Source organism: Vigna unguiculata, chromosome 2 (genome assembly GCF_037176805.1).
Source record: "Vigna unguiculata cultivar grain cowpea cultivar isolate G323 ecotype 2 chromosome 2, ASM3717680v1, whole genome shotgun sequence".
Lineage (NCBI taxonomy): Eukaryota > Viridiplantae > Streptophyta > Magnoliopsida > Fabales > Fabaceae > Vigna > Vigna unguiculata.
This window is the reverse complement of record NC_140793.1, coordinates 23,317,956-23,390,044: the sequence shown is the minus strand read 5'-3', so window position 1 is coordinate 23,390,044 and position 72,089 is coordinate 23,317,956. Positions and strand designations below refer to the sequence as shown.

General features: G+C 29.9%; 3 protein-coding genes, 1 long non-coding RNA gene and 2 other non-coding genes across 7 annotated transcripts; 5 read left to right on the top strand and 1 right to left on the bottom strand.

The window, feature by feature from the left end:
- Positions 1-17,486: 17,486 nt before the first annotated feature.
- On the top strand, positions 17,487-21,666 carry LOC114173272 (beta-hexosaminidase (DUF1336)). 2 transcript variants are annotated; one of them, XM_028057550.2, is made up of 11 exons: positions 17,487-17,674; positions 18,033-18,110; positions 18,253-18,648; positions 18,754-18,837; positions 18,933-19,109; positions 19,414-19,549; positions 19,668-19,830; positions 19,920-20,048; positions 20,344-20,538; positions 20,759-20,881; positions 21,161-21,666. In XM_028057550.2, exons 3-11 carry the CDS (start codon positions 18,330-18,332, stop codon positions 21,278-21,280), a joined length of 1,446 nt encoding a protein of 481 aa, XP_027913351.2. In that variant the 5' UTR covers positions 17,487-17,674; positions 18,033-18,110; positions 18,253-18,329; the 3' UTR covers positions 21,281-21,666. The 2 variants fall into 2 exon arrangements, with proteins under 2 accessions (XP_027913351.2, XP_027913352.2); XM_028057551.2 differs by having other exon boundaries at positions 18,033-18,147.
- Positions 21,667-32,248: 10,582 nt separating this feature from the next.
- On the top strand, positions 32,249-38,158 carry LOC114173013 (uncharacterized). Its single transcript, XM_028057202.2, has 10 exons — positions 32,249-32,438; positions 32,694-32,801; positions 32,908-32,982; positions 33,503-33,589; positions 34,317-34,373; positions 35,075-35,167; positions 37,170-37,242; positions 37,383-37,458; positions 37,535-37,625; positions 37,776-38,158. The coding sequence occupies exons 2-10, from the start codon at positions 32,760-32,762 to the stop codon at positions 37,893-37,895; spliced, it is 714 nt and encodes a 237-aa protein (XP_027913003.2). The 5' UTR covers positions 32,249-32,438; positions 32,694-32,759; the 3' UTR covers positions 37,896-38,158.
- Positions 38,159-40,881: 2,723 nt separating this feature from the next.
- On the bottom strand, positions 40,882-44,701 carry LOC114167040 (putative WRKY transcription factor 3). Its single transcript, XM_028051953.2, has 4 exons — positions 44,359-44,701; positions 42,197-42,849; positions 41,689-41,847; positions 40,882-41,470 (listed from the first exon to the last, which is right to left on the bottom strand). The coding sequence occupies exons 1-4, from the start codon at positions 44,626-44,628 to the stop codon at positions 41,191-41,193; spliced, it is 1,362 nt and encodes a 453-aa protein (XP_027907754.1). The 5' UTR covers positions 44,629-44,701; the 3' UTR covers positions 40,882-41,190.
- Positions 44,702-49,941: 5,240 nt separating this feature from the next.
- On the top strand, positions 49,942-50,015 carry TRNAK-CUU (transfer RNA lysine (anticodon CUU)). Its single transcript has one exon. It is a non-coding gene; the product is annotated as a tRNA-Lys (tRNA).
- Positions 50,016-50,664: 649 nt separating this feature from the next.
- TRNAN-GUU (transfer RNA asparagine (anticodon GUU)) lies at positions 50,665-50,738 on the top strand. Its single transcript has one exon. It is a non-coding gene; the product is annotated as a tRNA-Asn (tRNA).
- Positions 50,739-51,659: 921 nt separating this feature from the next.
- LOC114173299 (uncharacterized) lies at positions 51,660-58,158 on the top strand. The gene is made up of 3 exons (XR_003602484.2): positions 51,660-51,866; positions 51,967-52,176; positions 57,862-58,158. It is a non-coding gene; the product is annotated as an uncharacterized LOC114173299 (long non-coding RNA).
- Positions 58,159-72,089: the final 13,931 nt, after the last annotated feature.

Genomic DNA, 72,089 nt, shown 5'->3' with positions numbered 1-72,089 from the left:
AAAAATTCAGGTTTTTCAAAATTGGGTTGAACTCAACCTGACTCAATTAACTCACCGACATTTTTTTTACAATTTTTTTAAATTTTTTTATAATTATTTACTACTCCTAATTATATAGGTTCATAAATTCATATTTTTAAATGCTAGAATGTTGCTTAATAACATTTGAATAGTTTGAATGTTTAATTAATTTGATTGTCAAGTTATATAGGTTAATACTTTAATCTTTAATTATAATCTTTATAGGAAATTACTCAAGCAACTGTCTTATAAACAAATTTTTCTAAATTAGCATGACAAAAATGTGTAATTTTTTCATTTATATTTTGTTGAATATTATGATAGAAAATGTGTAATATTAAACATGTTTTCTTGGACTACATGAACACTTTATTGGAAACAATTCATTATATATTGGTGGTAAGCATGATGAAAACATTAGTTCTTGATTTTACTATGATTGTCATCTCATATGTTGCTTAAAAAATTATTTAAATATTTGAATACTTAAAAATAAATAAACAAATAATTTTTTTGTGTGGCTTGGTGAGCCAACCCACTTAACCCATCAACTCCTGGTGGGTTGAGCCGGGTAGCAAAATCTCTAGCTGACCATAAAATGAGCTGGGTTGGGCTCACTCATTTTAACCCGGCTCATAGTGAGCCAAACCGTGTGAGCATGATTGACTCACTTTGACATGTCTAATTATTAAGAATGTAAAAAAAAATCATATTGGTGGATATTTGTTGGTGAAATGTATTATGAATAATAAATGGATATATTAAACAGTAAAAATTGTATTTTGATATAAAATTTTTGTTTGTTAGAAAGAAAGTTTTGGATTTTCAGATTCGGACAGAGCATACTGCTACAAAATATATGTTAGAAGATCCACTCACTAAAGGTTTATCTATTGGAGTTTTTCAAAATTATGAAACTCATAGGGATGTGGCTAAGTCTTTTGATGTACTGGGTTAGTGGAAGTATGAAGTTTATACTTTATATTATTATGGCTTTGTAAATTTATCATTTATCAATGACGTTAGTTTCATTACATCTCTTCTAATATATACAAATTATGAACCATTTTGGGATCACATATTTATTATATTTTGGTTTTATTTTATTTATTATCCAATATTTTTGAAATCTAAGTGTATGGTATGTATCCCTATCATATATTATCTTTGTGATTCATGCTTATATTTTTTTATTGGTATTTGTGCTTAAGTTGTAATTGATATAATTAATGTTATCCAAGTGGGAGATTGTTGTATTTTATATAATTTTACTATATAAAATTATTATTCTCCATTTTTTTATTATTGTGGATTAACATTAATCAATAAATAATATTATTTGTTAGTATCTATTATATAGTACATGGTTATTAATTTTATGGATAATACATATTGGGTTTCTGATGAACGGTCCATGATGGGGTGGATTGTTCAAATGAACGGTTTGTGATAGATTTAAATATTCAGTAACTTGTTAAGAGGTCCCTGGTATCTAATGATAAGGATATAAAACCAAACAAATATCAATTAATCAGTTTTTATATAACGTAAGTATAAATTATACTTAAATACACGTCGTTTCAGAATAACTTACCAAAAAGAGAGTAGTATCCCCTCATATAGTTCAAGAAGGAGAGATGATTTTCAAGTACCAATTTTTCACCTTTATTTCCAATGATCCAATAATAAGATACGCTTCCACATTCTGCTCTTGGAATATTGGGAACTGATCAATTAATTTAGGGTTTAATGCTCTTTATGATCGACCTTTCTTATACATGTTGCAATTGTTGTAGCACTAGGTTGGTGGAAAATTTAGGTCTCGAAATCAAACCCCATTCAAAACCTTACAAACTTTAATGGCTTAATGAAGGAGGGGATTTGAATGTGGACCAACAAGTGGAGGTCAAGCTCTCCATAGGGAACTATGAGGATAAAATGCTTTGGGACATGATTTCTATGGAAGCTTGTCACATTCTCTTAGGTATCCCTTGACAAATTGATAAGAAAATTATGCACAATAGTCTTACTAATGAGATTACTCTCCACAACAAGGAAAATAAGTTTGTTCTTCACATCTATCACCTTCCAAAGTGTTTGAGGATCAATTGCAAATGAGGAAACTAAGAGATGAAGAGAGAAATGAAGAGAGCATGAACAAAGAGTTAGGGGAGCAAGCTCCCAACACACACATTCACGAAGAGGGGGAAAGTAGGGCTCTTTCCAAGGTCACTTAAAAGGAGAAGAATTTATCTAAGAAAACTATCCTTTGTGAGCAACCTTTCTACCTCATCTTTTGTAAATGAGCACTTTCATGCATCACCCCCACCTTCATTACCTCCACCACCATTAAACCCACCAACAACAACACTCATGGTGATAGGAGTTTTAGTGCGATGGTGGTGAATGTGATTTTAGTGTGGTGGTGTGGTTGTGTTGGTGGTTGCAGGGCGGTGGTGGTGGTGATGGTTAGTTTGGTGGTGGCAATGGATTTAGTGTGGTGGTGGTGGTTGTCGAGTGGTAGTGGTGGTGGTGGTGGCAGCAACAATGATGGTGGTAATGGTGGTGGCAGCGACAATGATGGTGGTAGCGGTTACAGTATTGAAGGGTAATGAAGTGGAGGGTGGAACTAAACTGAATAAATTTAACTAAAATAGGGAGTTATTTGAACAAAACACAAACATTCATAATTAAAGCAGTCCATGTAAGCTGATTAATGTTAGCCAGTTCACTTTGTCATTATCAATTTAAATGGCATCAACGAAAAAGACGAAATTGAACATAATTTAACAAATTAGAGACCAAATTGAATGCACAAAAAAACGAGAAACTAAATTGAACAAACTGAATCAAAATAGGGAACAAAATAGTATTTAAACCATGATAAAAAAATCTTGTTTTGTGTAAATTGAGGTAGACAACTTACAAAGATAAGATTGACTTTAAAGTCTGGTATAAATGAGAAGGTTGAAAATCATCCAATTATTCCTAAAGACTCTTTATCATAGCAAAATACTGAGAAACAATAATCATTGTTCCTTGTTGCGAAGAAAAAATAGCTTTCTTTAACCGAAAGACTCGAGGACCATTGTTTTGCCGATATCTTGAATTTAAATCTTCCGATGGGAAACAATAGTGAAACAGTAGATGATACTCGTATCTTTGGTGACTAAATTGAGAAGCCAAGATTGCATGATGTTATCATTTCTTTTCCACAGGATGCAGAAGGTACTTTGAAAAACTTATACCATATTACAGATATCAAAAACATGAGAAAGAGAAAGAGATTTAAAAAGTGAAATTTATGATAATAGAATGTTTAAACATAACAAGCACAAACATAAAGGAAAATAGAAAGTAAATATTTTAGTTTTTTATATATTTAAATTTATTCCTTATAACATCTTAAATCTTACTCCAAAAGTTTTTAAATGTAACTAATTAGCAGTAATTTTTAACATTAATTTAAAATTATTGTCACTAAGTGTAAATATTAACACCATTAAATCAAATTAAGATGTAGAAACAATTGCATCAATTTAAAAAACTTAGAAAACAAATTGCATTAACTTTAAAATTAAGGAATCAAATGAGCCTTTGTTAATAGTGAAAACATTAAAAAAATAAAAAGTAAAAATAAAAATAAAAATATTAAGCCTTATATAATATAAATAATTAAGTTAGTCCAAGAGGTTGTTTGGTACACCGAAATTTTTTTATACGTGCAAATCATGATTCTTATAAATCACAAATCCTCGAGAATTATAATTCCTACAACTCTAAACTTTTCTGTTGTTGTTTTCTTTGGTTAGCAAATAATATGGTTTAAAATGTTTACATAATTTTTCTATAAATCAATTAGTATAATATGCTATTTTTACCAAAATATCAATTTGTTAATATGTTAACTCATTTAATAAGAGTAAAACAAAATTTTGAGATAAAATGTTTATATTAAATGTTAGTTTTTCAAATAAGGTAACATCTCACTACCTCTAAAATCTATCTATCATTTGTTATTATACAAAGAATAATATAAATGATTTAAAATATTACCACCTTGTATTTATTTAATTTTTATTTCATAATATAATTATGAAAAACCGTGATTCTTTTGATAATGTTATTTTATAAAAGGGAAATCTAATGCTAAACATACTTTTCAAATCTCATATTCTAGAAAACTAAAAATTCTCCTAAAATGAAAATTACCCTTTATTCCGAACCCTTAATTCGTTTTAATTTAATAACTTAAAACATGTCACTTTTAGATCTACTCAATTAAATCTTAATATAAAAAAAATAATTAAAGAGTTATTCTTGATATTTGTCCTTTCCTTTAGTCTATATACACACAAGTATAAAAGTTAGAAGAATGTAATCAATTGGCCTAAAGGATGCAATAATTTTTTTTATCTCTATGTCACTAATTACTACTTACCACAAAAGCAAAACTAGAACATGCAACTAATACAATTCATTGCATGAATGATCTATGCAATAACATAAATATACTAAAAAAATATTAAATAAAAACTAATTTAGAAATAAAAAATAATTAGTCATGATATTGACTAATTTAGACATTATTTTATAAATTAAAAATTATTTTTATTTAAAATAATTTTTTTTTTGTTAATAAAAATGTATAGTTAAAGACATAATAATTAATGTTAAAAAAATCTAATTCATAAATCAATTATAAATATTTATTAATAATAGAGATTATTCTAAATACTAATAATTTTTAGTCTGTAAGACAATACTTAATTTAATCAATATAATGACTAATTATTATTATTTTTAAAATTAGTTATTATTTAATGAGTTTTTTGGTAGGAATATTTATATAGTGTTATCACCACTCAATTTCATTACACACATAAGTATTATTCTTTTTAATATAATTAATTAAAAGATATATATATATATATATATATATATATATATATATATATATATATATATATATGTATATATATATGATATGTTAAAGAAACCTTATATCAATAATGAATCAAAAGAAACCCTAACCTCTCTAAAATAACCCTCATTATATTTCATCTATATATTGTTTAACAATTAAACTGATTTTGAAGTTTAGTAAGTACTTTTAAAAGTTCCTTTCTTTTTCTTCTTCTTGTTAATGGAGGTTTTTGAAGTGGAAGACAATGAAAGAGCTTCTTCCATGGAGAGACAAAGTCTTTTAGAGGAATCTTGTTGTTGCTGAGAGTGGCTGAGTGCCTAAATCAATGATTGGTTTGGTGAAGTGTGTTTTTATTGGAAACCCTAAATTGAATATTGTTGGGGTTTTCATTCTTAAACAGTAATAATTTATGTTGTTGTGTGTCACTTGAAAAAGGCTTTTGAATTGTTGGGCAAAATAGAGTTTTCTTTGATTTGGTCTAAAAAGAAAATATTTAAAATATTTCAAGAAAGATTATTAGAATTTTCATGGTTAATATTTAATTAATTAAAGTACGTAGTTGTTAGCCACTGTGTGCCTTGGCTGTTTTCACTTGTCGCAACAATACATTTGTTGCTGGTTCAACATATTTCCATTCAATATTGTAACATAATCATAATAATGTATTCTTTGATTCATGTTCTTTTATCATACTTTTATTATAAATTAAAATTTATTAAAAATTGTAATGATTATTATTTAATAAATCATTCTTATGGTTTTATAAACTTCAACGAAGTTCAACTAAAAGAATGAGTTACTAAAACTGCTCTGTAAATTATTAAAAAAATACATATAGATAGAATCACTAACTCTTGTAGTTTGATCGACATATATAACTGAATTATTTGAGTGTATATTAAATTTTCAATCTTTAAAGAGATAATCATTTAAACAAAATTTTGTAGTTTGAGTGATTAGTCTCCAATTTTTACAATATGGATACATATATCTTCAATAGAATAAATAAATCATGTAGTTGTTTTAAAGGGATGTTTGAGATATAAAATGTTTTATAATCATGTTTTGAGGGAATTATTTTTATATATTTGTTCAAGATTTTAAAAAATAAGAGACATGATTAAGGAAAAAAAAACTTTATTCAGAAACTCAGATTTTGACCAGTTTTTTGTTAAAACATTTTAGTGAGGAAATTAAAATCAATTAATGTTTCCTGAACGATTTTTAAAACATTCCTACCAAACTAGGAATTTAACCTAACATGAGGAATTTAAAAGAAATCCCACCAAATATTATATGTAAGAATAACTTTAGAATAATTATTGAAAATGGACTCTAGAATAATTTTAATTTCTGTTAAACATAAGAAAAAAAGTTATATAAAGTACTCTCATCCTAAATGATAGGATTATTTATTTGAGATAATAGCTGAATAAACTATCAACACCAAAGAGAAAACTATTTGCTTGAAGTAGTTTTTAGGTAAATAATTCGAATAAATATCACAACATCAAACTATTCTCTTTCACTCTGTACTTGTGTTAAGATACTTTGATTAATAATAGGAGATGTTTCCTTTTTGTTTTGTAAATATATGGGTGGTATATTTACGCGTAATGCGCAATTTGTTATTTATTCTGATTAAAATAATTTGTTCCGTTACTAGAAAGATATATAGCGTGAGTCATTTTATGTAGGTTAAAAAGAACTCCACAAATGAAGATCATATGGGTCGATTATGATGGATCTGCTAAACACTGATAATAGAGGGGTTTTTATTTTTTTTATGAGATTTATGACCTCCACATATTGCAACACATTTTCTCTGAGTGAATTCACGTGTTCCCTCCCAAATTAAAAAAGTTGAATGAATTTTTCCCTTTCACTCGAAAACCTAAGATCATAGTGGACGTTCAACCAAATCGTTCAGCCAATATAAATCAATTCCATGATTAAGCTATGTCGTAGCCTCCGTTGCAGCGGCCTCCGCCGCATTGTCTCCATCGCGCCGTCTCCGTCACGCCGTCTCCGTCACGCCATCTCCGTTAGCGCTGTCTTCGTCGCGTCATCTCGATCGCACTGTCTTCTTTGCCCCTTCTTCGTCATGCCGTCTCCGTCGTAGCCTCATTCGTAGCAAATCAGTGACTTCGTGATTCAGCATGGTTACGCCCTCTCCGTCACTCTGGCCCTCAGTCACATGTGGTTGTGATCCAGTGGCTTCTGTAGAGTCAAGGTACACCTGGAATTTTTTGTTACCTAGAGGTTCCTTATTGATATACCTTTTATGTTCCTGGTTAAGATTTTAGCTATGATTGCATTGATTTACTAGTTATCTTTTGGTATTTTATATAACTATACTTGGTTGGTAGGTCTTGTTATTATATGCTTGATTTTAATCTTGATTCTTGTGTGGCATGATAACTTTTGTGGCACAAAACTCAAGTCTTTTTGTTTGCAGCATCTCTTGGTCGATGCTTTCTGAGAGTATCACTTTTGGTCAATTACTGTGTTTCTTCACTTTTGTTTTTACTTGCAGCCGTCAATGGACTAATTACCTAATCTCAACTAGCATTCTGGTTTTATTCTCTATCTCTTTATTCATTTGTCATTTGTCATGTTTGTGTGGCCTATATTATTAAATCTAGCATTATTTGTGTGGCCTATATAGAAGAACAACTACCATCTGTGTCTTTATTCTGGAGAAAATTTAGAAATTGTTCTAAAGTATATCCTAATACTAAAACTTATAAAACACTATTATAACAATGCTAAAAAACTAAATTTCCCTTTAGAAACTATTCTTAAAATTATCTACTCTCTAGAATTATAACACCAAAACTAAAACTGCAACAAAACATAGCAAGTAAAGTAAAACTAATTTTCTACTTCTAACTAGCTCTAAACTAGATGATGAAGGATTGACCCCAACCAAGGATGGAGGCACATGCTTAAGAAGACTAAGCATGTTTAGAAAGGAAGTTCACTAATCCTTCATCCCTTTCATTCATTTGTGTTTGTTATTTTTGATTCCCTAAGTTGACTTAGTTGAATCAACTTTAGTTGACTTGTTGACCTTTGACTAGGTTTGACTTGTTGACTATAGTTGACTTGACTTAAGGCAACATGCTAATCTATGTTTATTTGCTTTGTAGGTTAATTAGGAGTAAGAAAGCAATGCTAGGTGACGCATGGTGATTGGGGAGCATAAATGATGTGGATGAGAGAGTAAAGCAAAGGCATAAAGCATAAAGTAAAAGGCATGAAGCAAGTGTACCTATGTACCTTTGGTCTCCTTTGTTTTTAGCACACTTTGGCCACTTTTTGGAGACATATGAGACACATTCTTTGTCTCCTTTTGTGCTAGAAGGAAATTAGCCTTGCACACACCATAGTTAGCTCTTTTATCTCTCATTTTTGTAACCTTATTTGACCTAGTTTCTAGAAGCTAGGGTTAGGTTTTTGTAGAGACATCCTTAGGTATCTTTTATTTGCTTAGAGGCCCCTAAACTCTTCTATATAAGGGGTGCTCCTTGACATGTAAAAAGGTTGAACATTTTGAAGTAAAAACACTCTTGTGTCTCAACCATTTGTGAGAGTTTCCTCCCTAGGGAGTGAATACCTTTAAGCCTTATCTTGCATAGCAAGTGGCAGCACACATCCACTCATCTTCAAGGTTGCCATGGCTTCTAGCCTAGCCTTGTAGTGGCGTGCTTCTCACATTTTTACCATTTCTTTCCTTTCCAATTTATGTTTTCTTTTTCCTTTAATTGTTCTTGGTTTTCTATGGTTTATGTGCTTTCCATTTCCTTTTCATTTTGAATCAATCCATCATCTTCTTCTCTTGAGCTTTGTGAAAGGAACCTTCACATCTAGATAGCTTGCTATGTTAATGTCTAGTGGGGATTTCATTTAGCTTTCTTAATCAACTCACACCATATTCAATAATCTTAAAAGAAAACAAGATAATCCTTCATCATCAACTCACACCAAATGATGAAGGATTATCTTGTTTTCTTTTAGGACTTGAAATGTTCGTTTAGGGCTTGCTAGTGATGGTTTTAATCCTTTTAGTACTATGAGTTCTACTTATAGTATTTGGCCAGTGTTTTTAATTCCATACAATCTTCCACCATGGATATGTATGAAGCACACTTCATTGATCCTATCCATGATCATTCCAGGCAAGCACATGCTAGGAAATAATATTGATGTGTACTTACAACCCCTTGTGGATGAGTTATGTGAGCTATGGAATGATGGTGTGGAGACATTTGATTCTTCATTGAATGAAACTTTTAGAATGCGAGTAGCTCTTATGTGGACAATTAGTGACTTTCCTGGCCTAGGCATTTTATCTAGTTGGAAGACACACACACACACACACACAAAAGTTTAGCTTGCCCTACTTGTAACTTTGATGCAAAACCTTGTCGTCTTCCCTATAGTAAGAAGTGGTGTTTTATAGGGCATCGTCGCTTTTTGAGTAGAAACCATAGATTTAGATTGAATCGTGTTCGCTTTGATGGAAGCACTGAAACAAGGAATCCACCACTAAAATTATCAGGATCCATTGGACAATGCAAGCATATTTATTGCGTACAACATCAATGGGTTTAAATTTAGAACATTGACTCGAGATGAGGGATTGAGAACACAAAATAGTGGTGTGTTTTTAACATCTAATACAACTTGTGTATCAAGTAGTGTTGATAGAAACTTAAGGCAAGCAATGTAAGACCCATGAAATTTTATTAATTTAATAAATAATTAACAAATAAATGCGGGTAATGCAACCTTTATGACATTTATTATTGATTAATGTGATGTGGAAAAGTACTAGCTCAAGTGGTTCAGAGTACCTAATTGTGTGAGAAGACTTGGGTTCAAGTCTTATGTATGCCATTGGTTGTTATTTCAAGTATGTAATTGTTTTATATAATATGTTGGTTATGGTGCGTGATATTATATTCTTAAATGAGTAAGAATTATAATGAAACATGAATTGGTTGAATGGTTGTGCATTGAATTAACATTGGCATGGGTATGGGTTCGAACCTTGGGAGAACTAAAGTAAACTTTCTTTTTGCCAAAATTTATTTTTGCATGAATGTGAAAGGGCAAGGAAACCCTAGCAACCAAGAGGGGCTAGAAAACAGTCCATAATGAGCCATTGAATGACAATTATCATACACATTAAACCATTTTCGTTTAGGCCAATTAACCCCAATTAAGGTACAATTAAAGAAGCGAATTAAGGGTGAGAGAAGGGTTGGTTGAGAGCTGCCATTGTTTTGCACTTTAGAGAGAAAGTTTAGAGTGAATTCGGTGTGGTTGAGTGAAGCATAGAGGTTGAATTGAAGAGAACTAAGGCAAGCCATTGGGAGCAAGGGAGAATCAAAGGCTATTCAAATTTTAAGCGAAGGAAACCAGGTTAAGGGAGCTAGACTACGTTCTCTTTATATTTTTGAATAACTGCATGAACCATAGCATGATTGAGTATGATTTTCCTCTACGTAATTTGTAAATTCGTGTTTTTGGAAAATTTTCAGAAACCGCCTGGTGGGCTATTCATAGCCGCCAAGCGACTCATGCAAAATTGAGCATTTTCTGGGTTTCTGAAGAGGAACCGCCTGGCAGTAGGGATGGCAACGGGTCGGGTCGGGCACGGATAGTATGATACCCGTACCCGACCCGCTAAAAAAAAATCCGCCCGTTACCCGCCCGTTTACCCGCCGGGTATCCGTTTAAAAAATACCCGCGAATATTTTTAAAACCCGCGGGTACCCGTGGATACCCGATACCCGCAAATATTTAAAAAAATATGTATTTTATAAATTTTTTAATATAAGATTATAAAAATAAAATATAAATTAAATTAAATTATAATTATAATTATAATTATAATTATAATTAAATTTGACATAATAAAATATACTGTTACTTCTAATTTTAATTAAATTTAACCTAATAAAATATAAATTAAATTTTAATTTTTTGCGGGTAACGGGTACCCGCGGGTATGGATAGTATGATACCCGTACCCGACCCGTTTATAACCGGGTATTAAAATACCCGCTACCCGCGGGTAGTAAATACCTGCAAGTAGTAACTATCCGTTGTGGATTTTATCCGCGGATATCTGCGGGCACGAGTATTTTTGCCATCCCTACCTGGCAACATAACCCTGGCCGCCAGGCGACTCAAGCCTGCCACCCAGTTTTCTAGGTTTTGTTGAACTGCCTAGTGGTGATGAACACCTGCTAGGCGACGGGAACCAATTTTGGTTCGATTTTGATGTTTTGTGAGTTTTTGGATGACTCTGATCGGAGGGAAAACCAATTTTAATTGTTAGGGGATGATTGGATGTCAAACTTCATTGAAATTCATGTAATTGATGGCCAAATTGGATGGAACAGTGTGAATAGACTCTTAGGGTTTGGAAAGTTTGGGGTTTGATGCTGCAAGACCAATTGGTGATAGAATCCTAATGGGAATTGGTAAGGAAAAAGTGTGGTAAGTACACTAGTCTAAATGTAGGTGAATTCGCATGAGGACTGGATGAAATGGGCAGGGAGAGGACAAGCTTAGGAGACTTGGAAGATCTCGTAGGGTGGAGAAATTCTGGGATGCCCAGAATTCATATGTCCGCTTGGCGGCACGAGGCCTGCTGCCAGGCGCCATCGCAGAGACAACCATCAGTGTGTGGCTACGGGAATTTTGGTGGTTTTGTGATTCTGGGAAATTTAGGTTCTTGTTACTTGCGGAGTTAGAAATAGGATTGCTTCATTCTTTGGTGAAGAGAAGGTCATTATAATGTAGTAGATGTAGTAGAATGTGGGGTGATGTAAAGTGAAGTGGGAATCATAATGATGAGTGACTAGATATAGGATACAAGGGATGCATTGTAATGTGTTAGTGATATGAGAATTAAGAGTTCATATAAATATATATAAGATAAACCTGACACCTTATGACTGAGATGATATCAGTAGTATTCCAATTTAATGGCGAATTGCGTTCATACCAGTGGTAGAAGACATAGAATTAACTTAGGATTAAGTGATACTAAGGATGACTAATAATATGATTTTAATTGAGAATTCTTGATTTGGTAATTATGATGGTGGTAGAGTAATGTAGGCACTATTGGTGTGCAAAGCTATGCCAATTGAACTAGTTGAGTGAAAGTGTATGTGAGAGTGTGAGAAAGTAAGCCTGAACCTAAACCAGAATTCGTAGTATGCAAATACTAATAGGGCGCCTAGCGGTAATATGTGAACCGCCAGGCGATAGCGATGAATTCAGAGGGCAACCTGCATGCGTGGCACCTGGCGACAGAGATCGTTCTACTAGGCGGTTTGAAAGCGTGGTTCGCCTGGCGGCTCAAGAGCAGTGCCAGGCGATATTGTTGCAGCAGAATTGGGTTTTGCTTGCTTTGATGTGCGTGGTCTACAAGGTTTTTATGATGTCTCGAAGTTTGGCTTACTGGTGTTCCTTGAGTTGTGGCTCAAAACATATTCCTTGAGTTGTGGCTCGGGATAAGGGTTAAGCATGTGTCATTCCTTGAGTTATGGCTCAAAATGACATCTCTTGAGTTATGGCTCAAGATGGCGGATGAACACGAGAAACTCTTGAGTTGTGGCTCGGGTTGGCAAGTGTTGCCGGTGTGAGTGTGCATGTTGTGGCATGTACGGATAGGTCCAGTTAGATTACCCTCCTTAGTATTAAGCTGACGAGTTTGGTAGTCTTGGGACATTACAAATGTTATTTGTATTGGGAACTCCACCTGGTGTTACAGTGTGTAATCCGTAGCATGGTTTCCTGCACGTGCTCTACCAGTTGTGGCTGGTAGGTATGGCAGTAAGACACCTTGAGATACTCATTAAAAGACGTAGAACTCAGTTAGCATGGTGGTGGTCATGTGGCATGAAATCAAAGGATGGAATTCCTTTGGTATATTTATGATGATATATAATTGTCTTATATATATATATATATATATATATATATATATATATATATATATATATATATATATATATAATTGTTTGATATTAGCTCGCCCTATTTGCTTGTGTTTGGCGATGATCATGTATGCGGTACACGGGAACATATGTTGTTGCAGGTGGATCTAGTGAGGCATAGAGCCGGAGCGGAACTAGTCTGGAAATAATTTATCAGAGTTTTATGATTTATTTTTTAAATAAATTGTAATATTTTATATTACTGAACTTTGATATTAATCATGGTTTTATATTTGAGTTATAATAGAGTTTTTGCGAATATTTATTACGGATATAAAGTTTTAAATTGCTCGTGTTTTGTGAATGATGTTTAATAAATGACGCTGACATATTATTTACGTAGTAATTATCTATTTTATTATTTAATTTCATAATATTCAGATGGGATGTTATAAGCAGACTTATCCTATTACGAAATGTTGGAGGTTATCATTGAGCTTAATTATTATGGTCAATTCAAAGTTGTTCTTTTCAAGTGTAAGTGGGCAGATACTACACGAGATAGAGGATATAAAAAGGATCAATGGAATTTTAATTGTGTTAACTTTGATAAACTAATTCATATTGGAGATCGTGACGAACATGAACCTTATATTTTGGCATCTCAAGCACAAATGGTATATTATGTAGATGATGTGGTTAATAAAGGATGGAGTGTTGTTGTGCATTTAAAGCCAAGAGATTTGTATGAAATGGGAGAAATAGTAAAAGAGGTATATGAAAATGAGACATACCAAGATCAAGAGCTAGAGAAATTTTATAATAATGACAATGAATATGTGCAATTGACTACAAACCATTTAGATGGTGATATCCCTAACGCATATGTATAAGTTGAAAAAGTAATTAGTAATAATTTTTTTCTTAAAGGTAATGATTTTTTATATTCAAAGTTATTTTCAATGCATGTATACTTGACTCATGTTTGATTTCTTAATGTTATATTCTTAAGGTGATTATATGTTGCTTCCTCTTATCAATTTCAGGTTAGGAAGGACATATATATATAAAGAACCTATAGTAAAAAGTGTACTCTTTATTCTCTGGTTCTCTTTCTTCTTTGATGAATTAACTGCCTTCTTTGATCCTCAACCACAAATAAGTTATGTCCAGCCTTTGGAAATATGCATTTGGAAATGCTCAACCAAATATGTCCAGACAGGGGGCAATTATGCATTACATGAGCAATTCATTTCACTTTCTCCTCCTACCTTATGGATTAAAACTAATTATCTTTGTACTTATTTGTAATGTGATTTTTTATACAAGCATTATACTGTATCGGTGAGTTATTCATCTATACCACATAATCATGATTTTTGTGCAGGTCAATGATCTAGTAATAAACTATTTTAGTATATGCATGCTGATTTCATGATTTGAGGTTGACATTCTTCTAATATTTTTCTTTTATAATTTCAGCAAACCGTTGATGCAAATAAGCCTGAGTCTTCTATGGGTACAAGATGATCATTTGGTGGTAGCAACATTTAGGGTGTTGATGATGTTTTTTAGGATGAAACTATTTTAGTGTATTATGAACTTTGAGTAAGTATGGATTAAGTTGTAATTATTTCAATTTAAATTGCTTTTATGTTAATATGTTGATTTTGAGAATCAAAAGTTTTAGATATATTTGAGCACTTTGGTTGAAGTATTTGATTGAAGTTTACAAAAAAATATTATTGATATAAAAATATAAGTACCTCAAATGGTGACATACATTGTCAAGTATAGTAGGAGATTCTAATTACAAACAAAATATTGTTTTTAAGAGATTTGAATAACGCAAGAAAAATATAGTAATAAATCCACAAAATAAATAATACAAACGAAACAGGTTAAAACCTTTACAGTATAATCCTCGAATTGAGGACAGTATTAAACCCCACAAAAAAATGAAAAACAAAAAATTTGGAATCAAATAGGTTGATGGAAATAAATGAGGTTTTAAACCTCCACAAAATAATAATCATGAATAGGAGAGGTTATAACCCTCCATTAAAAAACTTCCACAATATGAACTAGATACCAGGGTTGTAGAAAACCTGCACAAATAACTTGTGGGGAACCTATCCGCGGAGGTTTGAAAAATCCCTGCAAATTATTTTATGAAGGGTATAAACCCCGCTAAACGAAATTAAAACCCCGCAATTTAGTTTTTTTTTGTAGTGTTTTATTTATTAGGTATTAACTTTTTTTTATATTCATGAATGAATGTTACGAATATCTTTTATTTTTAATTTTAAGTAAAGTCATTTAAAAATAAGTATAATTTGATTAATTTTAAAGTATAATTCAAATACAATTTTATATTAAAATATTAATATAAATAAATTAGTTTTTTAAAATAAACTTAAATGACTTACACCAATATATTTTAAAAAAATATTTAAAAAAAAATAAATTTAACATGTCTAAAAAGAATATAAATATATAAAATCAACTTTTCAACAACGATTGATTTTTTTTACTAATAAATTTATTTTGGTAACTTGACTTTTTTAAAAATACATAAATAAATTTTACTAATTCTATCAATGGGTGAATACCACCATTCACGAACTCACAATAAAACAATTAAATATATATTTAATATACAGTTTTTCCTCGCAAATATTTGTAATTACACATTTTTTTACCATAAAAAGACAATCCAGCATAGTAGTCAACTAGAAATGTATGTAAAATAATAATCACACAATAATAAACACTATATAATTAAAATGTTGAGTTGGTCCTAATATCTTATTGGGTAACTAATTTACACTTGGATGTAAAGGTCTCATTGGTATCTCAATGTCATTCACATAACATATAGTATTACTTTTGCTTTTTATTAATCATACAAGTTATTGTTCTAAAAATTGTATGAATTATTACTTTGAACACAAGTTCAATAAGAGTTTCTCAATTAAAACGCGTTGACAAAGAAGTGTCTATGCCATCTTATATAGTTAGACATGTCAAAGTGAGTCAATTTGGCTTACCACGAGCCTAGTTGAAAATGAGAGAACCCAATCCGACTCACTTTATAGTGAGTCAGAAACTTTTTAACTTGGCTTAACCCACCACGGATTGGTGGGTTAAGTTGGCTGGCTCACAAACTCACATAAAAAAATTATTTATTTATTTATTTATTTTTAAGTATTCAAATATTTAAATAATTTTTTAAGCAACTCATGATATGAAAATCACAATAAAATCAATAATCAATATCTTTATCACACTCACCACCAATATATGATGAATTATTTCCAAGAAAGTGTCTATATAGTTCAAGAAAACATGACTAATATTACACATTTTTTGTCATGTTATTCAATAAAATATAAATAAAAAAAACTACACACTTTTGTCATGCTAATTTAAAAAAATTTGTTTATAAGACGATTGTTTGAGTAATTTACTATAAAAATTATTGTTAAAGATTAAAGTATCAACGTATATAACTTGACAATCAAATTAATTAAACATTCAAACTATTCAAATATTTTTGAACAACACTCTAGCATTTAAAAATATGAAATTGTGAACCTATAAAATTAGGAGCAGTAAATAATTATTGAAAAATAAAATAGAATTTGTAAAAAAATATTGGTGGGTTTAATGGGTCAACTCACCTTCAACCCGCCTCGAACCTGTTTAATCCGTGGGTTAAGTGAGCCGGGTTGAGTTTAACCTACTTTTAAAAAAACTTTTCTCAACCCAACCTTGCTTGAACCCATGGTAAACCAGATTGAATGTGAACCGGGTTAAGTTCAACATATTTTAAAAAAAAAACTAAACTTTTTCTCAACCCAACCTTATTCGAATCCATGATGAGTCGGATTGAAACCATTTTGACATTTCTATACAAAGTTAGGGACAAGAGAGATTAGTTACTTTGTCTTTGGGAACACTTTTTTTTTTATTATTATTATTATTGCACTTTTCATTTAGTATAAACAAACACTAATTCAAATAATATTATAGTCTTTGAAACTTGGAAGAGAACACTTACATTAATTTGAGAACAAAGAACAGTTACTAATGCATTAATCGTATTAATTAGAATATCTTAAAATGCACAAAACTTATACAGTAAATTTATTAATATTTGATGTTCTTAATAAATTATTTATCACATCTATGACGTTGTTTACAAGTATTCTACTATTAATGGTTGAAGTAAAACTTTAAATATGAACACTATCTACAATGTTAGTAATAAAAATTATTAGATGAGAAGTTTTTTAAAGATTAAAAGCGAGGATAAAGAGATTACATTTTCATAAATTTTAAATTTTTTGATTAAAAATAATAAAATATAATTTTATTAAACATGGTAGAACAAATTAGTATAATGATTGATAAACTGGTGAGATAAATGATAAATGAGATTGTAAGATATAAATTATAGTAAGAGATTTGATCATACAATGGCTACATTTGTATAAAAAATAGCGTTTGACAACGAAGTAGGATCCAAATAGATCGGAGGATTGTGTTGTGTACTTGTCAACACCTTTCATATTTCTCTGACTCTCTCTCTTCATTTTGGTTGGAACAACCCTCTTTCTTCTCTTCCCTTGTCTCTTTTTTCTCTTGTCTCAAACAAGTTAAAGGACAAAGGAAACCACAACCAACACGTATAGAGAGGAATCCTAGTTCCTTTCTGGGAACGACGGATCCTCCATTCATGCAGAGTACCCTTCACCAGGTGATTCACTTCTTCTTCTTCTTTCTTTTTCTTATCATCAATCCATTTTCTCACTTTCTTCATTCATATAACCATCTTTTCATCGTTCCTGCATGCATCTATGTTTATGTATTCTTTTGTTCTATCCGTTGGTTACCCCTTCAACACATGTACGTGTTGGAGGTTTGTGTTCATGTCAACACGTACCATGAGTCCATGTCAACGTAGTTATCCTCTCTCACATCTTGTTTTGTTTGCTGCTGATTTTATCGTGTTTATGTCAACTCTTGCGAGCCAAATCATTCTGCGAATCTTTCTTTCTTTAAATTTTTTTATCAATATGTGTTTATATATTTATATCGTGTTCTTCATTATTCAGGTATTTCTCTTCAAATTGAGGTGGTTGTGGCAGGCACATATATCTAACACTTTGATGGACTCCATGTTATAATCAATCGTAGGTGTATCATTGTTTTAGAGTGCTGTTTTTTGAGGTGTATATGTATGCACATATAAATTGAGTTTCCTTTTTATGTATTTTTATTCCATGTTTTGATGCTAATCTAGAACTATAATTTGGTTGTTTTTGTGGCTGCAAGGTTCTAATTTTTTGGCAGAGAATCAATCATACAAACTTCCTAATCCAATTTTTGTGGTGAAATAAAAGAAAGTCAAAATGTTGGCTGGGTTAGTGAAGAAGATTGCCTCCACCACAATGGGGAGTTGTGCCTCAAATCCAAATAGAAAAGCCAATAGTGGCCACAAGAGAAGAAAACACAAGTCAAAACGCAGAGGAAATATTCCCATAGCACTTCCTGATATGCCTTTGAAAAGGGTAAGCAATGCTGGAAGCATTGTGGGAGATTTCAATATCACTGACTTTGTTAACCTCGACTTTGAGAATGGTGCTTCAGCCCCCTGCAAAAGATCAGAGGTTTCAAATATGAAGTTTCATTTAACACAACTTCAATACCACACTCAAATTGATGCAAATGGTACGCAGTTAATAGGTTTTCTTATAACAAGTTTTCTCATTCACCCTTTGGTTATTTGTGATTGTAATGTTTGTGCCTTTGATGGTGTATGATTGTATTATGCAGGAAAATATCAAGAAGAAGCATGGTTTGATTCAGTTAGCATTATAGAATCTGATTCAGATGATGACTTCAGCAGTGTGCATGGAGGTGATGCATTTATTGGTTGCAGTTCTCAGTGTTCATTTCAGAATCAGTTCTTGCTATCTTAATGGGACTTATGTGTTTGTCTTTTGTGATGACAGATTGTTTTCCCTTTGCCAGCAATGCTTTAGCAAGTGGCCCAAATCAGGTTGTTCAGTATGAAACTGCATCTTGCTTTTATGAGAAAACTCAAGAAACCAACTCAAAACAATCAACGGTTATCATGCTTTCTGTTACAAGGTCATCAATTGATGGATGTGACAAGATGACCGAATCCCGTAAGTGCATAATATGCACTGTTTCCCATTGTTTTGTTCATGATTTTCCCTTTTGCTCTTCAAAATCTCCAAGCGTGAAATTATGAGCATCTTAAAGGCTTTTGTCCAACAATGAGAATGTTATATGCACTGAATACATATTTGTTACAGCTACATTGCTACTTTTTATATTAATTTTGTTCCAACTAAATCTGAATATTGACTTAGGCTAGAAACATTCAATGTTTGGCCTTCAGATTTAGCATAAACAAATACATACATATATCTCAGAATTTTGATGATACTAAAATGATTGGATGAACAGGTTCATCAGAGCAATTTCTTTTCCGTCCTAAAGCAGGGACTCAAATCCCAGGTTCAACTCAAGAAAATCCATCACCTGGTACATGGTCTGTGATTACACCATCAGTGTTCAAGCTTCGTGGTGAAAACTTTTTCAGGCACGTGAAAATTTTTCATTTCATGTTCATATTCATATTCATCCATTAATTAGTCCACTGGTTTCATTCTTAGTTTCTTCTTAAAAGACTAATATTATATGCGAAATAACTTGTGCAGAGATAAGCAAAAGAGCCCTGCTCCTGAAATTTGTCCTTACGTACCAATAGGTGTTGATTTATTCTCTTGTCCAAAGAAGATAAACCACATTGCTAGGTATCTTGAACTTCCATCTATCACAGAAAATGAGAACTTACCTTCCCTCCTCATTGTTAATATACAGGTTTGCTCCTTTTATACTCACATGCTGTTTTTCTACTTGTACAACGTTAAAGAATGCTTGCTTATATTATTATGTTTCTTTTGCCTTAGCTGCCAGCATATGCTGCTAGTGTGTTCCTTGGTGATGCCGATGGAGAAGGCTTGAGTCTTGTACTGTATTTTAAATTGTCCGAGGATTTTGAAAAAGAGATCTCACAAAATTTTCAAAGCATGATTAAGGTATTTCTTTTCATCAATATCTACCTGTTATTTAGAAATTTGACTTAGTAAACACAAGGGTTAGGAATGCAAATGTTGAATCTAAGTCCCACATTAAGTAAAAATAAGAAAATTAAATCTCATATAAGAATGACCTATAAATTTATTGTCTTAAAGTTTTAGATTGAAGGCGGTGGTGTCAATCCATTACTCGAGGGAAAACAAGTGAATGTCCAATTTGATCTTGCTATAGTTTCCTAACATCAAATTGAGCATTTGTTTCTTTTTAAGCTAAACAAGAGTATTGGTTTGGCAGAGATTAATGGATGATGAGATGGAAAAGGTGAAAGGGTATACAAAGGAAAGCACGATTCCCTACAGGGAGAGGCTAAAAATTTTGGCTGGGGTTGTCAATCCAGAGGATCTTAACCTGTATTCTACAGAGAAAAAGCTTATAAATGCTTACAATGGCAAGCCTGTGTTGTCACGTCCTCAACACGAGTTCTATAAGGTATATAACATATTTATGGCATCAGAATTGAGTTCATTTTGTGTAAACACTTTTATACACCCTTTAATGCAACAAAAATTTAGGATTTTGAGGTGGAATGATCAAAATGAAGTTGTTCAACAATTCTATGTTGCATTCAGTCATAAAACTTACTTTACCATGCAAAATGATTCTTCTACTCCTTATATTTGAACACATTATTCATGTATTTTGATTACAGGGACCTAACTACTTTGAGATAGATCTTGATATACATCGTTTTAGCTACATATCAAGGAAAGGACTTGATTCACTCAGAGACCGTGTAAAGCTTGGAATACTTGATGTTGGCCTAACTATCCAGGTATATGTTGTCTTGAAAGGATCAGTTGAAAATCTCGTATCGACTAGAAATAAGACAAATTTATAATATATAAGTAGATACAAATTTTATTTTACAATTTACTTTTATAGAATTGAGTTAAACTTAAAATCTGATTCTTAACCGTAATTACAACAAAATCCTAAAACTATGAAGTTTGTGAAGTTTTCTCTTTTGTTTTTGGTCAAGTTTGTATGGAATCAAAACATGTTTTTAGTTTGGTTAAATAATATTTGATATCCACTTGTTATGGTTTTGCAGGCACAAAAGCAAGAGGAACTTCCTGAGGAGGTGTTGTGCTGCTTAAGATTGAACAAAATTGATTTTGTTAACCATGGTCAAATTCCTACCCTTGTAACTCTTGAGGATAACTCAAGTTGATGGATGGAGGAAAATTAAAGAAAAAAACTTGGTTAATAGTTTCAAAGTGGGGGTGCCAAGTCTATTTAATTAACAAGGGAAATAAAAGAAGAAAGAAGAGAAGCAACCTTTGAAGATTTTTTTTTTTTAATTATTACCTATAAGATGATTCTATCAAAGTCCTACATGTTGTAACTTTGCATGACAATTAGCTTCCTCCTTTGTGTTATTGAGAGGAAGGCTAATTAAAAATTGTAATTGGGATATTCTTTTAGGAGAAAAGAAAAATGTTTTCTAACATTTTAGTTTGTAAGTGTATTTTCTCTTTAAAGTATATTCTATATAAGAAGGCTAAAACCCATGAGGACTCTTGTTACAGTTCTCTTTGATTTTTTTACCACACAAAATCATTTCTTATGGTTGTTTTATTTTTCAGTTTAGTACTTTTTACATATTTTTTTTTAAATTCATTTTATTTTTCCTACATACGCAATTAGACGCAGGGACGGAGCTACAAATCTCGCTTTTCAAGGGATAATAATATAATAAAAATAACAATTTTACTATGACAAATATAAAAAGTTTCATTATATATATATATATATATATGCAATAATTATTAGAAATCAAATATCTATTAAAGTTTTACATAAATGATCAAATTAGATAGAGTTAAGTATGTTTTTACTCCTTGAACTTTGACCCCAACTTGGAATTTATCTCTGTCCGAAACTTCAATATATTTTAGTCCCTAAACTTTAAAAATGAATGAACATAGTCATTTTAACTCAATTATGTTAACTTTGTTTTAGGTGTTGAATACATTTCTCACTAGATATTGAATTAGGAATGTGTCAAACAGTGTAAACAACTTTAATACTAACATGAAAAGCGTTCGACACGTAAAAAAAATTAAAATAATTGGGTTAAAAGAACTATATTCATTCATTTCTAAAGTTTAAGGATCAAGATATATCGAAGTTTCAGACAAGAACGAATTTCAATTTTAGGTCAAAGTTCGGGGATTAAAAACATACTTAACTCAATTAGATAATATCATTATTATACCCAATATAATTATATATCCATGTATATATATATATATATATATATATATATATATATATATATATATTATTTTTAAATATTATATTTTTTTATACATTTAATATATTTTGATCATATTTACAGTGATATTTATTAATAAGAGACTCAATTATGTGACATCTACCTGGATATTTTTATGAATCTATTAAGTTTATCCGTGAAAGAAACAATATATGAAAAAAAGAAATAAGTTATGCGTAAAATAATTATATATGGACACTTCAACATCTATAAAATAATATATTTAAAACAAATTATTTAATTTTAAATTTTACAAGGAGCATCCTCTCACTAGTACACATAATTTTCTTAAAACCGGTTGAAGATAGTACCTAATATATTAAGTGTCATTGATATAATTATAATTGGAAATAAAAAGAAACAACGTTGTTTCTTTTTATTTAACTATAGTTAAATATTAATAATATCACTGGTGGCGGATCTTGATTAATATTTTATGGGTAGCCAAATTAATACAATCAAAATTTATATATTTAATTATTGTCACTAAAGCAAAGATAATGAATACATAATTTAGTATAACCATAACTATATAAAGAAATAATAATTATTGTCATTTATTTTTTTATATTTTTGAACTCATCAATAATGGACCAGAACTAAAAATTCCAGTTATTTATTTTTCAATGTAAATAAACAAATTGTCAGCAAAATATTCACCTTTCATCTTTATTCAATAATCTTGTTTTGATAATATTCATTAAAAAAAAATTTATTATAGTAATGACTCACCTGTAATTTTTTGAACTTTAAGAAAACAAATTTATAATTGGACAATTGAATTAATAGTATCATGGTTCAGAATATATTTGAAAAAGTTGAATTTGTCTTATTTTCATCTTCACACAATTTCCTTTTTTATCATTTTTAAAATATAATTTGTTCTTTTATTCTTTACCAATATTTTTTTTAAAGACTAAGACTAAAGAATAATTTGTCATAATCTAATAAAAAATTGAGATGTAAATACTAAAATAAAAATTCATGATAATTAAACTACAATTAAAAATCAGTTATGAAAAAAATACATAGTACACTATTTTTTTTCTATATTCTTAAAAATGAATATACGAAAAGTTCGTTAGATAAAAAATAATTTTAACTATTAAACTAATATTTCACTGTCAAGTAAACAAAAAAGTTTTTTTTTTTAAGAATGAAAGAAAAACTATAAGAGAAAAGAGTAGAAACAATGATTATTTTCCTCTTTAAAAATACAAAAAAAAAAAAAAACAAGTAAAAGTAAACTATGTGAACAATATGTAAGAAACTTAGAAGACAAATAAAAAATATCTTAATATTTTTTTTTATTCTTTATTATATTTAATTTCAAATTTTATTATTAATTAATATTAAATATTATGATTTATAAGTTAAATAAAAAAGATTTAATTTAATTTTCTTTGATTTTTGATATACTACACATAATTTAAAAAAATTTTAAATACTATATATAATTTAAAAATTTTCAAAATTTTTAATTGCATAAACTATAAAAAAAATCAAAATATTTTAATATACATAATTTTAAAAATTTTAAAAATTTTAAATACAAAAAGTTATAAAATAATCAACATTTTTGGGGGGCCATGGCCCTCCCTGCTCCTATAATAGTCCCCTACTGAATATCACACTGTAAACATAATTTCATGTATTTTGAATTTATAAACAAATGAACTAAAATAATTTCAAATATATAATAAACTTAAAGCATAATAAACCTTATTTATAAACTTAGAAATGTTTTTTCTGATGTGTATTAATCAGCATTGATGTAAACTAATGAGTGTCACAAATATTAATATTAGTATTTTAATTTTCTTGAGCATAATTTTTCTTTTTGAGAGATAACATCAATAGTTTGACATAAGGTCTTCCTGACGTAAATATTTGTGAAGTTTGATACGCAAGATAAACTATTTGTCTTAAAATTTTATCTCCCGAATGTTAAAAAACATCATTCTTGATTAGTTGATTTTCACATTATTTTTATTGCATATCTACTTTCAAGAAGAAAATTAACAAAAACATATTATACCTAGAATAACAATAAGCATACTAAGAAAATTAAACATATATATTAACAAAATCCTTCGTTTTCTCTTTTTTGTATTATTTGGATTTGAAAATTTATAGTTCTTTTTCTTATTTTTAGTGGTATAAATAGTAAAAGTAGAATTACCATGATGAACTTCCTCAAATACTTAAGAAATCATAGAAGGGATGATAACTTTAAAACAAGGCTGTTTCTTCCAGCACCTCCAACCATTTCTTTAACACCCCTAAATTTTACCAAACTACCTAAAATACCCTTTTAACTTTCACCATCTACACCACAAAGTTAACATTACTAGAAGTCGACTTCGGTAATATATTTTGACTTCCGAAAGTCGACTTTCGATAATATATTTGGACTTCCGAAAGTCGATTTTGAATAACATATTTTGACTTCCAGAAGTTGACTTCCGATTATATATTTAGATTTTCGATAATATATTTTGACTTCTAGAAGTCGACTTTTGGTAATATATTTTGACTTCCAGAAGTCAACTTCCGCTAATATATTTTGACTTTCAGAATTTGACTTTCGGTAATATATTAATATTCTAATTTTTTATTTTCTTAAAGAATATTTTTAAAATATTACTCCATTTTTTTAAATTTTAAAAAATATTTTATTAAAAAATTAATGTTTTTTAATTTAATTTATTTGAAATTATTATATTAAGAAATATGAAAACATAAAAAATAAATAAAATAATAAATAATAAACTAAAAAACATTTAAAACTTAGAAAACATAAATTTTAATTAAAATTAAAAATAGTTAAAGCAGAATTAATATTTTTTTTAATATAAAGTTTAAGTATTTTTAATTTAATTTATTTCTTAAGTATTTTTAATATATATATATATATATATATATATTTAAAAAATAAAATTATATATACGTATATATAATTTTTTATATAATTTATTAAAAAATTAAACTAAAAAATAAAATTTAAAAACAAAACTTTAAATTAAAAAATATAAACGAAAAAAAAAAACATAAATTTTGACTTCCGGAAGTCGACTTTATTTTGACTTCCGGAAGTCGACTTTTAGTGATATATTTTGACTTCCAGAAATCAATTTCCGGTGATATATTTTAACTTTCGAAAGTCGACTTCCGGTGATATATTTTGACTTTCCAAAATCGACTTCTGGTGATAATTTTTGACTTTCGGAAGTATTCTTCACCGGAAGTCGACATCCGGAAGTAATTTTGGGGGTGTGATGCGCGTGACTTTAATTAAATGGTCAAAGGGTATTTTTAGGATTTAAAAGCTTTTTGGAGGTGTAGATAAAATTTTGGAGGTGCAGGAAGAAAGAGCCTAAAACGATGAGTGCAAGAAACAAGCAACCAAGTCAAAGCCCATTTGAAGTCCAATTTGGAGCCATTAATTGAATCTTGGCCAATGAAACATTAAATAAAGGTAACAAAAATGTGGCAAAGAAAGCATGAAAAACATGATAAGTAAGGAAAACATCTCCAACAAATCCGGCCAAATGAAGATTTTATTTTTAAATTTTAAATTTTTTTTTCGATTTACCGGTTTAATTATTGGCATTGACAAGTGTGATTTGGAAGCCACATTTTCATTTTACTAATTAGGCATTCCAAATTTTATTTAGAAGGAAAATCAATAAGTTTACTTTGGAATTTATGAATTTTTGAGACTTGTGAAGATATTCTTATATGAGTGATAATAAATTTGGAATTTTATCTTGAGCTCTTAAGAGGTAAGCTTGGGAGTTGAGGGGGATTTTGACCTTTATTTCTTTTATATATATTAAAATTAATATATAAATAAAAATATTATTTTTAATTATGGTAAATTTATTCTTTAAAATTTGTATGCACTTATAAATAAAATTTTGACATTTTAAAATATTTGTGAAGAACCTTTGGAGGTAAGTAAATATTTTTTTATTAAACTTTTCATTTCTTTGTCTTCTGAGTGACACTTCTCTTTCATTCTTTCATTCCTACAAGTATTTCTATCTTTTACTTATTTGTCTTAACTCTTATTACTGTTTTGTTTAGTTATTCTAGTTCAATCTTTTTCAATTTTTTCCAATTACATGTCTTGTTTATCTTATGTTGTGTGTTAGAAAATTAAATCAATATCCATAACAAGTACTTAAATTCAAGCTAAATACAACTAAATCATTATCATAGGAACACTTAAAACAGACACTAAAAACATAGTGTAACCAACTTCATATATATATATATATATATATATATATATATATATATATATATATATATATATATATCACTGTAGTACAACATTGATCCAACAACTTTTGATTTTTTTTTAAGTAGAAAACTTCATCAAATATGCTCCAACAATGATCTAACTATTTTTTTATTATTATATTCTTGTTATCCAAATACTTTGTATGAGAGGAAAGAGTATTATTTTTATATGTAGAACAATATAATACATCAAGCTTTAGTCGTTTTATCATTCATGTCAATGTTGTTGATTATTGAATATGTTTATGAAGACTTAGATGTGTTTTTAGGATGTGTTATGTTGATTAAGATTTGTTGTAACTTGTATTTTATGATTTGATCTTATAATTGCAGTTAGAAAGTTGTCCCAATTGAATTAGAACTTGCCTTGATTATAAGTTATTTTTTAATTAATTAAAATATATTTTTAATCTATTAAAATGGTCTTAACTAGTAGAAAATGATCGTAGAAACATTTTAATTGATTAGATAATCCTTTTAGTCAATAATAATCACTTAGAACCATGAGTTGTTTTGAGCTCTCTATTTTAATATGTTAAAATGAGTTTTTAGTAGATTAAAATTTCTTACACTTTTGTAAAGGCTTTGGACTCTTCTATTTTAATGTGTTAAAATAATGAGTTGATCAATTAATTTCACAAGTAAAATTAACAAATTAAAACAAATATTTTTGGAATATATATGACTCTTTCATCTCAAAATCATTTAACATGAGATCAAAACAAAGGTTTTTGAAAAATAATTGAAAGAGAGTTCAGACAAAGCTAAAATCTATTCTTAAAGCTTTATTTGTGCAAATTATGAAATTAATAACATGTTTGAAGAGAGACATAGAATTTCACCTGATTTATTCTTTTTTTATTATTCTTATACTTTTTTTAGATTATATTGTTTTCATTTTTTGTATTCGATTTTGAGTTTTAGACTATCTTTAAATGTATTACTAGGTGTGAAAATCAATTATGTAGGGTTCAAGATTTGGTTTCTTGGATTATTTTCTTTCATTGTATTAATTGTGTATTTGTAGGAACTCTAATTTTAGTGTGAGCTTGACGGGTGTGGTTGAGAAACTAGATGCAACTCTATGATAAAGTGATCTAGTATAAAAAGTAATTGCATTTTTTTTATCTTTCTCTCTAGCATTCAATTGATGTTTTTTTTTTTCATCTTGGTTCTATGCATAAAACTGGAAACAACAATCCTAAAGTTGAATGTTTTAATAGAGACATCATTATAAGTTTTATGAAAATTTGAGATAGTTCAATTCACTTCCATCTTGAACTAAATCTTTAAAAATTAACAATTGGCATAAGAGTTGGTCTCTTATTCAAGATCTTATCATGTTTTTCAAAAATGGTTAAGAGCAACCTTCCTTTTGCTAAATGTTCATCTATTAATAGGCCACCAATATTTGGAGAGGTAAACTATTAGTTTTGGAAAGTTAGAAGGAAAATCTTTACTGAATCCATTAATAGAAGAATTTGGGATGTCGTAGTGAATGGTATTCGTGTATTCATAAGCATGTTGTTGAACATGAGTTTCTTGAAAAATCTTGGTTTGATTGGTTTCAAATTGAAGACAAATAACTTAATATGATTGTACAACAAAAGAATATTATAAACTTTGCATTGAATCTTGATGAATTTTTCAGAGTTTCTTACCATAGCGTAATGAAGAAAATGTGGGACATTCTTAAAGTCACACATGAAGAAGCTATTGAAGCCGAGAGGACAAGAAAACATGCACTGATTCACAAGTATGGACTTTTTAAGATGCAACAAGGGGAAGCAATTGTTGATGTAATTTTAAGGTCAAATGATATGTTAACAATATCTTTGTTTGGAAAGTTAAGGATTACAAGCTAGAGATGAATACACTTAGTGAACAAGAAAGTTATGACAAAAAAAATTAGAGCATTGCATTAAAGATGTTATATGAAAGAATGAAGAGAATGAAACAATGATTCAGAAAATGTAATACTACTTGTCAAAATATTTGGAAAATTTCTAAAGAAAAGGAATAAGGATGGAGTTTTTTTCTAAAAAAAGGATACGTAAATGAAAATTTTGATTCTAGTTCATCTAACTTTACATGTGTTTGGACGTGGAAAACAAGGTCATATCAAAATTAAATGCCCAAATAGTCAAAATAAAGAAAAGTTCAATGATAGGAAATCTAAGAAAGAAAGTAAGACTGGAATAACTTACATTACATTGAAAAACAATGATTGGACCTCTTCTAGTGCTTCTTCAAAAGAGGATGAGGAAGTTAACCTCTTCTTGATGGTTGTTTATGTTTATTCAGGTACTATAAGTACATAAGACTTTGAGACTGAAGCTAATTACATTATGCTTTTCAATGGGTTTAGCAAGAAGCATGAAGAAACTAATAGAATATAAATTCTCTTACCAAGTGTGGGGAGGATGATTGAAACTCGAATGGTCTCTTTGATTTAGAACAAACCAAGCTAGGGTTTTACGAATGGAGATTTTCAATCTACAAAGTTAATAAACATAAAAGATGAGCAAATTGAGTTTCAGTGTCGACAAAGAGCAAATAAGTGAAAAGGGAAAGAAATGCATCCAACGAAAATGAAAGAAGGTTTTAAATTTTATATTTTTTTAATAATTTTGTAATTTAAAATACGTATGTAAATTTGGTATGAAAGGGATGTCCTCGCTTACATACGAATTTTTCATACGAAAAAGAGAAAAATAATTAGTATATTATTACATACGAAAAAAAATCTGTATGTAACAACATTTTACATACGAAAAAAAATTGTATATAAAATCCATATGTAAAACTTAATTTATGTACGGACTTTAATCCGTATATAATTATTTGTAGATAATTTTAACTTTTTCTGTAGTGATATTCAAGTAAATGAGATACATTGCTTATTACCATTGCTAATTACAATAAGCTTTTCAAAACTTTTAATGAGATGCATCGCTCAGCATCGCTCACATGACAACATGGACATTCAAGTTTTAATAAGATGTATAACTCAAACATTAACTTAAAACCAAAGTTAAAGAGATTGGGGTAACTCTCTTTCCTTTGAGATGTAAGTAGTCAAACGTTGACTCTTTAAAACCATGCAAATGTTAGCACTGTAATCACTTAAGCACTCATGACAAAATTTGATGACAAAGTTTGTAGTTATAAATAGTGATCACATGCATGCTTTATTCTAGAGATACGTGTCAATGAAAAAATCGAGCTAAAAATTTCCATTTTTGTTCTCATTTTCTTATATGTTACTATTTTTTTTTTTTGAAAAAAAAAAACTTTTTTTCTTCATTTGACAAAATAAGATCGGAATTGATTGGGACAACATTTAACATGCATGGTTTAGAGTTTCAACTGAATTCATATCTTTTTGAGTCAAATACTTGTTCTTTTTCTGTTATCTCATTTCCTTTTCTCTATTTTTGTAAATTTGTAATCTAACATCTATTTTCAATTTGAAATGGTCAATATTAAATTGGTAAGATGTTCTTTTTCTTTTCTTTTAATCCAAAACTAGTGGTGACAATTACAATATATGTTTTTTGGTTAAGTTTGAATATTTATATTTGTGTTTTGTTTGTTTTGCTGGTTTTATCATTTATAATTAACCATTTGGAGTGTAAAATGATTTCTATCTAGAATTCTTTTCTTTTTTGTGGTTGAAAATATCCTCAAAAGAAGATTTGATGTTGAGTTTCAGGAAAATATGTAAATGATGGTGAGAAACCACTATACCCATGTGATTTGAATTCTATATAAATTTTTTTTATCCTTAATATTATCTCATTTGCACATCTCATGTCAAGATCTGGCTAAGTGAATTAAAAATAAAAGAAGTGCAAACTATTCAATTATTTTATGAATAGGAATATAAGATCGTAATTAAGATTTTGATTTGAGATTATTTTATTATTTAGGGCATCACTATTTTTTGAGAAAACATTGTTTTGATTAATTTTTTATTAGTTGTAAACTGTAATTATATCTTGCCGTAGATATTTTTTGGATATTGATAAAATTATTTTTTATGAGTAAACCGTATCTTACAATAGATATGTTTCGGGGAGTATTATATTACAAAAAAACTTTCAACCAACTAATTAGAATTTTATTAATTAAACAACTAGTTCATAATTTAAATTTTTTTAAAAGAAGTATTACCCAATTATATATATATATATATATATATATATATATATATATATATATATAATTATTCATGCTAACTTATATACTTTTTTATTTACGCAGACTAATTATAACATTACCTGGTTTTGCATGAATATTTGTCTATGTAATAATGTATTGAAATTATGTATTAGACACATTTTATAATAATGTGTTATCCGTAATAATAAAGTTGCTTACTTTTTTTTCTCCAATTATTTTAATCTATCAGGTATTCGTAATTTTAAGATTTATTCTACTGAATTATTTTTATTTAATATTTTATACCAAATTTAAGTAATCATTATTATATATCGTTCATATTTATTTTATTGTAATTTTTTTTAATTATTTTAGTATTACACTTCTTAGTAATTTTATTTTATCTGTATATGAAATAAACTATATAAAAATTATTTTTTAAATGTATAAAATTGTCATTTAATTTATGAAGATTTATATTTGACTTAAATTACTATATTTTAATTCAAATTTTTATTATTTTTCTTTATAATATAATGTACAAACTCGCTCTCTATATATTCATTTAAAAAATATATAATTTAATTCGAGATATAATATTTTTTTATTAAGTTGTAATCAAATGTTTACAATGCATTTGAATTTAAGTTAATTCTTAATAACTTTCCAAATTGATTATACAATAAATAACACTTCTATCTTATTGAATATAGTTAAAAATTAGGTATGAAATTAATTTTCCTGTGTAAAATATAATATATTTATAATAAATCTAAAAATATTATGACTAATTTCAAATTACAAATGATAGAAAAGAAAAATTACATATATTAAAAAATATTAAATATCTAATATAACTAACAAATCTTATAACTTTTGTAAGTAATAAAAAATATTTTTAATAATAAACAATAAATTCCCTTTCAAAAAACAAAATTCTTTGCTTGCAAAAGTCAAAATACCGGTACTAGTATATGTGCAAAATACTAGTACTAATACATGTATGCGATACATTTTGTGATATACCTCTGCTGATTTATCCGATTAAATGGGATATTGGTAAATAATTTTTTTTATCTCTTTGAGTAATATTTTTATGAAAATTATATTTTTTAAATATTATGAAGATGTATGGTATGTTTAAAATATTCTCTTAAATAAGAGATACAATTATTCGTGATATACCTCTACTGGTATATTAGATTAAATATAATTTTTTTTTATCTTTTAAATAATATTTTTATGAAAATTATATTTTTTAAATATTATGTACAAGTATTATCAATACGTATGATATATTTAAAATATTTTCTTAAATAAGAGATATAATTATAAGAGATATAATTATAAGAGAAAACCTATCTATAAAAACCCTCTTAATCTAAACCGGGCCCAAACGTCATAGAAATTGAACAGTGTATTGGAGTAGAGCGGGCTGGCTGAGTGTCTCTTTAAACTGGGGATTTTCAATTTTGCGATTTTCGAATCAGAATCAAAACCAAACCCTATTTTTTTTTACTCACTTGCTGCAGTGAGCACACTGATACAAAGCAGCAAACACTGCATTCTTCTCTTCTCGGTATCTTCAATTCCCGTTATTGTTTTAACAACATATATAAAAATTATATTCTTTTATTAAATATAATAAGTGAGATGTTTTCTGCTGGCATTGTTGCAACCATTTGCAATTTTTTCATATGGAATTGGTTTTCTGTGTTCTTTGGTGTGATTGAATGATTGTTTTACTCATGTGATTTGTCAAGTCGAAATGAACAATTTTTGTTGCCAGCTGGAATGTGAAAACTTACATTTGAATGTTGAATGATCTTCACAGTACAAATTACAAGGTTGTTGGATTGAAACTTCTTCCCCGTCAAGCGCGTCCTTTTTGCTCTAATAAATGGAAACAAAACCCTCTGCAAATTTAGTGGACCAATTAGTGGTGAGTGTTTTCCTTGTTCAAGCCCTTATCAATCTCTATTGGGTATGGATATAACACTGAGCATTGCTTTTTCTGCTACTTATAATTTATGTCAATGATTGTATAGTGTCCTGGAGATGTGGTTCTTGACCTGTCTAGCATGACAAACCAGACAATTAAACTTGGAGGTGGTCTACGACAGGTAGGTCTTTGGTTCTTTTAAAATTTAGGATTCATTGAAAATTTGACATTTGAATTCCTTCTTTCACACACAAATAATTTTTGACAATGATAGAGACTTATCGGGTGCTGAAGTCTCAGATAAAGTAATATGACATGCTCCCTGGAGTACTTAAGTGTCTTTGTTCTTGTCCATTTGAAAAGACGAATTTTTGTATTTTGGGTGCTTATTAACTTATAACTAATTTTAGGATGCCATACCTTCATATTTATTTTCTTAGTTTATATGCATGCCAGACACGGTAGATATACTAGCTCTCTTGAATTTTTCTTCTGTTTAGTAAGGATGTAATAAGGCACTCAATTTTCATTTGCGTATAATTTCAAGGTGTCTTGCTTTTGATTTTGTATTTGTCGACTGATATCCTCATTTAGCATCTTATAAACAAAAAGGAAATTATAGATGATGATAGTTCTTGCATTTTGTTCATTCTGTTCAAGCCTATTAATAATATTGATTATCGTCTGTCTCAATTTTCTAGGACTGTGATGCAATTTCTGTAATGAAGGCTGGCAGACTAAGGTTCTCAAAGCCCAATAAATACTGGGTTGAAAATTCTCAGAAGAGGGTGAGTATAATGCTGCGGTCATGATCTATATATTAATGTGTAAAGACATGAGTTTGGTTATTGGACGATACTGACTTTTCATTGCTACTGGTTAATATGCTTCTTTCTTAGTGCTATACGAATTTGTCAAATAGCAGAAAATAAACGACTTCAAATAAAACATGTGTTCATCTTACATGGATTAGTGGGGCATTTTTAGTAGAAACGGCTAGTATGATTTTAATCTAGAAAAAGATGGCTAAACCCAAAGATGGCGTGGGAATAATATCCTCAAATCAATTGTTTTGGTTTTCAGTGTAATGTCATTTGTAAGTGTCAAAATTTGTTTGTTATCACATTGGAAGGTAGTATCCGTCATGGAATTCGTGGAAGACCTTTACCTATGTTTGCTTTGGGTCTGTTTTACGCCCTCTTGAATTAAGTAAAGTTTTAATTGCAATCATGAAATTAGGCTAAATGTTTGTAGCTTTGAGCACTTTCTTCCATTTCAATTCATAGTTTTATACATATTCAATACTATGTGGGAATCAAGTTCTTGCTGTTAAGGTGAATGACAGTTTGTATTCTTGCAGAAAACTATTTTCTAATGCATATAAATTTCATTTTCTATTTTCAGCATTGGATTATGTTATGCAATTTTCCTTTGTTCGGAGTAGGATTTTAATGTTTCTACTGAAGAGTGCTATCTTTTTTCGTCCATATTCTGATCTTTTTAAGTTTTTTTCAGTATGTGCCGCATGCAGAGGATTCTGTACTTGGAATTGTTGCGGACTCCAGATCAGATGTAAGGAATTTTCTAATTTTGTCTTTCAAGCTTTCTTGTATGCTTCGAGTTTTATGTAATTATTTAATTGTCTTAAGTTGTTAATGAGGACTAAGGACTGAAAAAGAGAATTAGCCGTGACAAGGTGGCATTACCCTTCTTCAAAACCGTTAGTTTTTTCCTGTAAAGACGCATGTCAAGAAAACAGACCAAGAACACAAGTAATAGAGAAACGAAAAAAGCAAGAGGCTAATAGCAATGTTTATGATTGCTTTCTCTCTTGTTTACTTGCTTTCTTTTTGTTGGACAATTGTCTTAATTGCACTCACACGTAACCTGCCTTAGTTGCAGTCTCTTTGGGGTTGTCATAATTGAGTCTCATGAGTGGTGTAGTCCAACATCAACCAGTGATATAGTTAAAATACAAAATATAAGTGAAGTCAGGTCTCATCTTACAAACTGATTTTGTGGGATTGAGATCTAAATTCTAAGGCTTTCTACAAAGTTGTGTTGATAATCAAAGGTCGCTTCATCTTAACTAATATCATGTAAATGTTGATTGAAGTGTTAAAAAGGAATTTACCCTTGTAATACAAAATGAATGGATTGATTGGTTCTGTGTCAATTGTTGTACTTTTTTTAATTGCTTGAAAATAGTTAAAATTTGTTCTCATCTAAATCTAGGTTTTTTTCTATAAAAATTTCGATTTATTTCTGTGTAGAACTTTCTTGTGGACATAAAAGGACCAGCTATAGCATTTTTACCGGTACTTGCATTTGAAGGAGGAACTAGAAGAAATATACCTAAGTTTGAGGTGTGTATAAGTTATTTTTGATGTATTTCATGCAGATGTAAAATAATGCAATACTTTCTTTTTTAGTTTCAGTTTGTCGTTTCATCTCTTTGTCTGCAGGTTGGAAACATATCTTGATGAAAAATAGAAATGTTTTTATTCATAATATATATAAGGATTACACATTCATAATTATTTCTTTCTGTCGTTGCCTTGTCTACCTCAAATCACTGCAACTTTCTGTTGGTATTTGGAAATCACGATGGTTATTGAGAAAATTAGGAGTTTGTTGCTGTGTACCAAAAGTAAAATAGAAGGTTCATTTTTTGGTCATCAGTTATTAATATAAATAATTAGATATAGGTGAAGGAGATCAGTATTAGGCATTGAACCATGGACCATTAGAAGATTGGTGTCACCAATTGGAGGCACTGGTAACTTTGGCTAGTATGACTAAAAACAAAATCCTTTTTACAAGCCTTGGTCTTCATGCTGGATTTTACACTTTAAAGTCACTTAACTAGTCTGCTTTAAAACTTGTGTTGTGTGACCATGTCTTGTTTATAAATTCGAACTCCATCCATCATAAATTGGCTGCATCTTGGGGTCAAAGTTGCATTTTATATTTATTTTTTATTTTCATGTTCTTTCTATATGATCTGTTTTGTTTGATTTTTGTGGAAATCTTGTTCACCTTATAGCTGTACTTTTTCCTCCATTTCAATAATAGTAAATTTTCATTTTCTATATGCATAATCTTGGATAATTTTCTTTATATATTAATGCTTGAAGTGCCAAATTGTTACGAGCAGGGTTATTCTTAGCTATGGAGCTTTAATTAAAGTTTTCATCCTTGATCAGCCTTGATATTCTTGTTTTGAAAAAGAAAATGTGTAGTTGAATATTTTGGCATATTTCTTCTCTCACTATATCTCATTCTTGTCCTAGATACTTTTTCGCATTTGTCAGCAGCCATTTGCCTTTATAGGTTAAAAGATTTCCTAGTTATCATTTAACTAAATTTCTCACCCTTCTAGATAAGATTGTCAGGACGTATTAGGTTTCCTAGAAAAAGAGAGTGCATTCTGGATGCTCGTAAGGGAGTGTTTCCTAGAAGAAAAGAAAAAGTGATTTCAGGTTGTCCAGGCTTAGATCAGTGTTGATGGCTGGCTGATGTGTGGAGTATTAGGTTTTAAGTATTGTTTGATATGAATTATGCATTAGGAGGTGAAAGGATACAAAAGTTCGTCCAAACAACAACAGAAGTTGCAGCTCCATGTGGTTTGCCAGATTCGTTGGATTTATTGAATATGGAAGAAGAACAAGTCAGCAAAACTGTTAGTAGTTCCAAATTAAGACGATGAGCTACTTGATGTGGTACCTTGAGACTCTCCCATCTAATAAAACAGTCTTTTGGGGTTTTCCTCTTGTTGAGAGTTGGACTATGAAAAAGGCTATTTGTAGTCTGGATTAAGGTGCAAACAGTTAGTCCTAACAATAATGGTAGATCAGTGAATTCATCTCAGATATAAAGGCACTGTTCGATAAAGTGAAAATGGGCATTTGCCCTTAGTGAGGGTAGCAATGTTAGGAGTTCCACATTAAATAGGATGAACTACTTGATTTAGTGCTTAAGCCTTGGGACTCTCTCACCTAATGGACTAATATTTTGGGCTAGGTTCTCTCCTCTTACGCATAAATCATAACAAACAGTATTTCTGTTTCTGTTATATATTAGGGTGTGATTAGGACTACGAAGTAGTGGGTGCTATTTCCATTAATGAACATCGCTACTGCCATAGATCACCTTGGTTAACCTAATTAAGTCTTCTGGAAGTGTATTTTGTAATTAATTCTTGTAAAACGTGAAGAGTAAAATTCATTTACATTTTTGTTTTCCTCTTTTGATTTGAATGTCAAACTAGCAACTTGTTCTCATCTGGGTTTTAAGCTATGTTTTATCTGGTTGGTTTATCACATTTCTGTAGGTTGTAATTTCTTTTGCCTAATGCATCACTTGCAGATAGGTACTTTGCTTTATGTGCGGGTTGTAAAAGCAAACCCTGGAATGAATCCAGAGCTGTCATGCACTGATGGTAGGTGTTTTATCTCGACTTTGTTTTATCCTTGTGCCTTAATTGTATGTTTTTTTGTTAAGTAAGTTTAAATTTATTTCTGTATTAATTTTGCAGACTTAACCCACCCTGCCTGTTATTTTGTTTTGGTGTTTGTTCAGCTACTGGGAAAGCAGCAGAATTTGGTGCTCTAAAAGATGGCTATATGTTTGACTGTACAACTGGTCTCTCAAGGAGGTATGCCAGTGGTTTTTAATTTTTTGCTGTTCATGCATAAACATTAACAGATATTGACACGAGAGATTTTTTGTAGGCTTCTTAGCTCACCCACGTGTCCAGTTCTTGATGCTTTAGGGAAGAAAGTTTCCTTTGAGATTGCAGTTGGCTTAAATGGACGTGTTTGGGTATGCAGACACTCACTATTTTTAGTGTGCCATATCTTGTTTTTTTTCTTTGTTTCTTTAAACGGACATGGGTCGTATGAAACCTATGAGTTGAAGTTGGAGAAAATTTCATTCTTAGTTTCAGCTTTTCTTTTCCATTGTTCCATCCAGGTGAAGGCAGCATCTCCACAAACAACTATTATCGTAGCTAATGCGATCATGAATTCAGAGACACTGAGTGATGCTCAACAGAGAATAATGGTTGAAAAGCTGCTACAAAGGATCCAGTGATCAATTTAGTCATACGAGTAGCAGTATTTAAATCCTAGTTATGATAGGTTATTCTCACAGTGGTTGAAAAGTGGTTACGTTTTTTGTGCTGGACACCAAATGCCAATGCTTCTTAAGGGTGAGCACTATCCACCAGACTACTACCACTAGCTAAAGGACACAAAGGATTATCAACGCCTTCATGTTTAATGTGATGAGTTATTTATGATAAGAATTTAGAAGTTTTGAGATATTTATGATAAGAATTCAGGAGTTCTTTGTTAGTAGGTGTTTAATGGTTATATCAGTCTGTCTCCACAGAATTCACTGCTAAGCCTGGCTACATGGATTTTTGGCTGTGAAAAATGTCTGACAGAAAATCAGTCCTTAGATTTGGCATTTTTGATGTTCATATGTAGAGATCTAATACTTCCAAATTTTCTCTAATCTAAAAGCAGTTATATTGTACTCTGCTTTGGAATATGTTCTGGCCTGCTTTTATGAATTATTTGAAAAACTGTTGAGTATAAAATTTATTACTTACTCTTACCACTAAACTTTAGTATTATAAATCTTTCTTAGTTTGTATGTATAAAAATATCCTCTTATAGTATAAAGTCTAAAAGGAGATATCTTTTTAGTATAAGACCTAATTCTTTAAACTATATGGATTAAATGGATAACTAAACCTATTAATCAAAATACTCTATAGTTTAATTTTCTACTCTATTGAACGTTTATCAATGTTCCCCTTTCCTTTTAAATGAATTTCACTTGTGTCTTTGTATTCGGACGTATATAAAATAACATTTTAATTAGCAACATAGTAATTTAATTTCAATCAAATACAAATACACAAAATCAATATACACCACACATAAATTTATTTATAAAAGAACATTCAACAGATGAAAAATCGATATATTTTGGAAGTCTTGATGTTTTACTAAATATTATTATTTATTTTCAATGAATAATGAATCCATTAATCAGACAACAAAGAAAATAATTTATTTAGACATGAGCGAAACTAAGTTCAAGAGAAAAGTTTGAGTTTTAACTCTATTTTTTTTAATAAAAAAATTCTTTGCTTGAGTTAAAATTAGATAAAAGTAAAGTTTGGATATATGTTCTATTTTACTTTTACTTAAGCAAAACCACATGTAAATTTACCAAATGTATTTTCAAGTTAAACCAATATAATTAATACAACTTTCAAGCACATTAAAAATGATCAGTACAATCCATAATTTGCATTAGTCTCATTCTTCACTTATTTCAATTAAACATAGATCATCCAAGTTCAATACACACATTCACATCATTCTCATAACCTAACATATGAAAAACTATAGGAACTAGCTTTACTCAAATCATATTCAAAACTCAATTTAAAAAAAAATTCTATATCTTTTGATGCATAATCTACACATTATATCAATTTCTTAACAAGAGTATTAGATTTAAATTATTCTAAAACAATCATCTATTAACATTCTTATCATTTTCTTAACAAAGCATATCTCTATATAGAAATTGAGATATTGTGATTAGGTAGGTCACTTTTACATTCTAACCATCTATCACATTATTCAATCACAAACATATAGTTTCTTTTATCTATAATTTTATTCTTCAGAGTAACTTCTAATTTATGCAAAAAAAAAAATTCAAAATATAAAGACTTAGACCAAAGTATCTAAATATAATAAAATTAAATATAAGTTTAATTAAATTGATTTTCCTCAACTAATTCTCTAAAAAGATTGCAACAAATTTAAAAGAAAAGAAATAGAGTAAACAATCTTTAAAGTAAACAATACGTTACTTTATTTAAAAATATGATGAATTGAAAATAACTCAAAGTTTCCCATTCTTATAAGATAAGATTAAGATTCTAAAAGAGATAAAATTTGAAAAGTTAAAAAGAAGAGGATTTTTTTTAAGAAATTAAGAAATATTATAAGAAATGAAGGAGACTTTAAGGAAAGAATTAATGATTATTTTTTGTATAATTAAGAGGGTTCCACGAAACAAAATTTGATTCGACACAAAAAAAAAATTAAAGCTACGTTTCAACTAACATGGTGCTGTGAGAATTATTTAATTACAATTTAGATATCTTCAGATACAATTAATTAATTATTAATTATTTAAAAGACTAGTAAACTATTTTTTAATCTCTCTACAACTTTCTAAATCCAGTTATAATTTTCTCAAAATATTTTTTTCCTTAGTTTTAGATATACTCTGAGCATCATTAAATATTAACTATAATCACCTTTAGGGAGAAAAAAAAAATAATTTAAACAAGAAAAAATTTAGATTACAAAAAATGAATTTAAAAATTTTCTAAATAATTCAAAATAGATTTTATCCATAAACAAAACGTATTAATATTTCATTGCTGTTAAAATTGTCTATTCATGTTTATCTAGTTATAGGACTTTCAAAAAACTTATTGTATTTTTTTAAATAAAGGTTTGCCAACTCTACAGTGACGGGAGAGGAATGGGGTAAAAATATGAGAAACTATTATTTTGACTTGTTATGGGAGAGAATTGATATTTTTAAATGTGAAAATATTTTTTAAAAATTAAAATCAATTACATTATATATATATATATATATATATATATAAAGTATTTCATATTATTTTTTTTGAAATATAATGGTTAGCTTGACAGAAAAAAAGCTTGGTTAATAGTCCAATTTTTGTTCTGCAAAAATCTTGAATCTTGTGACAATTTAGCTGCTCTTCAACTTGTGAGAAGTCTTTCAAATCAGTTTCCAAGTCTTGTATGGTTGAACTTCTGCTCCCTCAATGTTTTCTTTATATATATATATATATATATATATATTTAAAAATTTACAATCTGTTATAATCCCACGATATATGATTCTGTAAAGCATTTATAACTGACCATAATCTCCTTAATTAACTTGAACTTATCCAGGGATCCAAAAATTTCACATCTTTCAAAAAAATATATCAAATAACAAGGAATTACACTATGAAATGATGAGCAGCTATATTAAAAAACATAACATAAATTTTCAATGTACACAAAAGATACAAATAGTACAGAATCGTCCAAAACCTGTGTTCACTTCACTGTGCAAATAAACCCTTTTTTCTGCCCTTACCTCTTTCATCATGATGTGTTTGTGGGAGAAGCCAGGAAGAGAAAAGTGTTGAACCATTTGTTTATTAGGGATTGCACTGATAGGCCATGATCAAAACTTAGGCCTAAGACTAAAAAAGAATGCAATGAGCATGAAAACAAAACATGGAATCAAGTTCTTCCAGCACATACTAGGTTATCTGCTCTTCCTTCAACCTTAGCCTTGCAACAGGCTGTTGTTCATTGCCACCAATATCTCTGCTGCCAAAACTTTGTCTTCTATGATTGGAATTCTGTGACTTTATCTGTGAAGTGTTGTTACCTGCCATAACATGGCTGCTGGTCTTAGCAGCTGGAACATCATGGTTGTGTTTTCCTTCATATGTTGTTATCACAGCTTTAGGATCTGTTGAAGCCCTCTCCACATGCTTTCGGACCTTACAACCTGGTGTTGTACATTTGTAATAGCTCCTACACATCACATACATGCTAGATTCAGCATTATACTAGACAAAGTTTAATGATGGGGTCAACATGATATGAAGTAGTGAATGTAATGAGTGATGAACATTGGAAAAATTGAGCATTTTTCTTTGAGAGATAATTTTTTCAATCTGGACAATCATAATTATCAGTCATGAATAATAGTGCAATGAATGCAACAAAGTGTGGAGGAGATGCAATAGTACCTCGGATAAGGGTTGCCTTTCACAACTTTCTGCCCATATTTTCGCCATCTGTAACCATCATCTAAAAGATCAACTTCACTTGTTGTTTGCACAATGATTCTAGGCTCAGTGACCGTCCTATGCGAAGATGCTGGATCCAAATTTGTGGCTTCTGTTTTACTGCAGAATTACAACACTTTCAAGATCAGAAAACACAACTGATATTAGAATCCAAGGATAAATGTGAAAAAGAAAAGAGAGATTTTGCTGAGAATATTATGATAGAGACCTTTCACCAACACAAAGGATTTTTCCTCTAACAAAGAGCAAAATCTCAATCTACAAATTATAACCAAATAGAATGAACATTTTTCCTTTACTTCACCATATTTAAGCCTGTCTCACCATATTACACTCATTTATATATTATGAATTGACATTATCTTTAGTTGATATGGGACTTCTAACATTTTCCTTCTTTTTCTAACTCATAACAAGCAAGAAAAGGATTTCATAAACAAAAGCTTACCTCCTCTTGGGGTCAGGCTCAACATTTTTCTCATCATCTGCAGCTTCATGATCACCAACTTCCTCACTGTCACTTCCTGATAGATGATCAGCTGTTGCCTGACTTGACTCTGGATCCATCTTAGCCATCCCTTGATAAGAAGAAGCATTCCCTTGCATATTTGAATGTTCATTTGAAGCCACAGAATCTTTTGAGCGTTTATTAGGATGAGGACGTTGATGATTGTGTTCTCCTTTATAAATAATTGCAGTAACATGACCCTCAAGGGAACGCTCAACCTTTTTCTTGACAGGACAGTGTGGATGCGTGCATTTGTAATAACTTCGAGGAAATTCACTACCCTTCACCTGTTTCTGTCCATACTTCCTCCAGTTGTATCCATCATCTGCAGGCTTATCAACATTCAGCGATGAAGATTGCAACTTTTGTTCAGAGTGAGAATGATCAGTGGATTCAGTCATTGTGGCCCAAGAATCTGCATTTAAGGGTGGAACCAGCTGTTGTGTGGTGTTGGAAGTAGCTGCAGGAACCTGTGTGAATGAGGTAGGTGATGATAGTGAATGTTCAGCCTGAATATGCATGTTTGAGTTAGCTTGTGAAGCCTGCACTGAAACTTGGGCTAGTGCCTGCTGGTGTGTCATTCCAAATGACATCTGCATATATCATAAATCAGTTTGTCAGAAGAATAAGTGATTTTAAGTACAATCACTTAAAAATATCATGTGACTAATACTCACACTCAAAAATTGTTTTCCACTTTAAAAGGGTAAATTATTGTCTTGAGTTGAGACTGATATTCACACCTGAGTATAACTAAGATTTCAAAACAGAATGGTTCATTCCTTAATCAGCAGAAATAGTTTTCATTCAGTAGGATCAAGTTTCACAGGAGATGAATGTTTTGTTGGGTTTGGAATAAACTTAGATGTATTAGCCATCGGAGTCTGAAGGGTAATTAATGTATTAGTTATTGGAATCTTATGGATAATAATGCATTAGGTGTTGTCTTATAAGTATTTAATGTGTTAGTCGTTTCTAGCTGTTTTTGTCTGTTTTAAGTACAACATCGTGAAAAGTTGAAAGATTGAAACAAAATGAGGACAACACACATGTTGTAAACTTGGACAATCCTTAACAAACTTAAACATGTTCAAAATGTCCAGAAAACATTTCAGACATATCCACTAACCTATTTTAATTTCCTTTTAATTAAGTACTAGAATAACAATACCAAGCACTGTATATGATTATAATTTCCAACTTATAATGATCTGTAACTTGAATACATCTCCTACCTTCAAGCTTTTGTTTGTGCATCATAACTTGTCCATCACCATTACAAAATACAATAATTTTGACAAAGATCCTATTCTAGTAATAGAAAAAAAAAAACAGAACCCTTCTAAGTATCCCCAAAATACAAAATTTTATATATGTTTATATATTCACATTCAATAACTACATTCATTTTCATTGTAATACATTAGATTCCACGAATCTAATAAAAAGGGTTATAGTTACAATTACCACCTTAAAGAAAAATTCCATATAAGGAAAAACAAAGCTTCTCCTCTAAACTAATTTGTAAAACTTTTTCATTTGACTTATCCAAAAGTTTATTTTAAACAATGTAAAAGCTAATTTTAGCTTAAGAGAGAAACTTTCTTAATTTTTTCTTCTTATTTTATTCCCTCATGAATGCTTATGAAGGAATTTATCCAAACATGGCCTTAACACAAATTTCTCACACTTGCTTAGTTGACTAAAAAATCTTAAATGTTTGTACAAACATAACAAACACAAAAGATGACAAAAACAATCTTCCTATAATGAAGGGGTTCCTAGCCAATTCCCAGAAGCCAACTATAAAACTTATCTACACCTCCTCTCTATGAAGGTAGATTTTAAGCCATTCCCTAATCAAAATCATTTTAACTTAATCACTTCAGTAATCCTTATATAAAAAGTCAACATCAAAAAGTCAATTACTTAGGGGTCAAACTTCAATTTTAACCATGCTAAAAGTAGCTAAAGTTTTGCATCAGAATTTTGTCTAAACCAAAAATAAAAGACAAATTTTCCAACACTTACTATGTTTGATAAATGAAAATGCAACATTAGAAGAACTTGCACATAATGAGTGAAAGAAAGAACTGCAGTACCTGGGAAGGTGAAAAGAGGCCATACGAGTCGTGTACGGCGACGGTGGAGGTCACCGGAGAAGCCATGGCTCCGGCGAGGAGCTGAGAGAAGGACTTGTTGCTGTCATCCCCATCGGTCAAAAAGCCAGAGAGAAGAGTCATGGGACCAGGACTGAAGCCGCCATTGAAAAGGGTCTCCATGGAAGCAGCCCTTGGAGGGAGACTGATGGTGGGTCGAGGCGGCGCCGCCTCCTTCCACGGTGGCCGGTCCCCACTTCCGCCGCCCGCCATCCCAGTTGAATAATCCAACAGAGGAAAGAAAGCTTCAAACTTTTCTCTGACTTTCAAGAAACAAAAAAGAAGAAAACTTTGCAACTCTTTTCCTTTTCTTTCACTGTGTCTTAATTTGGAAAAACTGAAAAAGTTTGAAGCTTTTGAGTTGGGTGTTTTACGTGATTCTGTGTGATGGGTTTGGTTTGGTTTGGTGGATCTGAATGAAGAAAATGTATCAAAAAGTCCACGCCTTCTTTGCCCAACCAAATGCTCTGTAAAAAAAAAAAATATATCTTTTCTTCAATAAATTTTAGCTTTCATCTTATTAAAAACTCTGCATTTTTTTGAACTGAGGTGTACTTTTTGTTCAGAAGAACTATAAATGTTTTATCCAAATTTACTATCACAATTATTATGGAGATGTAAACTTTTGAGATATAATTATAACACTATTTAAGATGGTGTGCAAAATTTATTATAGAGCAATTTTATGAAATATCTTCTTAAAAAATGAAGACTAATACCTGAAAATATAAATATAAATTTAATTTAAGAAGTTTTTGATCTCTCCTCATGCATAAGATAATGTGAACACTCATATAATACATAACCCAATCAACATTTTCAATTTTTTTTTTCATTTACTATCTCTTTATGGCTTGTAAACATCTATTCTTCATCATATTATAATCAACCAACAAAATCCTACCTAATACTTTTGTTACAATAATTTGTAAGAAAATTAAGAAAAAGGTATTTGAATTTTCTTCTTACTTTATTGAAAGATTCAATATAAAGAATATTTAAAGAAAATTGAAGCATTCAACATTTTGGGAATAAAGATGAATTAATTAATTAATTTTGAATTAATTGTGAAGCCGTGATTAGGTAGGAATGAAATTTGTGGTGTGTAGGGAGGCAAGTGGTCTAAAATAATTGACTTATGAAATGAAGTATTGCTGAAATTGACCAAAAGACTTTATAAAAATAAGACATTTGGCAGAGTAAGTCAATGAAAAAGGTGATAAGAAAATGATGACACTTCCACCACCAACTTATTTTTGCATATTTTTAATTTTTTTTTTATATTTTCTAATAAGATAGTACATACAGAACTATAAATGGCTAATATTTTTTCTTCTTAAGTTTTTAATATCTTTCATATGCCCAGAAGTTATAAATATGTTGCATAGTTGAAGTACTTTTAGTTATAAATCCACTATTCAGAAAATAAAATAAAAATAAGGGTTAAATATGTTTTTGGTCCCTTAACTTTCAGTGAATTTTGGAATTAGTCCATTTTGAAACTTTGAACCAATTTAGTCCTTCATCTTTTAAAATACGTGGATTTAGTCCTTTTAATCCAATTTTGTTAAGTTTATTTGACATTTCAAGCGCGTTTCACAATAGTATTTGACTTAACATTAAAGCAAAAATGTGTCAAATAGTATAAACAAATGAAATAGAATCCTAACATGTGTACGAAACATCAAATAAACCTAACAAAATTTGATTAAAAGGACTAAATCCACGTATTCCGAAAGATTAGGACTAAATTGGTCTAAAATTTCAAAATGGACTAATTCCAAAATTCACTAAAAGTTAAGGGACAAAAACATATTTAACCCTAAAAATAACATACCTGTATGTATAGATTTACTATATATTCATTTCGAAAATTTCCTATTCAAAGGGAAGGGTGAACGTGAAAGTCACACGTTCATTTTGATTATTTCGATGAATTTGCACGAAATTGTGATGATACAACTGTCAGTGAGATCACACTCTTTAAATAAGAAGATTAGAAAGTATAACCTTACTTTTTTAAGTTTGAATATATTATTCGTCTCAATTTTTGTAAATACTATTTATTTTGGTATTATTTTTTTAATATTTTAAAAATTCTAATTTTTGTAAATTATAATTAATTTAATAATTTTTTTAGACACAGAAGATAATTGGTAATAATCATGATTTTTATAATTTTTAAAATTATTTTTTATTTTATTTTAGTCTATCACTAAATTACACTTCTCAACCTTCATTGTCTTTTTTTCATAATTTTTTTATTTAATTTTTTGTTATAATCTCATTTAATATTTATATTAACTCGCAAACTTAATAAATTCACTTAAATATAATATTATATAATTAGTTCTATTTAATGCGTAATTTGTAATTTGAATGAAAATAACGGTAATAAAATGATACATATGGGAAAAAATAAAAAAAAAAAGTGTAATTGTAGTATTAGAGTTTAAATGTATGCAATTACTTTTAGTGCACGAGTAATTTATATTTATTACTTTTTCTCTCTTTTTTTATTGTTATTATTTACATACTAAAAATATTATAATTTTAAAATAGAATTATATAATTTTTATATAATGTGCAGGTAGCTAGCTGCAAATTTACTGTGAATTTTTTGGACATTTGGGTAAGACAAAATTGTGAGAACAACAATGAAATGAATTGACAAACCCTTTTTCTTCTGTTTTCTTTTTTTTGGACGGCGCATAACCCCTAATAACAATGTTCTTTTCTTCTCAATTAATTTTTATTATGAACATGAACAACTCTTTACTATTATTTCTTTTAAATTAAACAACTGTTTAAATGAGATGATGTCTGAAAAAAATCCGATTCATAATAAAAAAAATCCATCATTTTATTGGTGTTGAATATTTGTTTAAAAGATATTCATGAATATTTTAAATTACGACTTCTCTTTTCCAAATTTTTTCTTTTTCTTTTTCAATATTTTTTCTTCATATCACATGTCTTCTAGAATATGATCATATATACTTATATTTAAAATATAAAGGTTAATTTTAACTTATCAAATTTTAGAACAAAATAAATTTAACTTATTCTAAAGAGTCTTTATTATTTCTTTTATGATTTTGTCATTAATTGTGGTGAAGATAGTTGAGAGAAAAAAATCATGTAAAATTGATTAATTTGTATTGAAATTTAGTTACATTTGGATATCTTGAATTAGATTTCTAGATTTTGAACTATTAAGTTATTTTGAGGAGAAAGGATTGCAGACAAGGGAATCTATTTATAACTTTGTAAAACCTTAAGATAGATTATTTGAATATGAAATCTCAGTAAGAAGGTGGCATGGTCATATCTTGAGTTTGATGCAGAGTTGGTATTTTCTTTGAAAACTATTTGAAGGTTTGAAGCTAAATGTTATTTGAGTTTTGATTAATATATTATTACTTTAGAATGTTTGAATTAAATATTATCGATAAAAAGTTCATTTAGTGATTAGATTATGCATGTTAGTAAATTTTTTATTAGTGGCTTTTCCTTGTATTAAGTTTAAATTGTAAAGATTGAATTGAAACAAATGAAGGATGATCCGGAACAAATTTCATATTTTACCAACCATCTTAATGTGTTTAAGATTATATTTGCAAATTGTTTTTTTTTTTTTTATAAAACTGTGTTTTTGCTAAAGCTAAAGTGGAAGCCTAAACTAGAAATATTCAATGTATATATGGTTTATTTATAGAGAAAAGAGCAACTATTTTCCACTCTATTATTTAGGAGTAATGGATATTTAAGACAAAAGTCTAAAATTTTTAAATTGTGGGCAAGTACAAGTTTGGACCAATTTGTCGCTTGATATGAATGTTTATGTTTTGGTAGGATCCAAGAGACCACTACTGTAGTAAATATGTCTTTTTAAGTTTGGACCATTCGGTCACTTAGCACAAAGACATATGAAGTAGTAAGAGTTGAGATGTCAATACTTTAGCACAAAGAATATTAACAATTGAGGGTTGTCTGACGATTTATATCATGTAGGCTAATATTGGTAGTAGCTAAGAGGTTGCTATGTTAGCAAGAAGGCTTATTTAGCACGAAGACAATGTTAATACTAGCGTTTAGCGTGGGCTATAAGGTAGAATCCGAGAGGCAACTACGTTCACACAAAGGTTATGAAGCAAATAGGCTTATTTTGAGCAAAGACAATGTTAGCATTGACGTTTAGCACAAGCTATCGGGTAGAAGTCGAGTGACAACTATGTTAGCACAAATGTTGGTAAGCAAATATGCTTCTTTTGCAAAAGGGTAATGTTAGCCATAACATGTAGGTAGGAGTCGAGAGACAACTATAACCAATTTGATTCATATATATATATATATATATATATATATATATATATATATATATATATATATATAATATTTAAATGTGCTAAGGTCATTACACTTAAGCTAAAAAGAAGTTTTTTTTTTTTTAATTTCTTTTCTTCTTTCTTTTTATCTCTTTGTATCTTTAATGGATTGTATTGAATGTTTATTATAAATGCATATTAAATTGTATATTTAATTGATATTATTTATTTTACATCATGTATATTATATGAAACTAGTTGTTGAGATTGTTTATAAGAATTATATGAATGTGTTCACATATATGGGATGATATGTGAACTATTGTTTATTTTGTGTATTAAGTATTGAAACCTATGTTGTAAATGATGATGATCTAAGTCATAGAATAATATATCATTTTACATTATAAAATATGTGAACTTGGGTTGTAATAAACTTACCTTGATTCATTATTCTCATATTCACTTGTAAATCTAAGTACTAGTTTCTAGTAAGACATACTTAATATGAATCTTCTAGAAAGCATCAATTATTAAGTATCTTTGATGTATAAAATTCATGTGTGGTATTTTCATATATATATATATATATATATATATATATATATATAAAACTTATATTTTGAAAGACTATATAGTTTTATAAGGTTGTTATACAATTCTTTTTACAATTTTTTATTTCTTAATTTCAACTATTTATAATTTCAAAAATAATTTTATTTGTTTAAAATAAATTATTTTCACATATAAGATATGATTGAAATTGTATTGTGTTTGAGATGTGCTCCTAGCCTTAAGTGGATGGGTCGTGCATAAGGTGTTGTTACTTTAAAGAAATTATAGTGCTTAAAGCAAACTTACAGTCTAGATATATTAGGATGGGGTAGCAACATGAGTCTAATGTTATCATGTTGATCAAAGTAATAATTAACCGGGGTAAAAGGCATTCATATTCATAGTCATAGCTGAAATTTTTGGTTTTATGAAAGACGAACAACCATTTGCCAAGAACATTTTCATTACTGAAGAACGAAAGTTGGGTGGATGAAGACATTCACACACTATCCTAGTCTCAATCATAAAAATGTTGAATAAGGATTGATGGATGTTGTTTTTAATGACTTTATGAAAAATCAAAGTCAAGACTCTTGAAATAATTAATAGAAGGACACCAATGGAGTCTACAAAATTCATGTAAGCTAGAATAACTTAGTTGGTTAGAGCGTGTGGCTCTTAACCACAAGGTCAGAGGTTTAAGTCCTTTTTCTAGCGTCTAGTATTGTGATATGAAAGACGAACAACTGTGAAAGCAACATTTGCCAAGAACATTTTCATTACTGAAGAACGAAAGTTGGGTGGTTAAGGACATTCACACATTGTCTTAGTCTAAATTGTCTTTTAGCGTTTTGTTCTATTTTTTATTTTACATTTTCTATCATTATATATATATATATATAAAAAGATTTAAAAAAATATCATGTCAATTATTTAAATTATTTCTTAATCTTAGTATTGTGATATGAAAGACGAACAAGTGTGAAAGCTTTTGCCAAGAACATTTTCATTATTGAAGAACGAAAGAATGAAAGTTGGGTGGTTGAAGACATTCACACACTCTCTTAGTCTCAACCATAAAAATATTGACTACTAAGGATTGATGGATGTTGTTTTTAATAAAAGGACACCAATGAAGTCTATAAAATTTATATAAGCTGGAATATCTCAGTTGGTTAGAGTGTGTGGTTGTTAATCAGAAGTTCAAGCCTTACTTCTAGCATTTTGTTCTATTTTTATTTTACATTTTCTATCACTCTTAAAAAACTATTTTTATTTTACATTGTCTATCATTGCCTATCATTAAGTCTTTAGACTCTTAAAAATATCAATAAAAACAATCCAATGGAGTCTAAAAACCATGTAAGCTGGAATAGCTCAGTTGGTTAGAGCGTGTGGCTGTTAACCACAAGGTCGGAGGTTCAAGCCCTCCTTCTAGCGTTTTGTTCTATTTTTATTATACATGTAAATTTTCGGAAAATGGATTATTAATGAGTAAAAATTTTGTTCATAAAACCATTTGCAAATATATTAAAGATTTTTTTTTCACAAAAATATATGTCACTAAATTATTTTGTTCTTATAAAATATTTTTACTTCTTTTTTCATTGAACATGAATAGTTTGTCATATCTTCCATAATTGACTTTCGAAGATGTCTACTAACTCTAGAGAAATGTTGATGATCTAAATCTTGACCACCAACTTTTTAAAGAGGAAAGGGATAAGCTAACAAAGGACTTAAAGGATGTTCAATGTTTATTATTGGAATAACATGAACTTAGGTTCCAAAAGGCTTTGAAGGACTTTAATAGTGTGACATTAATGTTCGCTCCACAAATGTAAAATAGAAAAAAAATATATATTTTTTTAAAGTGGGCTCAACCCACTTTAAATTACTATTTTAAATTTTAAAATAATAAAAAATAAAAGTGTTGGCTCAAATGACTCAAAATGGGGAGAAATTCAACTCTCACCCCTCTCTCTCTCTATATATATATATATATATTGAAAAATAATGAAATTTCACTCATCGAGGTATTGAGTTGGAAATTAATGTAAAATTTTAAATTAAAAACTATATGTGAGTGTCATCGTATGATAAGTAGACAACACTTATTATTAATTTACTTTTGTTGAGCGTTAGTTCCACCCACGCGCACCTTTATTTTAAATTTTGGATTTTAAATAAAATGCCATGTGTTGTCGTATATGAGATTTTTAATTTTAAAAGTTGACAGTCTTTAAGGGAAGTGAAGTTAGCGAGTGATTAACTTTCCCTCCTTAACCACTTTACCATTTTCACTATACTTTACTTTTTTCCCTCACTTATGTTTTGCTACATTTCTCCAACTATGAGTTTTCACATTTGTGGTTCGCGTTGGCACTTCTCCTGCTCTCGTTGGTCCAACACTAGAGGTGATTGTTTCTACATTTCTTTTGGCCTGAGCTTTCACATTTGTGGTTCACATTCGCATTTCTCGTGCTCTAGTCGGTCCAATGATGGAGGTGAGGAATCGCATCAAAGTTACCCTTATTCTGCTGATGATGGTGCCACAATGAGCTTTGGGTAAGCAACTTGTCCCCAAAACCTTATTTTATTTTGTTGGTACAATCATTTTTCATTAATGAGGATGCTGGTTTTGTGTTTTTGTGTTTTTGTTGTGAAGGTGAATATTCATTGGTGGAGGTGATTCCATTTAAGGTGAGTGCCCATGGTGCAGAAAAAATAACTTCATGTTCTGGTTTTGTTAATTTAGAAGTGAGTTCCCATGAACCAGTCTTGGGATAGTCATAATATCCAAACATCCTAAGGGAAGAAAAAAGAGAAACAAGACTAAAGCTAAGGAAAAGGTCTTTGGTTCAGAAAAAAAAACAAGGTAAGGGGATCTAACCTTTTTCATTATTATTATTATTATTATTATTATTATGCATAGAAAAAAATTTGCAAATTGGATTACATAATGATAAATTGTGTTTTAATGATGATTATAATATAATATCTAAGTTTTATGGATGAATCAATGGTGAAATTGTGAAATACACATTCTTGTTATGGCATGATGTTTGTTCATAATTTTTGGTTGGATAGATTTTTAGCGTTGAAGTGATGAGATGTTTATGGTTTGTATTATATTCGAAAACTTGGGGGCTATAATGATTAATTATTCTGAAGTAGTTTTTGCATTATGACACTGTTATTGACATGGAATTGATTTTAAGGGTGTTTTGGAATTTTTTTGTTAGAAATTATTGTAGAACGATGACTTCATTGAAAGAATGTTTTTTTTTTTTTTTTATAATCTTGGAATGTAATATGTATAAGTGGATAATTTTAGTTGTCAATATAAAATATTGGTGGTATTGGAGGATTATTTTGACTTGGACCAGAAGGGAATTTGTCTTGGAAAAAAGTTGAGAGTGTGAAGATTGCATATGAGAGGTAAGTCTATTAATTTGTGTTCATGACCATGTGCAAAGTTGATTTTGTGCTATGGTATTGTGGTTGTAATGTTCAAAATTTTAGTGAATTATATGCTAAATTTATTATGTGCAGAAAATAAGGTTTGGTATCATGGTAATGGATGGTGCAAAGGTAAGTTAACCAATTTGGTTTGATGATTATTTGGTATGAGCATAGAGTTAAATTATCAGTATAGGACAACTTGTAGTAAATTGCATGAGCAAAATTTTCTGTTTCAGCTTGGTTCATGTTTGTTGTTTTTAAAATAATTTGTTCTATTTTTTTAAATAGTTTGTTGTTGATGTTTTTAAAACAGTTTGTTGTTTTTTTAAGAAAATATTTTGTTGCTGATGTTTTTAAAACAATTGTTCTATTTTTTTAAAGGTTAAATCATTCCAGATGTCTCAATTTTTGTAGCAAAATCTCAAGTAGGTCCCCCCATTTTTATTTGACTCAATTGAGTCCCTATTTTGGAAAATTCGTTGCAATCAGGTCATTTTCGTTAGTAGTACAGTAACGGTGTTAACTATGTGCCACGTGTCAGCACGTGATTTTTTCTGATTTTATTTAAAATTTTTAAAATTTCTTAAAAAATTTTAAACTTTTTTATAATTTTTTTAAAATTGCCACGTGTCAATCTGACATTGTGCCACATGGCAGAGATAGTGTGATGTGGCAGTGGTAGTGTCACATGTCACTATTGGATGTGAAAAGTCTCAATAGTCCCTGTATTTGTTATTTTGTCTCAATTTGGTCCTAATTTTTTTAAAACTGAATCAATTTCATCCCTATATCAAATTTAACTTTTATATAAATTTTAGAATGGTATTTTTATTATAATTGATATTTTAAACAAAATTAAGTTTATTTAAATGTATATTTTGCATTTAATTTTATTTAAATTTTGTTTTAAATATTTATATATCTATAATTTATAGATAAATATTAGAGTTGCTTTAAAAATAAAAACTTTACAAATTCAAACATAAAATTTTAAACGAATTTAAAATAAATATATTTATTTAAAATTTTACAATTCAATTTATAAATTTATTATTTTTAAACCAATTTTAACATTTGTCTATAAATTATTGATATATAAATATTTGAAACAATATTTAAATAAAGTTCAATGCAAAATATACATTTAAATAAACTTAATTTTGTTAAAAAATATCAATTATAATAAAAATACCATTATAAAATTTATATAAAAATTAAATTTGATAAAAGGATAAAATTGATTCAGTTTTAAAAAAATTGGGATCAAATTGAGACAAAATAACAAATATAGGGATTACATTGAGACTTTAATAGTGACACATGACACTGCCACTATTACATCACATTATCTCTACCACTTGGCAATTTTTTTAATTTTTTTTTAAAATTAAAAAAATTAAAAGTTAAAAAAAATCAAAAGAATAAAAAAAAAAACTATGTGCTGACACACACCTAGTTAACACCGTTGTTGTACTACAATGGAAAGAACCTGATTACAACGAATTTTCCAAAATAGGGACTCAATTGAGTCAAATAAAAATGGAGGGACCTACTTGAAATTTCGCTACAAAAATGGAGACCTCTAAAATGATTTAACCTTTTTAAAATAGTTTGTTATTGTTTTTTTTTACAATTTCCTAGTTCTGTTTATATGTTTGTTGCTATATTTTTGGAGCAGGATTTGGTGATGTTTTTTTAGAGCAACATCTGTTTGCGGTGTGATTGATGTATGGTTATACATGCGATAATGATGTAATGAGATTCATGAGTGTTTGATGTAGCTATATGTATGTATTCTCACATAATTGTAAAGTCGAAGTGATTCCTTTTCGCCAAGAAGGCTTTGGTGAGCAGGGGAAAAAGGGAAGTTTTATTTCTTTCGCCCATAAAACTTTGGCTTGAGTTGAGTAAGTATGCTCTGACTGTAAGGCTTTGGTGAGCAGACAAAGTTTTTACACGTAAGACTTTTGGAAAGTAGGGAAAAAGGCCCTATCCATAAGGCTTTGGTGGGCAGGAAGGGTGTCAGTAAGTTACATGGTGTGAGATCCAGGAAATTTATGAAAATTAATAAGTAATGGAATAAAGAAATGAGGGGTTGAGAATACCTTAAGGGAGTTCTTTGATAAACCTTAGACAAGAAACAATGATAACTTAAAGGGTTTAGAGTACTTGGTTATGTTGGGAGGACTTGGGTTCAAGTCTAGTGTGTGCCATTAGTGTGATTTTAGTTGTGTTTTATATTACCAAAATATTATGAATGCGGAAACATGGTTTAACCTTATATGAATGTGTGAATTAACAAGAATAATGAGATGGTTTGTTAGTGTGCATGTGTTTGATGGATTGGGAGGTTGTGGGTTTGAATCTTGACTAGAGTAAGTAGACTATTTATATTTTTATATTTTTGCTAAGTGATGGAAAAATCTAGAGACTGTAGAAATTCCCTGAGAAACCAGAGAGGTAGCAGTTGGGGTGCAGTAATCCAAAATAATGGTCATAAAACCTTGAATTTAAATAAATTTCGTTTTAATATGGGTATTATTTATTTTGGGCTGAAGTTGGGGGGAGAGAGAGAAGAGTGAGTGGGGAAAACAAAGAGTCATAGTGTGTGTGTCAAGTGAGGGCTGAGAATTGCAATCCAGAGAGGGGAATTGGAGTGGAGGCAAGGAGGGGAGCTTTGGGAACAAGGAAGAATTCATTGGAAATTGTTTGAAGCTAAAAAACCGGGTAAGGGGAGCTGCACTATTTGTCTTAATTTTGAGATAATTATTTCAGTGCACGTATGAGATTGGTATGTGTTTTATTCCCTTTGCAAGCATAATTTCGGCAAGTTCTTACGTTAAGCATATGCCGATGGTTTTAATTTTTTTTTTGGTAGGACTTTCAGGCTTGCGGAATATAAAAAAAAAAGTTATTACATATATTTTTTTATACAGATCATGCTTCAGTAATAGAAAGTTGTTGTTTTGATTGTTTTATAAAAGGTTATTACTGGTGTCTCTGTGGTAGTATATATTTATTTATATACTCTATAATTTTTGTGTGTATTGATGCCATATGATATTAAGTACTATTACTTTATCTAGATCAAATGAACAAAAATATACATGAACAATGGCAAAACTATAAAATATATAAATGGAGGTTGGGTCATTCGGAACTTTGGTAATGTCCGTGAATTATTTTGGTGGTGGCATTCAAACTATGGCCTTGACATTATTATTATTGTAATTGTGTTTTAGTTCTTATGATAGTATGAAGAATAATAGCAGTTGCGGGTTAGTGATATTTGTATCATGTCTTGGTTTTGGGAATAAAGCAGAAGGTTGTGGTTCAAAATTGTTTACTTAAAATTTTCTTTTCTTTTTTTCTTCTGTGGTATAACGACTATTTATTCATAGAAGATTATATCATTATAATTTCTTTTAATTAATTTATGGTGAGAAGTGTGTAGTCATGATATGATTAGTTACTCATGATGTATTAGGAAAGTGTAAATATCTAATCTTCCATCTAGGACAATTTCTTTCGTATGGATTATAGAAAAAGCATGAAATGTGGAATCAAAATCTTGGATGATAAAGATTATTTAAATTTTTTAGGTGCAATTTAGGGAGAAATTTGTGGAGTGAATTAGAGCATATTTTGATAAAGATTCATTACTTTGCTTTTAGCTATCAACAATAATCAAATATATTAAAAGCTACTAGAAGTTTTATAGAGTTAAGAGCACGGGAAAATTTTAGTGGGTAAGCACATGTGTTTGGAGTTTAGGGTTGCATAAATTTTATAGGGATGTATCAAATTTAAATGGTGCAATTCTTTTTTTTTTTTGGTTGAATCATGAATTCTTTTGTTGACGGTTGGTTTGCATAAGTGTGATTAAATTGTAAAACATGAATGAAATATACGGTGAAGTGTGTAGGAAGTGGTGCAAGTTTATTTAAAACTATAAATAAATAAAATTAAAACTAAAAGGGATTTTATTTTTATAATTTGTTGAATGTGTTGTGATAACCGAATATATTTATTAATGACTTAGTGGCAACTTGAATCTTTTACGTAACCAAAAACTATGATATGGATTAATGATGCTATCTAGTTGGATATATGGTACCAAGTTGCGGTACAATTTTGTTCTTAATAGGGATGAATTGATTACTAAAAACAGTGAGTGAAAATGTGTTGGCATGAGTTGTATGCAACTTTATTAGGCGAATGGAAAATGCTAGAACAGGAGTATTAAAAATAAAGATTCAGGTGTGAGTGTCCATTTATTTGGAAAATTTTGTTAAAGTTGAGGTCAGTTATGTATTGTGATGCAAGCCTTTCTTTTTGTCCTTAACGGTAGCATATGGCATATGAAGTGGTGCCATCATGAGAAATAAATGACATAGCCTTTAAATCTATTTCTATATGTAAGGGTTATGTTAGAGACATTATAATTTTAGGTTTTATATAGACTTGAAAAAAAAAAAACTGTTGGTTGTAACCGTAGCTTTAAATCATATATTTAAGATAATGCATGCAGCGGCAAATGTGCTTATAGTGTGTTATGCATTATGCATTATGCATGGATTGTTGTGAGGGTCTTGGTCTGGGATATGCTGGATTAGTTACAAGCGGGAAGGTTCGTAACGGAGATTTGAGATGCGTGATTGATGCGGGCGGGAAGGTCCGTATCATTTGTACTCTTGTGTGGGGATACGAGCGGAGAGGTTCGTATGTTCCGTGCTCACACTTGAGGCTATTATGAGCGGGGAGGTTCATAGTAGGTGTTCACGCATGTTGGACTACGAGCGGGCAGGTTCGTAGAGTTGGACTACGGGCGGGGAGGTCCGTAGAGTTGGACCACGAGCGGGCAGGTTCGTGGGAGCATGATAATCCCTAAGGACCAAGGTTGTGAATGGATCTTTCTCATATAGGTTATGAGATTGGGGTATAATGTTATAAAAAGGTCAATAAACTAAAATTGACTAAGTTAGATTGGGTGAGGGTCAATTCTTATTATCTTATTATTTGTATAGTTTTTCTTTCTCAGCTCACCCTTGCTTGTTTGTGTTTGGCGATGATCACGTGACTTGTTACGTGGGAGCAGACGTGAATTCAGGTGATCATGTTGATGCTTAGCAACAAAGCGGGGCTACCGATGGGGGATTTTCTTTATGCTATGCTTTCCTACCTTTTGTAATAGACATTATGATGTTTTATCCATTATGATGTTTTATCCATTATGAACTTGTAATAAAGATGAGACAGTACAAATGGATTATAGCGAGACAAGTTTGAAATTTCCCGCGCTTGGGAATTTATCGTAATGTTTGATTTTCTTAAAGTATATTTCGTGAAAAATCAGTTTTATCTAGTAATATCCGTTTGGGGTGTTACACATGGGAAAGACATATTGTTTGGTATTATAATGTGGTAATATGATATGTTTATTATCATGAATATGGTTTTGAAATTATGTTCTTAATGATTTTGAAATTAATGAAGTTTAGGTGAGTAAGATGTTTGGTAAGTTATTGGTATGTGTTGTTTTATGTTAGCTCACCCTTGCATGTTTGTGGTTGTGGTTTCTACTTACGATAATCCTATGATTAGTGTTATACGAGAGTAGAGTGATGTTGTAGATGATGATTTGGATGCACAACAGTGAGGAGCTCTAGGGATTGCATTGAGAAAATTGTTTCTTATTTTTCAAATTTTTGCAACTTTTTTATTTTTTATTTTTAAATAATGTAATGTATATGTCAGATAATTACAAAGTTAGATAATATTTTTTTTATTTGGAAAGCTTATTTTGATGAAATAAAGGAAGAATTTTTTAATACGAAAAATTTCTAATTATTTTAGTAGCATCCCGACGGGGTGTTATAGTCCTTCCACTCCCATTCATCCTCTTTGCCTTTACCTAATGTATACTCTCCCAACTCATACATCAAGTTAGATATTTGAACTTTCTCCCATTCAAACCAATCTTTTCGCCATTGTAATTTCCATTCCCAAGATTTTTCATTCCATTTTCCAACCTCCCCTAATTTAGCCTTCATAGTAGTGGAATTGATATACATTCGAGGATACTTTTCTAAGAAAGGGACTTTGCTAAGCCAACTATCTCCCAAAACCGAATAAGATTTCCTTTTCCTCTATACCAAGAAATGTTTTTATCAACTCAATTCCATGTTTGTCCCTTCCCACATACTTTCCTAAGGTCTCTCTACCACAACGATTCATATTTATTCTCATTACTGTTGTTTAAGCTTCTCCAAGATCCATACTTTGACTCGAATACATCCTTCCACAACCCATGTTTTTCATAGTGTAGTCTCCATTTCCATTTACCTAATAAATCTAGATTAAACACTTCTCAATCTCTCATACCTAACACACCCTTTTTCATATGTTTGCATAAAATTTTCCAACTTACCCATGCAATTTTTCTACCACTTTGTCGTTATTAAGTTTCTTTTTAATCTTTTGAGTGATGCCATTCCATAATTCTATGATCCCCCTCCCCCTTCACACACTAGAATTCTTAGGTATGTGAATGGATCATCATTTTTCTGTAATTCAGCATAATTGAAAATTTATCTAAAGTATAATTATCAACCTCAATCCCCCCCCAACTTAGTTTTATAGAAATTAAACTTTAGCCTTGATGGTAGTTCAAAACAACAGAGAATGATCCTGATAACCAAAATATTTTGTGTTTCAACCTGACACAAAAACAAAGTATCATCAACAAACTATAACATGTTCACTTCTACTTCATTTTTCCTGACCCTTAACCCTTTTAGCTTATTTTTATGTAATGCTTGCTTCATTAGTTCTGCTAATCTTTCGGCCACAATAAAAAATAAGAGTGGGGCTAGTGGGTCTCCTTTGGTTGGAGTAAATTCTTCCCTTTGGCTCCCATTTACTAATATGGATATTGAGGTAGATTCTAAACAACCTTTAATCCATCTAATCCATTTAGAGCAAAAACCTAGTCTTTCTAACATATAGTATAAAAAATCTCAATTAACTGAATCATATGCCTTTTCAAAATCTACTTTTACTGTGATCCCACTTCATATTTTCCTTCTAATTTAATCCATCATTTCATTTGCTACAATTACATTGTCCAAAAGTCCTCTACCCTTAGTGAAAGCAATATGTCTTTTATCTATAATCTTATGAAGGACTTTCTTCAATCTGGTTCATAGAACTTTTGATATTACCTTGTACACACTACCCACTAAAGATATAGGCCTATACTTATTTTGTTCTAGAGGATTTTCTACCTTAGGTATGAATGTAATAAATGATGCATTACTTCCTTTTAGGTCCTTGTGTTTTTCTACTAAACATGACTATATAACAAGAAAAAAAAAGCTCTTAATTAAGTTTAAATTATGTCTACTAAATAATTTTGGTTTATTTAATTTTTTTATATCAATTTAAATTTTGTTGTTTAATTTTTTTCATTAACAGGAAGACATGGTCATTATTTTTTCTAGTCTTTTGACTCACTTACTCACATGTTAAAAAAAATGAGAGTTTGGAAAATGAGGGTTTTGTAGTTAATTTAAAATGATAATATATATAATGATCTTATGGTTAATTTAAAACAACAAGTGACTTTTATTGATTTAATTAAAACACATTGGATAATGAGATTTTCATATTCCTAGATAAACCTATAACAACCAAAAGATTATCGTTATCACTCGATCAATGTAAGTGACAATAACAATCACTTCTTAATTATCCAACACAAATCACTCGTAATTTTATATTATTTATAATATTGTTTTGTATTAATAAAAAAAATTATGTTTCTTAACACATGGACATAAATAAACAAAATATAAGACAATCACAATTCCCAATTAACAAAAAGATTAAACAGTTAAAACTTCATTAATAAATACAAAAAAAATTAAACACTTAAAAAAATTAACAAAAATCAATTAAAAATATTTAAATCTACAAATAACTTGAAACTTAATTAAACTCTAAAAAAAATATTTATGCATAAAAGTTTCACATGATTTTGATAGAAGGTTTGAAAAGGTGAGTGGATGATGATGGGCCATTTGGTGGTTTGGCATGGAGTGTCTGCTATTCTGTCTCCCATTAAGGTTGATGGACCCTTTCTGCAAATACATACAAAAAATACTTTGTGCACTTCTCTTTATATAGAAAAAAATATAAAGAAGATTAATCATATTGTTATGAAGAGGCTCGTGTAAGTAAGAAACACGTGGAACATAAGTGAATAAAGCAGGGTTATTTTCATATAGTTATAATAAAAAATATATATTTATAATATTATGTGAATAAGGATTTTATAAGTTTAGATGGTAACACAATATATTACAATATGATTTGGTTTTATTTTGAATAAACTTTTAATTTTTCTTGGATATTTTATTTATTTTTATTTTTATTGCATATGCATGTTTAGTTTGAGTCTTTAAAGATGAGATATGAGTTCAATAAATAAATTTATTCTGTTTTAGGTTCTATTATGTAAAAAGTAGAGAGATGAAATAGAGAAGAAGAAAGGCAAAAAAAGAGAATGAACATTTTTTTTTTCTATAGAAGTAAAATACAAAGAGGTCGAATATATAAAAGCAGTAGATCTCTTATAGGTCTAGCAAAAAAGAGATAATCTAAAGTAAATAAATAATAAAGGTTAAAACACTTGTATAAAGACAAACAACTAATAATAGAAAAAGAGAAGTATTACAATTTTATTTTAAAAAAAAATGATAGAATTGATGTTAGCTTCCTTCTAAAAAACTTGTGGCCATATCTTTTGATACATCTATTATCATATGTAACACCCTATATTAGTATGATTAAAAACTAAATAGAGTATTACAGACTTAGTAAATATAAACTTCATATTTACGGTCCTCCAAGTTTTTAAAATATAAAACAAAACTATGTTTCAAAATATAAAGATAGTCCACATGTGGAGAAATATACAACAAAAACTATATACACATTAGCACAAACTCTTATCAGCTCACTAGTAATATCAGCATTGTCCACCTGCATCATCAGCAAAAAAAAATTCCATTTGCACATCATTTGTACAAGAAAGATAAAAAAGAGGAATATTGTGGTGCAAATCTATATATTTGTATTGTAGATGTTGTGTTTATATAAACACAATACAGTACAATCATAATCTCTGTAATAAAGTCATATTGAATAAATAAATAATACAGAAAATAATTGATAATGATAGTTGTACACACACGGACAAAATATTAGGGATATTGGAATAATATTATATTGACATAATATCTCTGGTATTGATTCTAATAATTAGAATCACAATTTTCTCTAACTCCCTCTCTCAAACTAAGGTGACTTAGTCATCCCAAGTTTGTCTCTCAAGATGTTGAACCTTGTGTGTGAGAGGTTTGGTTAAACAATCTGCAATTTGATCTGCTGTGGGAGGCTATTGTAACTTGATTCTGAAGCACTTGATCACGAATATAGTGAACATCTATCTCAATATGTTTAGACCGAGCATCTATCATTGGATTGGATGCTAGTGCCTTAGCACTCAAGTTATCACACCCAAAAACTGACTTTCTAGGCATAGGAAATTTCAGCTCATCTAGAAGTGATATGATCCAAGTTACTTATGTTGCTAGGGTAGCTAAAGCTCTGTATTCTGACTCAGTACTTGATCGTGACACCACTTTTTATTTTCTTGAGGCCCATGAGATTAATGTCTCTCCAAGGAAAACACACTACCCTGCTATGGATTTCCTATCATCTATGCTAGTGGCTCAATCTGCATAAGAGAATCCAGTTATATCAAGATCGGTTGAGGGTTTGATATGGAGACAAAAATTTGTTGTGCCATGGAGATATCTCAATATTCTTTTTATTCCTTGCCAGTGATCCATGGTTGGGGAACTCATATATTGGCTGAGTTTGTTGACATAAAATTTATGTCTGGTCGAGTGTTGGTCAGATATTGCAATGCACCTATAGCTTGTCTGTATAGTGTAGGGTTAGCAATAAGTTCTCCTTTAGCAGTGAATTGTTTCCCTGTTACCATTGGTGTAGGGCAAGATGAAGCTTTTTCCATATTAAACTTCTTGAGTAGATCTCTAATGTACTTTGTTTGTTTAAGGTACATTCCACCATCATCTCTGTGTACTTCAATTCCCAAGAAGTAGTGTAGAAGGCCAAGGTCTTTGAGAGAGAAAACAATGTTTAATTGAGTAATGAAAGTCTCTAAAGACTTATTGTTGCTCCTTGTAATTATTATGTCATCAACATATATGAGAAGGAGTATGATATGACCATTTTCTCGAAGAACAAATAATGACGAATCACTCTTGGTGTTTTGAAAGCCCCATCTCAATAAAGTATCTTTCAACTTGTCATACCAAGCCCTTGGGGCTTGCTTCAGTCCGTAAATTGCCTTATTTAATTTGCATATGTGACTAGGCTTGGTTGAATATGTATATCCTTCAGGTTGATGCATGGACACATTTTCTTTGAGATTTCCATTCAAGAATGCATTATTTATGTCTTATTGTCTAACCTCCCAATTTAAATGTATTGCAATGCATAGGACAGTTCTTACCGTGCTGGGCTTGACCACTGGACTAAAGGTTTCATTAGTCGAGACCCGCAGTTTGTTGAAAACCTTTGGCAACCAATCTTGCTTTCCTTCATTCATTTGTTGAAAACCTTTGGCAACCAATCTTGCTTTCCTTCATTCAATTGAGTCATTTGCCTTGTATTTAGTTTTAAAGACCCACTTGGAGTCTATGATGTTATTCTTCCCCTGAATTGGTACCAAAGTCCATGTATGATTAGCTGCTAGAGCTTTAAATTCTGCATCCATGACTACTTTCCATTTTGGACAAAGTAGAGCTTCATTAACATTTTCTGGTTCCTTGTCTTCTGTGTCTGTTTCTAATAGCCCTATATAGGGAAGTTTTGGCTTGTAGATCCCTGTCTTGCTTCTGGTTTGCATCCAGTGCGTGTTGTCCTGTTGAGTCTGTTGGTTATTTTCTTCTAGTGTGTCATTTACATGTGAGGTTGCCTCATTTGCATGAATAGAGATATCATTGAGCATTGGTTGATCATCATTGACAGTTAAGTCATCGAGAGTTGGTTGCTCTTCATTGGAAACGAAGTCACTTTCTTGATGATTTACCTCCCTGTGAGTTGATTCAACTGTGTGGCTTGTGGTGGTACCTGCAAGACAAGAAGGAAGAACAATATGAGTTGTTCCAGTTAGTCTTTTTAATGAATTTCTTGTGTCAAGAAAGCCATCATGGAAAGGAAATTCTCATTAAAGACCACATGTCTCGAGATGAAAATTCTGCCATGAGAGTTGAGGCACTTATAACCCTTGTGAGAGTTGTTATATCCCAAGAATACACATTGTGTAGTGTGGAATTGAAGTTTGTGTTGATTGTATGGTTTAAGGCAAGGATAACAGGCACAACTGAATGACTTTAGAACATGATAATCAGGTTTCTTTTCAAATAACAATGAAAAAGGACTTTCATTTGGGTTAACTGATGAAGGCAATCTGTTGATGAGATAAACTAAGGTAGAGAAAGCTTCCCACCAATATTGTAAAGGCATTTTAGCATGTGCCAAAAGTGTGAGCCCTAGTTCAGTCACATGTCTGTGTTTCCTTTCAGCTCTACCATTTTGTTGAGAGGTATACGGGCAAGACATTCTAAATTGAATTCTCGATTCTATGGCTATTTTCTGAACAGGTTTAAACTCACCTCCACCGTCACATTGAAGAGCTTTTATCTTCTTATTAAATTGGTTTTCAACCAGGCTTTTGAATTGTGTGAAAGCATGTATTGTTTCTGATTTTTGTTTTAAAGGAAAAATCCAAGTGAACCTGCTGTAATCATCAATGAAAAGAACATAATACTTAAAATTAGAGGGAGATAAAATTGGGGCAGGTCCCCGTACATCATTGTGAATCAACTCTAAAGGTTCCTTAGCATGAAAGGAAGAGGATTTAAACAGTAACAAGTGAAGTTTTCCAAATTGACAAGCTTCACAAAATAAAAATTCATCACGTGATGATGTCTTGACATTGCAATTCTTTAGCACCTTTTCTAAGACTTTATTGTTGGGGTGTCCAAGTTTTCTATGCCAATTCTCCTTTAGCGACATGTAGACACATGGATCTTTATGGACTTGAGAGTTGACATTTGAAAGTTGGTATAATCCATCTCTAAGTTTCCCTCTTAGTAGTATTTTTCCTGTCAATTTGTCCTTCACATAACAGTAGTTTGCATCAAATTCAACAAGAGCGTTATTGTCTACAATTAGCTTAGACACACTTAACAAATTTTTTATTATTTTTGGAATATATAGAACATTATGCAAGTTGAGGTTATTTAATGTGGTTGTGCCCGAGGCCAATATTTTCAATCTTTCACCATTTCCAACTAAAAGAGAAGAAGTCGTACCATTGTTTTCGTTGAGATCTTGAAGTTTCTCATTTTGATGGGTCACATGATTGCTAGCTCCACTATCAAAATACCATTCATAGCCCTGATTGTGGTAAGGAGAGGCTATGAAAGCACTGTGATTTTCTCTCTTGTTATTTTCAACATTATGATTTTAACTTGTGTATGACTTATCATAATGATAAAAGCAATTCACTGCTATGTGTCCGATCTTGTTACATACTTGACATATTGGTTTAGATCCACCTCTTACTCTACCTCCTTTAAAGTTAGAGCCCCTCCAATTACCTTGTGTCCCTGATTTGTTGCTTCTAAAATTAGTTTTGGTTGCAAGGTTTGCTGAAGTATTCATTGAAGGATTACAGAAACTGTTCAGTTGTTTTATTCTGCTTTCAAAAGCCAATAGTTGGGCTTCTAGATCAACCCAACTAAGATTGATTTGATCAAATAATTTGACCAACACAGGATTGTAATCAGCATCCAGTCCATTCAGTGTTTGAATCATCAAATCTGAGTTGGAGATTGGTGATCCTGCCAGCTTTAATTTACTAGCCAAGTTCTTCATTTTGAGAAGATATTGATCCATCTTCATTTCTCCTTTGTGAGTGTTGTGAAATTCTGACTTGAGATAGATTGTCCTTGATTTTGTGTGTGCACCTGCTAGGCTTTGGGCTTCATCCCAAAGTTCCTTAAAGGTTTCACATTGCAGCAACTGTGTTGCAATATCAATGGCCATTGAATTTCTTAGCCACCTTAGGAGAGCTTGATCTTGTGCAATCCACTCTTCGTAGTTAGGATTTGTTTTCTGAGTTTTGTCACTTGTAGTGACAAACGATTCTGGACATTCTTTTATTCCTAGTATGTAGCCATCAAATTTGCAACCTGACAGAAACAGTTGTGGGTAAGTCATTTTTGTGATTTGTGTTGGCTGCGAAAGACATGATTGGATCAAGAGCCTTCAAGCTTAAGAGCTCTGAAACCAAGAAAGATAAAAAGGAGGAATATTATCATGCAAATCTATACATTTGTATTGCAGCTGTTGTGTTTATATAAACACAATACAGTACAATCATAATCTCTGTAATAAAGCCATCATTAAATAATACAAGAAATAATTAATAATGATGGCTGCACATGGACAAAATATCAGGGATACTGGAATAATATTATATTGACATAATATCTGGTATTAATTCTAATAATTAAAATCACAACTTTATATCTAATTGTACACGTATAATATATGATCATAACAGGGAAATAAGTCACAACTGAAGCCTAAAAAACAGGACATGTTAGTACAATTATAATCATTCTTATAAATTATACAAGATCATCTTATAACAAAGAAAAAAATTTCATCAATCCAAGCGTTTACACAAAATCACCAAGAATCAAATGTTTACAAGAATTATGCCCTCACTAGCACAAATACAACCACATCCATACATGTTTTGCATTCATGGTCCTCAAAACTATACATTTGACTCTATTTTAAAAAACATGTTTATCAAGTAGATTCAGAGATTTTGCCTCTATTATATTATCTTACACTCTTAAGGAACACACTCTTATATAGTAATAAACTAGGACTAAAGACGGTCCAAAATTCACTTCATAGACATCTCCACATTGATAAACAAAGTGCTCAAATGACTTGGTAAAACAATTATGGGATTTTTCCGAGATAACACTTTTTGGTTGAAAAGGATCTCAAAAAATACTGAGATAATTTTAATAAAAAAGAGATTTTTTTTCTTTTATAATCATATTAGACATCAACTTCATCTTTTCATTTGTTTTAATAACTGATTTGATCTCTAAATTTTAAACTCTACCAGTATTTACTCTGCTAATCTTTGTTTTAAAAAAAAATAGATTTCCACCATAACTTAGAGTATTTTTGGTGAAAATGATAACATTTTTATTTTAAAAATAAATAACTATTCACACATAATTTATTTTTGCATATGTAAGTATTTAAATGAAAAAATATATAACAATAAAATGCATTATTTTAGTGAAATTACATATGTCTATTTTTTATATAGTAAATTTTTAAATTCTTATACATAAGAACCACTTAAATTTAGTGTAGGTTAGGTACCATAAATGAAATCATGAATTCCAAAATATATATATATATATATATATATATATATATATATATATATATATATATATATATATATATATATATATATATATATATATATATTGTTTCCATTCACAATTGCATTCATAAAATGTGAAATTCAGCATTGTGATATGGGTCTATGTATTGATGGTAATGCTTTTTGTTTTTTAGGGCCAAATGGGACATTTGAGACAAGGTAGTCCCATGAGGGTGTGACATTACATTACACATCATTATCCATCAATTACACCTTCACATTCTTTCATTTTTTCTATAATTTGCTCATAATTTTTTATCATGACAAATAATTTATTATGAAAATCTGACTTTAGTTTTATATATTTTATCATTTTAAGAATTAATATCAGTATTGTAAAAGGTCCAACAAAATATATAGTTTTGTATATTTAGTTTCACTCGGCTTAAAAGTTTATAAATATATACCACAATGATATATATTATTATTATTATTATTATCATCATAAAACTTTTTCTTAGACGGAACTAATATCGTGCAACTGAACCACCACCATTAGATATATTCAACATTTCAATTAAATATCATCATCAAGATTTTGTTTTATTCTTTTTATATATCGTTCAACAATATTTTATCTAGCAGTAACATATTTAACATTAGAATGAGCACTCCTTATCCTAGATACTTTTGAATCTAACTTAAAGTGAAAAAAATGTAAAATTAATTTTGATATGATTTTATTAATCATTTTTTTGTGATAATTTTTTCAAACTCGATTCAATTCAACTAATTATAATTTCTTTAAATTTTGAAAGAATTTTATTCTCGTAAAAAAATAAATTTTAACAAACAAGTGATAAATTTTTGCTTCAATCTTCTTTGTTAAAATTTAAGGAATCTTTTTTACCGTAAATTTAATACATTACTTCCTAGCTACAATTTTTTTTTATGAAATTAGCTCACGTGTCATTTTGTTGGTTCGGCTTAAATGTTTTATTTATTTTTTAGTCAAACTTGAACCAAATTTAATTAATTAATTTTGATTTAAAAAAAATCAATGTTGCATAAGTTTGTTTTCTCTTGAAGATCACAAGTTGGGCCACTGAAGCCCATTTCAACTAATTGAGCCCTTTATTAGAACAAATAATAATTTAATGAGATCCTTTTTCTTCTCCTGCAGCAATATCACGTTGAATCAATTAAAAGAAACGTGAATAACATTAAACATTTTGTTTATGATACCCATTTCAGTATAAATTATTGATAGGATATTAAAAAGCTAGGAAGTATACAGCGTGTGAATATTTAATAGAAGCAAAAATAGAATTTGTTTTTTCCCTTTTTTTTATTATCATGAAAGAAGCAAACTCATATTTTAGAACTAACAATGTGTTGACCGAGAATTAAAAAGGAAATTTGAATTTGAAATTCAAGTGTCGGTAAAAAAAATTCTGTGACAAGTTTTTAATGTTTTTCATGTTTTTTTTTTCATCTTTGAGGGCCTAATTGCTCTCTTTTTTATTGTCTACATCAACTAGTTCCTAGTTTTGGTTTAAGTAACTAGGTTAAATTATATCTACAAATATCCTTTGCATCTAAAGATTACAAGAAAAGGATTTTTAATGTCTAAAAGTTATACCGATCACTTCTATTTAATCATTAATTTTTGAATGACAAACAGTATAAAATAAAAGTTAGGATAAATATGTTTTTGTCCCTTAACTTTAAGTAAAAATTAAAATTAGTCTATTTTCGAAACTATAACTAAATTTAAGAAATGCATAAATTTAGTCATTTTAACTAAATTTTGTTAAGTTTATTTGACGTTTCAAACGTGTTTCATAATATCATTTCAGTTATTTATACCATTTGACACATTTTCGCTTCAATGTTAGTTTAAAAACGCATTTGAAATGTCAAATAAACTTAACAAAATTTGATTAAATAATTAAATCCACGCATTTCTAAATATGGGGACTAAATTGATCCAAAATTTTGAAGAAAAACTAATTTCATTTTTTACTGAAGATTGAGGAACCAAAAACATATTTAACCCATAAAAGTTTAGTTCTAAATTTTTTTATAAGATCCTACAAAAGTGACTTAACAATTTTAAATTTTTATATGACATTATGTTTGTAGGAATAGTATAAACACTTTCTTAAAGAAGATATGAGCAATATGAGATGTTTCATTATTGACTTTATGACTAGACCTTCAAATTTGGTCTAGCCCACAGGGCTAGGCCTTCATCTACGTGGATTGGGCCACAAAAGTCCATAGAGACAAAAAGCCCCTAATTAGAAAGTTCATAGAGTTTTCTTTTTAAACATGACAATATATATTTTTTTAAAATATATTATTAAACCATCAACCTAGACTGACTAGTCTTGAACTTCAGGTGCTAAAGAAATTAATATCATTCATTCTTAGTTTGTTTTGGTTTTTGTAATCCATTTTAGAACCAGGGCTTTATTTTGAGTGCTTACATCCTTGTGTGCCTTATTTCTAGTTTGTCTTTCTTTTGGAATTTTTTTTGTCTTGTCTCGTCTATATTCACTTTGAGTTTAGCTTTTCAAATTGTGCTTTTGTTGCTTTTATTCCTCCAGCCCCTTGAGTGGATTACATCCTTGGAATACGTGTTTCTTTTGGAGTTTGACTAACTTCTCAAGGAAGCATCCTAAAGGTAAGAAGAAGCTTGATATAGATTTTCTTCGAGAAGATTGAGGTAAAAAAGGCTACCAAGAGGAACTTTGGAGTGAAACAAAGAGAGTAAACACTTGAGGAGGGAGGCAAAAAAGAGCATTTGGAAGAACGAGACAATTTTTTTTTCTTTTGACTTATATCATGGAACATTTGCATAATTTTGCTTTATTATGTTCTAAATGTTTGTTCACTTTCTTCTTTGCTTTGGTGTCTTGGGAAAATGTCTTTGGTGTAATTCCATCTCTTTGACTAAACATTGTAACAATACGTGCACACTAGAAGTGAAAGCGTGTCAAAAGGCTCCAAGTGTCACTTGCACCTTCACATAGGACTTCCCTAGCTTAGTGAATTGCCTTTACCTTTCTTTCTACCTTACTTTGATTCTTTTGATTCTTGTTTTTAGGTTTCCGTGATACGTACGATGTTTCCTTGTTTGCAATTAGATAAACCTTTCTTTGGTTTCTAGGAACAAAACACACACTATTAGGAAAAATTGTTTTGGAAAATTTTTACATAGAAAATTTGGTAAAAGTAATCTAAGGAAACTCTAACTAGGAAGGACTTTGTTTCTAAGCTTATCCACTTGTGACTCGCCTCTCCTTCCAAGGAGCTACTTGGAACACTTCCATCAATAGTTTCTTTATAAAAATCATTCACCAAAAGGAAAAATCTTTTGAGAAAATCTTTATCATTCATAGTTGTGAAATTTTGAAAACCTTTGTGAAGAACTTTATTCATCACAACATGTGTGAACATTCTCATCATTCTAGTATACATGGTAGTGTGAGGGATAGTCAAGAAGGATACATTTGAGAGAGTAATTCCAAAGACAAAGAAAGGATATAACTGGATTGAAAGGCATGTTTGCACAATTCATGATTAGTCAAAACAAGGGCAAACAAAAAGATGATTCCCCACCTAAAAGAAGTAGATACACTAGAGAATCATCCCTCTTTCCTAGTAGAGATAAGTGGTATAGTAGTCATCATAATGATGACTTTTATCAATCCCCACCTAAGCGACCTTATAGACCTAGAAAGCACTACCCTAGGGAACCTAGAATTGACCTTCCTCCCTTTTATAGGAAACTTAACATAGAATAATATCTAAATCAGGAGATGAATGTTGGACAATTGTTTGAGTGTCATCATATAACTAAAGAGAAAAAGGTGCCCATGGCTACATTAAACTTTCAGGGCCATTACAAGTATTGGTGGACTTCATTGGTTAGAGACCTAAAAATACACAATCAACCTCAAATAAAATATTGGAATGAGCTTAGGTCAACCCTTCGAAGGAGACATGTACCCTCTTATTATGATATGGAGTTATGGACAAGCTCCATAGACTCCAACAAAAAAAACATGAGTGTGGGAGAATATCAACAAAAAAATGGATTTACTCATGTTAAGGGCAGGAACAAGAAAGGAATCAAAGATGACAATTGTTAGGTTTCAAAGTGGCTTGAACTATAATATTAGGGATATGGTAGAACTCTTTCTTTACAATGACCTAAATGATTTAGTTCAACTATGTGTGATGGTAGAACAATAATTAAAGAGAAAGTCGGCCACTATGAAGGATTGCCCCACCACATCTTACCCTATGAAAGATTCCAAGAGGGGAAGGTTACCCTTCCAAACCTAAATATGATGGGTCACATGATACAGATAAGGAAAAATAAAAATATAAACCTAGAGAGCCTTCCAAAGAAACTAAAGGTAGAGAGACCCGGTGTTTTAGATGTAATGAAAAAGGGCATTATGCTTCTTAGTGTCACAACAAAAGGTCCATATACATTCTAGATCATGTAATGAAAAAGGGCATTATGCTTTTAGAAGGCCTACCTTGCATTACCCTACATATGACAAAGACATTTATGCTCTCATTTGTGCTCATAAAACATGGGAACATTACTTAGTGACTAGGGAATTTTTCATTCATATTGATCATGAGTCACTCAACTATTTGAAGGGGTGAGGAAAGTTGAATACAAGGCATGCAAATTGGGTGGAGCATATGGAACAATT

What these genes read in the sequence shown, in the direction of transcription:
- LOC114173013 (XM_028057202.2), top strand. Translation starts at nt 32,760, where the DNA reads ATGGAAACAAAACCCTCTGCAAATTTAGTGGACCAATTAGTG. An exon ending in TTGCGGACTCCAGATCAGAT is followed by an intron (nt 34,374 to 35,074) that starts GTAAGGAATTTT and finishes ATTTCTGTGTAG; the next exon opens with AACTTTCTTGTGGACATAAA. An exon ending in GCTTAAATGGACGTGTTTGG is followed by an intron (nt 37,626 to 37,775) that starts GTATGCAGACAC and finishes TGTTCCATCCAG; the next exon opens with GTGAAGGCAGCATCTCCACA.
- LOC114173272 (XM_028057550.2), top strand. Translation starts at nt 18,330, where the DNA reads ATGTTGGCTGGGTTAGTGAAGAAGATTGCCTCCACCACAATGGGGAGT. An exon ending in ATTTTCAAAGCATGATTAAG is followed by an intron (nt 20,049 to 20,343) that starts GTATTTCTTTTC and finishes TTGGTTTGGCAG; the next exon opens with AGATTAATGGATGATGAGAT. An exon ending in ATGTTGGCCTAACTATCCAG is followed by an intron (nt 20,882 to 21,160) that starts GTATATGTTGTC and finishes ATGGTTTTGCAG; the next exon opens with GCACAAAAGCAAGAGGAACT.
- LOC114167040 (XM_028051953.2), bottom strand. Translation starts at nt 44,628, where the DNA reads ATGGCGGGCGGCGGAAGTGGGGACCGGCCACCGTGGAAGGAGGCGGCG. An exon ending in GCCTCTTTTCACCTTCCCAG is followed by an intron (nt 42,850 to 44,358) that starts GTACTGCAGTTC and finishes TGATATATGCAG; the next exon opens with ATGTCATTTGGAATGACACA. An exon ending in GAGCCTGACCCCAAGAGGAG is followed by an intron (nt 41,848 to 42,196) that starts GTAAGCTTTTGT and finishes GTAATTCTGCAG; the next exon opens with TAAAACAGAAGCCACAAATT.